This window comes from Mixophyes fleayi, chromosome 4, assembly GCF_038048845.1.
Source record: "Mixophyes fleayi isolate aMixFle1 chromosome 4, aMixFle1.hap1, whole genome shotgun sequence".
NCBI lineage: Eukaryota > Metazoa > Chordata > Amphibia > Anura > Limnodynastidae > Mixophyes > Mixophyes fleayi.
The window spans coordinates 2925637-2997725 of record NC_134405.1 but is presented as its reverse complement, the minus strand read 5'-3'; the positions used below and the strand labels follow the sequence as shown (position 1 = coordinate 2997725).

Here is a 72089-nt window from a genome sequence, read left to right as displayed (position 1 = left end):
CACTTCATCATCATCATTTATTTATATAGCGCCACTAATTCCGCAGCGCTGTACAGAGAACTCATTCACATCAGTCCCTGCCCCATTGGAGCTTACAGTCTAAATTCCCTAATATAGACACACACTCACACACAGAAACAGAAACAGACAGACAGGGAGACAGACAGAGAGGGAGAGACTAGGGTCAATTTTTGATAGCAGCCTATTAGCCTACCAGTATGTTTTTGGAGTGTGGGAGGAAACCGGAGCACCCGGAGGAAACCCACGCAAACACAGGGAGAACATACAAACTCCACACAGATAAGGCCATGGTTGGGAATCAAACTCATGACCCCATTGCTGTGAGGCAGGAGTGCTAACCACTAGGACACTTGTGTCCTGGGGACTGGGCCGACCTGTTCACTGTTGACCTATGCTGTCTCACCAGAGTATGCCACATGGTGGCAGCAGACAAAGACCATGAAAGGCAACTAAGGAATCAGAACACAGGGCAGATACAGGGACAGGTCACAGGATACACAACACTGACTCTAGGGGTAAATGTATCAAAGTCTGATTTTTTCAGCGTTTTAAAATCGCTGCAAATTGCAGATAATAACCCGTGATTTTAGTCCCCAAGTTGCCAGATGTATTAAACTGCGATTTTTACTCTGATCTTAAAAATCGCTGGTCGTCTCTGGCGATTTGCTGCAATGTCAAACACTCCCGTGTTTAGCTAACTTACCTGTGTTATCTCCGTGATTAGTAAAAATATCACTGTTACATTATCTGCCTACACAGCCGGAGGTCCGGCAGCTGCTTAAAGTGTAAAAATAGATAAAAGTTAAAAAAAATAAAATAAATAAAAAGCGTGGGGTCCCCCCGCCCGGCCACTATTAACCCTCGTGCTGCCAGCCTACTGCTGATTACGTTAAATCGGGGAAAAAATTTGCGTGTAATCCCCATGACATCGTGGTAAATCCCCATAGACTATAAATAGACCTCGCGGCTTTATTGGCCAAGAAGAACCCCACATAATTTTTTTTTAAAACTTTTATCTATTTTTAAACTTTTGACAGTTCCCGCACCTCCGGCTGTATAGACAGGGGCAGTGTAACAGTGATGCATTTAGTATCATCATATTTATCATCACCGTAATCATTACCATTACAATCATCATCACCATACATCATCTTAATCATCATCACCATCATCATCTCAATCACCATCACCATCACCATCATCATCTCAATCACCATCACCATCATCATCTCAATCACCATCACCATCACCATCATCATCTCAATCACCATCACCATCATCATCTCAATCACCATCACCAATATCATCATCATCAGCAGCTTTGTGGATCTGTGCTGTAAGAGTAGAGCACCCGCATTAAATACGCCTCCTGACAGGTGTGTTTACGGCTGTTTCAACCTCTAACTATATATCAATTACACCGATTCCCTCTCCAGTTCCTTCTCTTTAGTCCAGTCTGGCATTCACAGAAATCTTAATGTGGATGCAAAGATATATATGTTCTTGGTGCACATGGACAATGCAAAAATGCCTTTTTTACTCTAAAAAATGTGGATTGTGTCCAACTCTTAATGACGCAATGATCTATTTGCTCTCAGGCCTGGAATGATCTCAGACTTACCTGGGACCCCAAAACATATGACGGGATCGAGCATCTGAGGATCGCCTCTGAAGAGGTGTGGAAACCAGACATTGTCCTTATGAACAAGTGAGTGACTGGAGAGATGGGGGTCTTACTCAGAGGTGGACCCAAATCCTGTACCCTACTAACGTACTTTGTATTCCCTTCTCTGTCCCCCAGTTATGACGGTGAGTTTGATGTGGGCTTACAGGTCGATGTCCTGGTCACTTGGGATGGGAATGTTACCTGGCTCCCGCCTGCCCTGTATCACAGTAGCTGCAGCATTGAGGTGAGGATGATCCCTCCTATATTATCCCTGTCTTTATAGCAGTGGCAGTCATTGTGTGTAGGCGACAGGTAAAGTCCTATTATGCTCAGGTGAAGTAGGTCAGCCCTGTTTCCCATGAGACATTTTAGCTTAGTAACTATTGTCACTTTGTTCTTCTCTTGTTTAACCTCATCCGAGGAATATAATAACTTCACTTATAGTATTAGTATTGTTTTAGAAGTGTCAGTGTATTGTAGAAACCACTGGTCGGTATAAAGAGAGTACAATTAGAGGAGAGAAGATGGGGAGAGTGCAGAAGGCACCGTGGGCCACTCATGTCTGACGGTGGGGTGTAAAGAAGCTCACTGTCTCCCATATGTATGGGCTAAAAATCCCTACCCCCTACTCTACCTGTATTAGGATGGGTACAAGCTACAGAAAATTTCTGCCATATCAGTAAAGATTTTACCAATGACTGAATAAAAAAAAAGTCCCGATCAGCAGCCGATCCATGTGTACATACCTACACGACTTACCATCAGATCTGTGATCTTCATGTCTCAAAACCCTCTGCTGAGAAGATCGTGATTCTCTACACGATGGAGATCTGCCTACACTGCTGGCCGTGAGTTTATAAAATCAAATCAAACAATACAATGTGCTTTTGAACGATAATTGTTGATCGTTGGACCGTATACACTATACTATACTTATCGTGTGATTGGCCCGATAACCGGCTAAAAAATCTGTAGTTTGTGCCGAGGGATAACTTCCCTTCTGTTCTGCAGGTGGAATCACTTTACTTTCTTATCAGATATTTATATTGAGGGGAAGAGATCGGGAGGGGGTAGAAGGCACCACCGAGGAGTACTCAAGGTATCTGTTACAAATCAATACCTTCTGCTCTACCAGCATTACTTCCCTTCCATACTACAAGTGGAATTACGTTCTTTTCTGTTTACTGTACTCTTTTTCCCCAAGCTGCATTGTTGGACTTTTGTCTCATCAGAGGTGAATTTCTGATATCAAAACAACTCTCTTTACAAATAATTACTTATAAAACCTGACTTAATAGATCTGATGATTTTATAAAACCTGCTGCTGACCCCCTGAAAATCCCCCTGAAAATCACCCCAATAAACTGTTATGGCCACCAGTGCATCATAAAGTTGTAGAACTAGTGGAAGAGGTCTTCACCTATAGCAGCCTCCTTTCCCATAGAGACTGGTTATGCTCACAGGTACTCGGATGCCCCCAGGTCTTACACTCAATGTAGTACAAGTTTATAGTCACTCAGCAGCACACAGGAGTGGGAGGTAATAACACAGAGTAGGAACAGGCCAGAGGTCTGCGGTCCGGAAGTGAGAGATAATGTCTGACTGGCCTAAACTGAGAACAGACGGGAAGGTCAGAAACAAGCGGGGTCAGGGCCACAAGCGATGATACAAGTCCAGGTAACAAGCACAAGGTCAGGGCCACAAGCGATGGTACAAGTCCAGGTATCAGGCAGAAGGTCAGGGCAACAAGCGGAGATTCAAATCAAGGTAACAGGCAGAAGGTCAGAACAACAAGCGATGATTCAGGTCCAGGTAATGGGCAGAAGGTCAGGGCAACAAGCAGGTATCAAGATCCAGGAGAAAGAAAGAGGTCATTCACAGAAATCAATCCAAAATTCTTTCACCAAATACAGCACAGGAGCAGGTCAACTAACTGGAAACAGGACGCTATAACCGGCAGTGAGGGTCAGTCCTCACTGTCTTAAATAGTGAAGTTGTCCAATGGAAAGACAGAGTGTCCAGCAGACTAATCAGCCCTGGTGGCTAGAGGAACACGCCCTAATCAGCTAAGGAGGCTGAGCTGAGAGACAACTGTCCGGAAGCGGCGGCAGGGAGACAAAAGTGTCCCAGTTGTTGCCTAGGCAAAGGGGACGAGGAGGACGGAAGTGACGGCGCTGGCGCGTCCTGTGGGCACGGGGAGTTGCGGTGGCTTGAGGCACCGCCGTGGCTTCTGACGTAAACATTCTGTCACACCCACAGCTGATAAACTGAGTTATCACATGTGTCTCAATATAAGCAAGTGAAGTCTGCAGAGCAATCAGAGCACTTCAATCAACAGCAACTAAAATGGTCTCTCTCCCTGTACCTATTTCACCACCAACCACCAGATCAAGAACCGAGGGAAGAGGTGGCTCTCTGGAGTAGACCCTAGAGAGTGTAACGGTCATAATAACACCCCTCCTTCCCTACCCAGTATGGGATTTAGAGTCTCCCTGTGGGAAGAAGTGATGAACATACAGCAACCTTCATGATATAATGTACATGCTGAGTTTATTAGAACTTTGGTTTTCAGGTATGAAGTACGTTACAATTGCTTGGAAAACATGTTTAACTTGCTGACAATCTTTTCATCAGAGAACTGCAACTGGTGGCTCAAACAATTTGACTTTGCTGATAATGTTTACAAATACCATATGGACAAGACGTAACATGCAGTGTGCAGAGTCCTTTCTGGAGCGTTGGCCTGGACCAGAAGACTCTCGACCACCTGTCGTTGCTGATTTAGTGACAGGTTTTATCTTTGCAGGGAAAATTGAATATATTACAAACTATTTGCACAAATTGCTTTTCAAGGAACCTCTGAGTTGTGTTACTTGTATCGTGCAGAAAGAGAAGACAGAACGTTTTGAGTGGAGAGTGGATTTATCTAAAAGTTTTATGGTAATATTACTGCGGGTTGTGAAAGAAGAACAGAATTGACTAGATACACAACAAGGTATAGACAAAGGGACAGTAAAAACCTAAGATGAGTCCAGGATGTGATTGACATGGTATTTCAATATATAGGCCACCTGCTATAATGTAGTCATATATATTTACCCTAAGGAATGTAATATTTATGAGACTACAGGGTATATAAGTGGAATTAATAGAGATATCTAGGAAATTGTACTGTGGGTATTGTGATTTCTAGCAATAAGAATATTAACCAAGATTCCAGAGGATGATTTTATAAATTATAAGAAATGAGAGAAGATGAATTTTCACTCAAAATTAAATAGTTGGTATTTCCCCTATGGTAGGCATTATACTTATTCCTTAAAAGAATAATAGGTTAGAAAAACAAAACTTCTTGATAAGTAGCTAATGAAACATCTAAGGACATACGTGTTTAATGAAGAATTAAGGCAGGTAAGGAAAGTAACCTTATAAATTAGAAAAGTATTAGGTTTGTGTTAACTTCAAAGGGAAGTATATTTGCTCTAATAGGTTAAGAGTGTAGCACTTACATATTAGACTCCCATGAAAAATTGAATATTTGATTAAGACAATATGGTCTATATTTGGAAGGTTTAGGAGTATTGGTAAAAATAAATAAATAAATAAATATTATTGTAATAGGGTTATAGTTCTAGTAGGAGATAAAGATAGAGGTTTTCCTATTCATTAAGCTAGTGGTTATATGTATCGCTAAATTGTGTAAAGTCCATAGGTAGAAATAGAATTTCTACTAAGACTGAAATTTTTAAACTGAGAAAAAGCTTTACAAGAACAGCAGGGTCTTGTGATGGTGACGGGCAGCATGAACCACTGTATGGTCAGACAGAAAGGTCACGGATCTGCTTGATATTAGTCTCAATAAGGGGATATCTCCTCCTGTACATTTAGTACATTCATGCAATTTTCTGCTTGTCTTAAATTAAATTCTTGCAAATATTTGTTATTGTTGTCATTGATGAAAATCATGAGGGAATGAGGAGGCAGACTAAGGGTTAACTGGCTTAAATATAAGTATGCTGTAGTTGTGGAATCTACTATTCTGCTGTCTTTGTGTAACTAACTCTCTAAGACAGAGACATCTGTTTTTAGCATTGCAAACTCTCCTTTCTTCAACTGTGTTAACAGTGTGTCAGTGAATTGTATGTTCCTTATATGGCCCAGGAACACATGGTATATCTGTGTTCTACCTCTGTCTCGGGAGCCATGCTATCTATATTGATGGCTGGCTCTATTGCAATAAATGAACTATGCTTTATTGATATCTAGACATTTAATTTCTTTATCAATAGACTCCAGGTTATTTATCTCCTGTCTATATAGAATCAAGGTTATATATTTGCAGTCTACATAGACTCCAGGTTATATATTTCCTGTCTACATAGACTCCAGGTGATATATCTCCTGTCTACATAGACTCCATGTTATATATTTCCTGTCTACATAGACTCCAGGTTATATATTTCCTGTCTACATAGACTCCAGGTTATATATTTCCTGTCTACATAAACTCCAGGTTATATATTTTCAGTCTACATAGACTCCAGGTTATATATTTCCTGCCTACATAGACTCCAGGTTATATATTTTCAGTCTAGATAGACCTCAGGTTATATATTTCCTGTCTACATAGACCTCAGGTTTGAGTCATCACGTTGCCAATCTACGTGATCTAGTAATCACTTATCTACCACGTTAGGTCCAGTACTTTCCCTTTGACTGGCAGAACTGCAGCATGGTGTTCCGCTCTCAGACGTATGGTGCAGAGGAGGTGACACTTGTACACCCCAGGGACGCCCAGGGACGGGAAATAACGCAAGCTGTCATTTTTCATAACACATTCAAAGGTGAGAAACTGGGCAATATATAAGTCATGCATGGTGGTGTTACCTGTGTTACCGATGTCATGGGGTGCTCTCCATAGTGCAAACTGGATGTATTTGTTATAAGTTAGTCTCTGTATGTATTCAGCGGTATATTCTACACTAGCATACTAAGGACACATAGATACAGGTGTATATCATGTATGTGCTGGGTTTCTTAGCATTAAATGCTTATTGTTGCAGAAAATGGGCAATGGGAGATACATCATCGATCTTCCCGTAAGAACACTCTCCCCACAGACCCATCCTATGAGGACATAACGTTTTACCTGGTGATCCAACGGAAACCGCTATTTTATATTGTGAATATCATCGTACCCTGTATCCTGATTACTATTCTGGCCATCTTTGTCTTTTATCTTCCACCGGACGCAGGTAAACATTAGTGTTCTTTCCCTGCTCCCAGATATCTTTTAGAGGGGAGCGTGCACCAAAAATGACTTGTTCCAGTCCAAGGTCAGAAGATTGTGAGACATTTTATATGAATGTGAGACACTTTCGGAGATCCATGTCTCTATAGGTACACCACCACCACCACCACACACAAGACCTGGTCTAGCAGACTTTTTAAAAGAGCAGATTAGGATCAATAGGTCACTTTCTACACACACATTGGTCTGATATCACCTCGTATATCCATACCTTTCATCCATACACTTCAAGACAGGCTCTATAATCTCTGAGATTCTTTCTCCTCTAACTCTATGTTCCTCCGCTCCAGGTGAGAAGATGACACTGTCTATCTTCGCCCTCCTCACTCTTACTGTCTTCTTGCTGCTTCTGGCTGATAAAGTTCCAGAGACCTCGTTAGCCGTCCCAATCATAGTCAACTATCTCATGTTCACAATGATACTCGTCACTTTCTCTGTCATTCTGAGTGTGGTTGTCCTGAATTTGCATCATCGGTCGCCAAACACTCACCACATGCCGCAGTGGGTGCGACAGGTATGTTATGTCTGTCTGTCCTTGTCCAGGTTGAGTTGTCCTATCCTTCCCACTCTTCGGAAGTTGGATCCTAACAGGGTTTTTGGGAATTCAGATATTAATGGTCTACACAGTATTTCAAAGTTGATATATTTTTTGAACTCCTAGAATTAGATAAGGCTGCCTAGGCTTGGAGGAAGAGGTCATTTTCCGTGGTGTGGTCTCCTCCTTCTGTCTCAGTCACCTCCTCCTCATTTTTCTATTCTGTCTTAGATCTGTATCATGCATCTTCCGCGATATCTCCGGATCAGTCGCCCAAAGCCAGAGCCCCCCCTTCCAGTGTTGCCGACATTACGTCCAGTGGCTGCTCCACGTCACGCAGATGAGTACTTCATACGCAGGCCGGAAAATGACTTCATATTTCCCAAACCAGACAGGTATGAACCTTCTAGAAATTTGTGGCCAAATTCACAAAAGGGGATGGGTAAAAATAATGTAATTTTTTGCTTGAAAATGACGTAGCTGTTTAGAAGAAGGGAATCTCAGATAATTTGATGGAGAATGGAGTCAAGTTTACTAGCGCCCGTGTACACGGACCAGGGCATAATCTTGATGCCGTTACACAGAGGGGCGTTTAGCTTGGCATTTACACTGATTGGATAACTATTAATTACGTACACCTTGAATGAAGGGTGGTGCTAAAGAGGTAGGAAGCTGGACTTTGGTTTGACTTTTTCCTATTCTTACCACGCACCAACCTTTAGTCATATTTTATTGGGGTGAATATAAATACACTTTACAATTGAATGGAGTCTGTGTAAATGGACTCTGTGGGATAGAATACCCCACATCTCCTGATATATAATACATAGTGTCCAGCTTCCTACAATACTTTTATTTCTCTTGCTATTAAAATGTTGACCCCTAAGGCTATCGGCATATGGGCACTAAATTCCTGACACACGGGTGCTGCCGACACCCTTCACAGAACCATTCAGTGCGTCAGGGACTTACCCAATAGCATGAGACATAGCAGAGTATGTGCAGCAATAGAGGTAATAATAAATAAGTAATCCGAACAGATGGTGGTGACTTGTTGTCATATAGCTGTGACAGCTGGAGGGGTCAGTGCGTAAACGGCCAATCAGTAGACAGAGCTGCTAGTATCATCATCATCAGATATCTTTATACAAGGCCTCCACTAAAGGATGTGTCTCCTACGACGTGCATCTGGGGATGTGTCATCATCATCATCTATTTATTTATATAGCGCCGCTAATTCCGCAGCGCTGTACAGAGAACTCACTCACACCAGTCCCTGCCCCATCGGACTTTACAGTCTTAATCCCTTAACATACACACACACAGACCGAGAGAGACTAAGGGCAATTTAATAGCAGCCAATTAACCTACCAGTATGTTTTTGGAGTGTGGGAGGAAACCGGAGCACCCGGAGGAAACCCAAGCAAACACGGGGAGAACATACAAACTCCTCACAGATAATCCGATGGTTTGGGAATTGAACTCATGACATCAGCACTGTGAGGCAGAAGTGCTAACCACTAAGTCACTGTGCTGCCCACAGAATTACAAAAGAAAAAAACACAGATATTGTGCACAATTTACTATCCTCTGCCACTGTTGCTCTCCAGGTGTTAGGGGGCTGCAAGTCTAAGATATGCTAATATCTAAATATGGATGTATTTTGAGGCACATCTGCCGTATTGGAATGCAAATTTTTGCCCTGCATTTGAACCTACATTCCAAAGTAAATATATACTGATAATATGTTATATCTAAACTGTATAAACTGTGCTGATTGCTTGATTAATATGCAGATATCAGAAGTGACCTTCAGTATCTCCCCCCTCAGGTATCAGGCAGACGCCTTCTCTCGAGATATGAAATGGTTTTTGGAGGGTCCCAGTCTTGGGCTAACACTCCCTCCAGAACTACAGTCAGCAGTGAGTGCGATCCGATACCTGGCTCAGCAGCTGCAGGAACAAGAAGACTATGACGCTGTGAGTGGGGTCTTGTGGGAGTTATGTGGGAGGAATAGGGGCCAGGCATTGGTAATAATACACCCCAGGCTTAAGCCTGTGATGCTTGGCTCCAACATGTGGGGTTAAAGCGGAAATGCTTTGCAGTTTCAGAGAATAATAAAATAGGGATATACTACAGAGGTACACAGTACCAGGAGAGTAATAACAAATTATACAGAGGTATACAGTGCCAGGTGAATTATAGGGATGTACTGCAGAACTGTACAGTGTCAGGAAAATAATACAATAGGGATGATTGGCAGATGTGTACAGCACTAGGGAATAATAATGTAGGGATTATCGGCACAGCTAGATGAACTGAGTCCTCTCTCTTCTCTCTCACAGCTGAAGGAGGACTGGCAATACGTTGCAATGGTCGTGGACCGCCTCTTTCTGTGGACATTTATCGTGTTCACCAGCCTCGGGACCCTGACCATTTTCCTGGATGCAAGTTATAATAGGGCACCGGACACCCCATTTCCCTAACAACAACAAGTTACTGACATTCAATATACCCCAAAATACAGATGATCTGGGTCTCCTTCATATATGATCCATAGTCCGCATAGTCCTCCCTGTGTGACCCCATCACCCACATGTATCTACAGCTCAGAGTCTCCTCCTTGGGTGACCCCATCACCCACATCTATCTACAGCTGAGAATCTCCTCCCTGGGTGACCCCATAACCCACATGTATCTACAGCTCAGAGTCTCCTCCCTGTGTGACCCCATCACCCCCATGTATCTACAGCTCAGAGTCTCCTCCTTGGGTGACCCCATCACCCACATCTATCTGCAGCTGAGAGTCTCCTCCCTGGGTGACCCCATCACCCACAAGTATCTACAGTTCAGAGTCTTTTCCCTGTGTGACCCCATCACCCACATCTATCTACAGCTGAGAGTCTCCTACTCTATGTGACCCAATCAGCCTCAGCACGACTTCCTGGATGACCCCATCAACCACATGTATATATATCTCAGAGTTTTACTTCCTGTGTGACCCCATCACCCACATGTTTTTACCTCTCATACACCCAAATTTATAGGGAGCCAGGGTCTCTTCCCTGTGTGACCCCATCATCCAATGTATCTACAGCTACAACACCCCAATTTATAGAGAGTCAGGGTCTACTCCCCATGTTACTGCATCATCCACATGATTCTACAGCTCATACATCCCAGTTTATAGAAAGTCATAGCCTTCTCCTTGTGTGACCCAACACCCTCTTGTATCTGTAGCTCATACACCCCAATTTGTAGAGAGTCACGGACTGCTTTTCCATGAAGACCCCATCACCCTTATGTATCCTCAGGTCATACACCCTAACTTATCGATAGTCAGAATCTCCACCCCATGTGACCCCATCTCCTTCATTTATCTTCAGCTTACACACCCAATTTACAGATTATCAGGGTCTCTTACCAATGTGACAACATCATACTCATTTATCTGTAGCTCATACACCAAAATTTATAGAGCATCAGGATATCCTCCCCGTGTGACCCCTTTTGTATCTGTTGGTTTAATAAAGAATGGTTTATCCTTTGTTAAATACTGTTTCAGAGTCCTGTGTTATAATGATGGTAGTTATTAATAAATGCAGGATTAGAAACATCCCCTCATCTTGTCATCATCTTGCTGTATACCCCATACTGTATATATCACCAGTTCCCCACCTCTTCTTATACTAATGAGTGGGTGCAGTCCAGTTAATGCCACAATAAACTCCTTACGTAGCTGTTTGTAACATATCTGAGTCACATTAATATTGATAAATAACTATTAAACCTCTAAGTACAGAAATTATGTAGATTACTATAGACGGAAAAGGATAAAAATAAAATTTTTACATCTGTCAGGGTAATAAAGATATCATAATTTTTATGTGATTATGTATCTGTAATGCCATGTATACTATAAGCTATTGTTTCTACCATTCACTATGTATGCTGTGCTAAACAAATCATTTATGTACATTTATATTATGATCGCATATGGTCACAGTCCAGAGAGCCACTGACCAGATTACTTTTATTTAGGAAGGAACTCACCTAGAACAAAGCAACCTCATCCTTAGACCAAGGAACAGTGTCCAGTCTACCTCTCCCTAAAGTATTTAGATGCTGAAATGACAGAGGGACTCCCTGAACTTTGATCTGTTTATACTACTGAAGCTAAGTAGATATGATTGAATCACTTCATTTTTGTTGGCTTTTATTGCTAGTAGTTTCTTATATTCACTCAATAAATCACTGGTATTATTTGAAAATACATCCCACTTGGAACAACATCCTAAATAAAGACTTTGAATAAAAGATTGTGTAAAATTGGGGTAATATTTCCATTCTTCCCAAAAGGCAGAGCTGCCCTCCTGCCCCCCCAGTTTAGTATCTGTTCTTAACAGTATTATTGTAAGACTGAGCTGCATCTTGCTTCTCGTACCTCAACTGCTCTTTCAAGAACTAAGCTGCTTTAACTTTAAATGGCTGCAGAGGAAGCTTGAAGAAATCAACGAAGAAGATCAACTTCAGGGAAAGAAACTCTGCAGAATTGAACCAGCGAAAGAGAAAACTGTGGAATCAACCCAGTAGAAGAAACCCTTCTTCTCTGTGGAAGAACCCCCTCTTCTCTGCAGCAGAACCCCCTCTTCAATGTAGAAGAATCCCCCTCTTCTCTGCAGCAGAACCCCCTCTTTTCTGTGGAAGAACCCCCCTCTTCACTGCACTGGAACCCCCCTCTTCTCTGCAGCAGAACCCCCTCTCCTCTGTGGAAGAACCCCCCTCTTCACTGTGCTGGAACCCCCCTCTTCTCTGCAGCAGAACCCCCATCTTCTCTGTGGAAGAACTCCTTCTTTTCTGCCCAGCTGGATGAATATTTGCATAGCTCAACCCCATAGAAGAAATCTTTATCCAGAACACATTTCCAGCCTCTTCTGCTCCAGGAAAAGAGCCAGGAAGATGGCTTTAGCTGCTCCAATTCCTGCCTCTATCTCTACTTCTGCCCCTAGGAAGTAGGGAGGAATGAATCCAGAAAAGGCTCTCCCTGAGGCCCGAACCTCTGCCTTCACAGCCCCACCAGCTTCAGGACATCAGAAGCTCAGTCAGGTTCCCCTCCAGGGAACTCCCATGCTGGAACTCTGAATGAGGCAGACTGCCGTCCTCAAGCTGAAGGAGGTGGAAGGAAGGCTTCCAGAAATGACAGTGTAGACCCTTGATAAGAAGATGGTCTTTCAACAGGGCTTCTCTAAGGCTGTAACGTTCAGCATCCAGAGCTACATTAAGGGCATCTTCTATGTCACCATCACCTCCATAGCCATCTGCAAAAGATACTGGGAGGCGGTGAAAACAGCAAGATCTGAAGCTCGCTTTGTGGGTAACTGTCCAATCCAGAGAGAGGAGAGAAGGGTGACGGTCTCCATGAGGAAGCCTTACACACTTGGCAAGGGCATTGCCACCTTCCTGAGCCATTTGTGCACTGTTATCAGGAGCCCCTCCAAGAACCTTAGAGGGCAACATATTCTGGACTGGCAAGTGGTATATCATTGTCAGGCTGAGGAAATAGGACAACGCTACAGACGGTCTTCAAACCCGCCACAGGGATTTCCCTGGGTGGTTTTGTTGGACACCTCCACTGCACTGATCAGCCAAGATTTTTTGGGATAGGCAAAATTATATTTAACACAATTCACATTATGTTTGGTCAACACTTATCTTCATTTAAATCTAGTGGCTGTTTTGTATAACAAGTAAATTGCGGTGTAACTTATAGTAAGCCATTACACTTTTAATATGTGGTTACGTAATAATAAAACACTCAAAATTACATTTAGTTAGAGAATGTATTAATAAAAGCAATGATTGATTGGTCAAAAAGCACATTCATGATGACTCTGTTCCATCGGCGATGTCAGGTTACTTGCGAATCTTCAGAGAGGTACTGCTCACTTATTGTAATGAAATATTATTAGGATTTCATTTACTTAAATTTATCTTCAATTATTTAAAAATGTATTATATTTTAGGGGACACCTCACTGCTGAGCTCTGCATACTAATCTACTTTGTCAGAAAACAGCTGATCCATGCTGATATGTTTACTTGTTGTGGAGTTCTTAGAAAAGAAAATGATGTCAGTTATACATTCAATTTAGATGGAGTTTTAATTTAATCATTAACAAAATAAATAAGGGTGAGCAATTTTGCCAAAAGAATTAGGTTATCAATTGACAAATCCAGTTCACATCACTCCCTTACATATAAATGTCAAACAACAATTTAACGCAGTGTAATGAAAAAAAGATAACACTATACTCACCATGGATGATTTAGTCCTTTTCTTACCCATTATCATGCGATATAACAAAATATCCTCCTTGGTGACACCTAGACAGTTGGGCATCATTCCTGTATATTGGATGACAATGTCATATTTATATTACTTAACACTTTCTTGAACACAAACAAAACTTTGGGTTTAAAAATAAAAATTACTTACATGAAAATAAATCTTCTATTACACGTTGCCGGACATGAGTTCCCAGCTTCACCATCTGTCCTACCTCAGTAGAAAGGTCCAAACCCTAAGAAATCTCTGGATCTATATCAACCTCCAATCTGTTTGCAATAGGAGTTTGTATGTTCTCCATGTGTTTGCGTTGGTTTCCTCCCACACTCCAAAAACATACTGGTAGGTTAAGTGGCTGCTATCAAAAATTGACCCTAGTCTCTCCCTCTCTGTCTGTCTCCCTGTCTGTCTATGTCTGTGTGTGAGTGTGTGTCTATATTAGGGAATTTAGACTGTAAGCTCCAATGGGGCAGGGACTGATGTGAAAGAGTTCTCTGTACAGCGCTGTGGAATTAGTGGCGCCATATAAATAAATTATGATGATGATGATGATTATTAAAAGAGATCATTTTAAACTAATTTTTTTTTTTTTTAAATGTAGGTAGAAGGATTGTTTGTGCAGGGGAAGAATGGGCCCTTGGAAAGTACTAGTTTATAAGGATTTTACTTTGGTTGAAGTGATAAATTTATATGTTAATTTAGCTAAATTTTAGGACAAACAACACCAAACAAACAATAGGATAATGTCCTTGTAAATTCTCGATAATCCACCAGAAACCTCTTCAGTCAAATGCAGGAGAAGGTTGTGTGCACAAAACAAATCACTCAGCCAACAGTTCTGTCTCCACAAAGCTGTCCTTCAGCACTGTCCACTCAAGGGATTTTGCTAAAAAAAAAAAGTGTGTCAGTTGTATTTAAAATAAAGGACTGCACCACTAACTTATTTTTTAAAGGGGAAATAAGTAAACTTTGATATTTTTTTAAGATGCTTTTTTAAAATAAATGTCATCCTTTTCATTTTGAAAAATAATTAGAAATAACTTAGTACCATTTTTTAAACTTATTACCTGTTTTTATGTACTTTAAACCAATTTTTAAATTTTACCACACCCCAAAGAGTTGCGAGATAAAAGAGCATATTGGCCTATTTAGCGTTAAAAAACAATTGAATAGCTTTTAACGCGGCGGGTTCTCACCCACCCTATACTTTCAATAGACTTTCTACTGGAGCGCAAGAGGACCGTTTCATGAAAAAAAGCTGCGTTAAAAAGGTAATTGAATCGCGGGTGAAGTTAACCCGCTCAAAAATGACAAAAAAACAGCGTTAAAATGGATCAACGCAACGTTGAAAAATATCTCGCAGTCAATTGAATTCCCCCCATAAAGTACTCTCATACACTGATACACACACACACAGAATGTCACACACCAGTACACTCACACACAGAATGTCACACACCAGTACACTCACACACAGAATGTCACACACCAGTACAATAACACACGAATACATTCATAAGCTAATAAAAAGATAGACGAATACACACACGAGTAGACTCACACACAGAATGTCACACACTAGTACACTCACACACAGATAGTCACACACCAGTACACTCACACACAGAATGTCACACACCAGTACACTCACACACAGAATGTCACACACTAGTACACTCACACACAGAATGTCACACATCAGTACACTCACACACAGAATGTCACACACCAGTACATTCACACACAGAATGTCACACATCAGTACACTCACACACAGAATGTCACACACTAGTACACTCACACACAGATAGTCACACATCAGTACACTCACACACAGAATGTCACACACCAGTACATTCACACACAGAATGTCACACATCAGTACACTCACACACAGAATGTCACACACCAGTACACTCACACACAGAATGTCACACACCAGTACACTCACACACAGAATGTCACACACTAGTACACTCACACACAGATAGTCACACACCAGTACACTCACACACAGAATGTCACACACCAGTACACTCACACACAGAATGTCACACACTAGTACACTCACACACAGATAGTCACACACCAGTACACTCACACACAGAATGTCACACACCAGTACACTCACACACAGAATGTCACACACCAGTACACTCACACACAGAATGTCACACACTAGTACACTCACACACAGAATGTCACACACCAGTACACTCACACACAGAATGTCACACACCAGTACACTCACACACAGAATGTCACACATCAGTACACTCACACACAGAATGTCACACACCAGTACACTCACACACAGAATGTCACACACCAGTACACTCACACACAGAATGTCACACACCAGTACACTCACACACAGAATGTCACACACTAGTACACTCACACACAGAATGTCACACACTAGTACACTCACACACAGAATGTCACACACCAGTACACTCACACACAGAATGTCACACACCAGTACACTCACACACAGAATGTCACACACCAGTACACTCACACACAGAATGTCACACACTAGTACACTCACACACAGATAGTCACACACCAGTACACTCACACACAGAATGTCACACATCAGTACACTCACACACAGAATGTCACACACCAGTACACTCACACACAGAATGTCACACACCAGTACACTCACACACAGAATGTCACACACGAGTATACTCGCACACAGAATGTCACACACTAGTACACTCACACACAGAATGTCACACACCAGTACACTCACACACAGAATGTCACACACTAGTACACTCACACACAGATAGTCACACACCAGTACACTCACACACAGAATGTCACACATCAGTACACTCACACACAGAATGTCACACACCAGTACACTCACACACAGAATGTCACACACTAGTACACTCACACACAGAATGTCACACACCAGTACACTCACACACAGAATGTCACACACCAGTACACTCACACACAGAATGTCACACACGAGTATACTCGCACACAGAATGTCACACACTAGTACACTCACACACAGAATGTCACACACCAGTACACTCACACACAGAATGTCACACACTAGTACACTCACACACAGAATGTCACACACCAGTATACTCGCACACAGAATGTCACACACCAGTACACTCACACACAGAATGTCACACACCAGTACATTCACACACAGAATGTCACACACCAGTACACTCGCACACAGAATGTCACACACCAGTATACTCGCACACAGAATATCACACACCAGTACACTCACACACAGAATGTCACACACCAGTACACTCACACACAGAATGTCACACACCAGTACACTCACACACAGAATGTCACACACTAGTACACTCACACACAGAATGTCACACACTAGTACAGTCACGCACAGAATGTCACACACCAGTACACTCACACACAGAATGTCACACACTAGTACACTCACGCAGAGAATGTCACACACCAGTACACTCACACACAGAATGTCACACACTAGTACACTCACACACAGAATGTCACACACCAGTACACTCACGCACAGAATGTCACACACTAGTACACTCACACACAGAATGTCACACACCAGTATACTCGCACACAGAATGTCACACACCAGTACACTCGCACACAGAATGTCACACACCAGCACACTCACACACAGAATGTCACACACCAGTACACTCACACACAGAATGTCACACACCAGTACATTCACACACAGAATGCCACACACCAGTACATTCACACACAGAATGTCACACACTAGTACACTCACACACAGAATGCCACACACCAGTACACTCACACACAGAATGTCACACACCAGTATACTCGCACACAGAATGTCACACACCAGTATACTCGCACACAGAATGTCACACACTAGTACACTCACACACAGAATGTCACACACTAGTACACTCACACACAGAATGTCACACACCAGTACACTCACACACAGAATGTCACACACCAGTACACTCACACACAGAATGTCACACACCAGTACACTCACACACAGAATGTCACACACCAGTATACTCACACACAGAATGTCACACACTAGTACACTCACAAACAGAATGTCACACACCAGTACACTCACACACAGAATGTCACACACCAGTACACTCACACACAGAATGTCACACACCAGTACATTCACACACAGAATGTCACACACCAGTACACTCACACACAGAATGTCACACACCAGTATACTCGCACACAGAATGTCACACACTAGTACACTCACACACAGAATGTCACACACTAGTACACTCACACACAGAATGTCACACACCAGTACACTCACACACAGAATGTCACACACCAGTACACTCACATACAGAATGTCACACACCAGTACATTCACACACAGAATGTCACACACCAGTACACTCACACACAGAATCTCACACACCAGTACACTCACACACAGAATGTCACACACCAGTACATTCACGCACAAAATGTCACACACCAGTACACTCACACACAGAATGTCACACACCAGCACACTCACACACAGAATGTCACACACCAGTACACTCACACACAGAATGTCACACACCAGTACACTCACACACAGAATGTCACACACCAGTACATTCACACACAGAATGTCACACACCAGTACACTCACACACAGAATGTCACACACCAGTACACTCACACACAGAATGTCACACACCAGTACATTCACACACAGAATGTCACACACCAGTACACTCACACACAGAATCTCACACACCAGTACACTCACACACAGAATGTCACACACCAGTACATTCACGCACAGAATGTCACACACCAGTACACTCACACACAGAATGTCACACACCAGCACACTCACACACAGAATGTCACACACCAGTACACTCACACACAGAATGTCACACACCAGTACACTCACACACAGAATGTCACACACCAGTACATTCTCACACAGAATGTCACACACCAGTACATTCACACACAGAATGTCACACACCAGTGTACTCGCACACAGAATGTCACACACCAGTACACTCACACACAGAATGTCACACACCAGTATACTCACACACCAGTACACTCACACACATAATCTCACACACCAGTACACTCACACATAGAATGTCACACACCAGTACACTCACACACAGAATGTCACACACCAGTACACTCACACACAGAATGTCACACACCAGTACACTCACACATAATGTCACACACCAGTATACTCACACACCAGTACACTCACACACAGAATGTCACACACCAGTACACTCACACATAGAATGTCACACACCAGTACACTCACACACAGAATGTCACACACCAGTACACTCACACACAGAATGTCACACACCAGTACACTCACACACTGATACACTGACACAGTCTCACACCTTCTCTTTGCTCCTTGGACTTGTGACTGCTGGGGGCGGGGTGTCTGGGGGTATAAGGTGGGGAGAGGGATCCTCTCTGCTCACTGTGTGTCAGACAATGGCTGGTTACAGGGTGAGAGCTGCAGAGCTGGAGGACTGTCAGGAGATAATGCGGATGATACAGGTAACAGTCCCATACACTGCACTGTACTGCTCCATGTTAGATGTATCTCTTACCTCCCATTATTATTACCCTTTGTATATTATAAATAGTGCACTATTATCACATTCAGTAAACATGGCATGCTGGGGGTTGTAGTGCTGCCAGGTCCTCTGTGTTACCTGCAGCTCTATAAACAGTCACAATACACATTGCAAAGACAGCTCACTAGATTCCCATGGATGGGGGCTCTGTGGTTAGCACTTCTGCCTCACAGCGCTGGAGTCATGAGTTCAATTCCCGACCATGGCCTTATCTGTGTGGAGTTTGTATGTTCTCCCTGTGTTTGCGTGGATTTCCTTCTGGTGCTCTGGTTTCCTCCTACACTCCAAAAAAATACTGGTAGGTTAATTGGCTGCTCACAAATTGACCCTAGTGTGTGTCTGAGTGTGTGTGTGTGTGTCTGAGTGTGTGTGTTCGGGAATTTAGACTGTAAGCTCCAATGGGGCAGGGACTGATGTGAATGAGTTCTCTGTACAGCGCTGCAGAATTAGTGGCGCTATATAAATAAATGGTAATAATAATAATACCCAGAGTGCACCTCTTCCCATGTCTCTCCCAAATCTAGTGCAATGCCAGAACCCTGCAGGAATAGAGAATGCCCACTGTGTAAATGAATTGCTGACACAAAGACAATTTACTGACACATTGTAGCCTTGTTTGATAATAAGGGAGACTAGTTATAAATAATTATAGTAATAAATAATATAGTTACAGTGTGTGTGAGATACAGAAGATACATAGGAGATTTCAATTGTGCAGATATTGTAGTTTATATTGTATGGTTACCCTCTATTTGTTTGTTTAAGAATTTTATTACTTTGTTTGTAGTGTGTGATTAGTGGGGGTTAACTCATGAAAGTGGTCACATGGCTATTTGTACCTATTTAAACAGCAGTGTGAGGCTGTTAGCTAGTGAAGATTCTTCTAAGTGAAATCCTTACAAGTGTATTAACTAGTACAGTTAGAGATATACAAGAGGAGAACAGGAGGGGAACATTCTACCTGCAAACACTGCTACCTGAAGACAACATTCCACAATCAGCCTGAGCTCTGATATCCTCCACCACCTGGACTGCTACCTGCCTGGACACTCCCTGCTGATCTGTTTCTCACACTTATTCAGGCTGCTGCAGTATTATCACTTGGTGATTCCTCTTATGCTGCTTGGATTCACACTTTTAAACCACACTGTTACTCCACTTAGCTAGAACTTTGAACTGGCTCCCTCTTGTCCTGTGGATTTGTATCACCAGCTTAGTGCACCTTGTATTATGCCTTGTTTTATACTATTACCTTCCAATCTTACCTGATATTACTGTCTCACCTACCTGTTTTTTCTAAACCCACCCATCTGCTATCTCTGCTTTCCTTTCTGCTTCTTATTTCCTGACTCATACTTTACATCTCTTCTTCCTCTTTTCTCTCCTTCTAAATTTGCATTCTTTTTATTCACCTCTTGTGCTCTCACCATTTCCTCACTACACTTGTTAGCACTTACCATTCTTGATTTCTGAATTCTTTCACCTGTATATTCCACACCTTCTCTAGCTTTATCATGATTTACTCCTCTCTCACGTCTGTCCTCTCCCTCTATCCCCCTGCTTCCCATGTCCAACCTTTCCATATTCTTCCTCCTCCTCACTCCCCCTCTCACTTCCCATCCCCCTCCCTATTTCACTCCTCATCTCTTCTGTGCCACTGATCAAACAAGCTGCCCCCCTCTTACATCTTTTCCTCTCCTCCCTTTCCCCACTCACACTCTTTCCCTCTTGTCCCCTTCGCTGCTCTTCTGTCAGCGTCAATCTGCTCCTACCTACCACCTCCCTCTCTTTCCCCCGTGCTAATCTTCTCCATCACGTCACTCCTATCTTCTGCTTCTCCCACTCATCAACCCCCTTATCTGCCCCATTGCCACTCCTCCCCTACCTCTTGCTCCCCTGCCCCTCGTCTCCTGTCTGCTGACAAATCCCCTCTTATTTCTGCTTCTTGTCCAATTCCAAACCTCTCTTCCTGTCATTCCCCTCACTCCTTATCATACTCACCCTTGCAGACGAGCAACCCCAACAATCTCATCTACATCTCTCCTCTTCCCTCTCTTCCACTATCCTGTGGTCTCTGGAATGCCAGATCAGTCTTTAACAAATTGATCTCTATCCATGATCTCTTTTTCTCTAGATCCCTCAACCTGCTTGCCACCACTGAAACCTGGCTATCCCCTGAGGACACTACCTCTCCTGCTGCTCTCTCTTTCGGGGCCTTGTCCTTCTCCCACACACCCAGACCTGGGGAACGGCAAGGTGGTGGCGTCGGCATACTTCTCTCCTCCTGCTGTTCTTTTTGGGTTCTTCCCCCCCTGAACCCTCCCTCTCTTTTTCTTCTCTTGAGGTACACTCTATCCGCCTATTCCACCCAGTCCACCTTCATGTTGCTGTTATCTACCATCCTCCTGGTCCTGTCTCCCAACTCTTGATCACTTTCTCTCCTCTGACCTTCCCTCCCTGATCTTGGGGGACTTTAATATCCCTATTGACAATCCCTCAGACCCTGCTGCCTCCAAATTTCTCTCCCTCTCCTCCTCCCTTGGTCTCTCTCAATGGACCTCCTCTCCCTCCCACCGCAGTGGCCACTCCCTCGATCTGCTTTTTTCACACCTCGTTACTGTCTCTGACCTCATTAATTCACCTTTTCCTCTCTCGGACCACCATCTCCTCTTTTAGCATCTCTCCACCCCTCTCATCGTCCCCGTCCCCCAAGGTTACTCTCACCAGGCGTAATCTTGACACAGTTGATCCTACCACTTTCTTCTTCTCCCTGGGCTCGCTCCTCTCCCCCATCACCACTCCTTCTTGCCCCGATAAGGCTGTCTCCATCTACAATCGCACTCTTACCGCTGCACTTGACTCTGTCGCCCCGGCTGTCATCGTCAAGCTTCGTCAGTCCCCGCCGCAACTGTGGCACACTAAACTTACCCGCTATCTTCAAAAATACTCCCGCAGTGCAGAACGGCTTTGGAGAAAGTCACACACTCATGCTGACTTCCTCCACTTCAAGTTCATGCTTGCCTCTTATAGTTCGGCCCTATCCCTCTCTAAACAATCTTTCTTGAAAGCTCTCATTTCTTCCCAATCCTCCAACCCCCGTTGGCTTTTTGCCAACTTCAACTTCCTCCTCTCCCCTCCACCTCTCCCACTCCCCCCACGCTCTCTGCTGTCGACTTTGCTACCCACTTCACCTCCAAGATTGAGTCTATACGTCATGACATCTCCCAGCAGTCCCCTCTTACCCCACCCTCTCCCCCCTCCATGCCCATTCTGTCCCCCTTCTCACCCTCCTCTGCTGCTGCTTCTGCTATCTCCTTTCTCTCCTCCCCTCCAGCTAGCTCTCCCTCCTTCTATTCCTTCACTCCGGTATCTGCAGATGAAGTCCATACCCTTCTCTCTTCCTCTCCCCCCTCCACTTGCACACAGGCCCCAATCCCCTCCCACTTCCTCTGCTCCCTCTCTCCCGAAGCCTGCTCCCACCTTGCACATCTCCTCAACCTCTCCCTCTCCTCTGGAATCTTCCCCTGCTCTTTTAAACATGCTCTTGTCTCCCCCATACGCAAGAAATCGTCTCTTGATCCCGCCTCTCTCTCTAATTACCGCCCTATTTCGCTTTTTCCTTTTGCCTCCAAACTCCTTGAACGGGTTGTCTACAACCGTCTCACCTCCTTTCTTTCCTCTCACTCACTCCTTGACCCGCTCCAATCTTGTTTTCGCTCCCTCCACTCCACTGAAACTGCCCTCACTAAGGTCACTTATGACCTTCTCCTTGCTAAATCCAATAGACACTACTCCCTCCTTATCCTTCTTGACCTCTCTGCTGCCTTCGATACCGTAGACCACACACTCCTTTTGCAAACTATCAAATCTTTAGGCCTATGTAACACTGTCCTCTCCTGGTTTTCCTCTTACTTCACCAACCGCTCCTTCTTAGTCTCTACTCATTATTCTACATCACCCCCTCTTCCCCTACCCGTTGGCGTTCCTCAAGGCTCCGTTCTTGGCCCCCTGCTTTTCTCCCTCTACACCTCCTCCCTTGGTGTCCTCATCCACTCCTTTGGCCTCCAGTACCACCTCTATGCTGATGATACCCAAATCTATCTTTCATCCCCTGACCTCTCCCCTTCCCTTCTGTCTCGTGTCTCCTCCTGTCTCTCGGCCATCTCATCTTGGATGTCCCAACGTTTCCTTAAACTCAATATTTCCAAGACCGAGCTTATAGCTTCCCCCCCCCCCCCACCTGCCAGGTCTCTCCCACCTCCCCCCTCTCTATTTCTGTTGATAACACTACCCTCATTTCTGTCCCCCAAGTCCGATGCTTTGAGGTCATCCTTGATTCCTCCCTCTCATTTAAGCCTCACTATCTGTCCCTCAAAATCCTGCTACTTCCACCTTTGGAATATATCTAAGTCCCTTTCTCATCACGGAAGCCACGAAAACCCTTGTTCACTCGCTTATTATCTCTCTCCTTGACTACTGTAACCTTCTTCTCTCTGGCCTACCTGATTCTCGCCTTGACCCTCTCAAGTCTATCCTCAATGCTCCTGCCCGCCTCATTTTTCTCTCCCGCCGCTCTATCTCTGCAGTCTCCCTCCAACAGTCACTACATTGGCTCCCCATACCCTACAGAATTAAATTTAAACTCCTCACCCTCACCTTTAAAGCTCTTAGTCAATCTTCCCCTCCCTACATCTCCAATCTCATCTCTACCTACACTCCTACCCGCCCCTTATGCTCTGCCTCTGACCGCCGCCTCATTACTTCACTGATCACCTCCTCTCACTCCCGTTTCTAGGACTTTGTCCGGGCTGCTCCCCAGATGTGGAACGATCTTCCACGTTCCATCAGGTTAGCATCTACTCTCAAAGGCTTCAAGCGTGCCCTTAAGACTCATTTCTTTATTCAAGTCTATCAGTTTTCCTAACTTACATGTCCTGGCTCTTTCCCCCAGTTAGTACCACCCTTTATGTGTCTTCCCCCTTCCCTTTAGGTTGTAAGCTCTCATGAGCAGGGCCTTCTTTCCTTGTGTGCTCCTTCTATTGTTCCTTCACCCTCTGTACCTCTTGGCCTGCTTCCCTAGCCCTGTTTTCCCTGTTTTATTAAGCTTCGGCCTACTTCTTGCTGATTTCTACCATCCCTTCCACTATGTGTCAGATATAATCTGATTTGCTTTACCCATGCACCTGTGTTTGTATAGATTTGTGTATCATGTTGTGTCTTGGTGCTGTTTTCTGTATATGTAATGTACGGCGCTGCGGACCCTTTGTGTCGCCTTATAAGTCAAAGATAATAATAATAATTTAAGACTACTGTAACATTGTGTCTGTACATCATACAGGAGTTACTATGTATCAGTGTATTACAATGTATCTGTACAACACTGTGTGTGGCCATCAATCAGTAGGAAATAGAGGATTATGGGTAACTGTATGGAGCCTAAATTTCCTTTCAGATCTTGTCATTCATAAATATATATTAAGTCTCCGTTTTATATACACGTCACTCACACATCATAAGCATTACTGTAATATTGCACAGTAACACTTCTGCTCAATATCTGTTATTACTCTGTATGTACGGATACTGCACAACACCACTTCCCTTATATAAGGCTCAATATATTGTGGTATATTGTCTGTATGGTGAGTGTAGCTCTCAGTATATGTCCTTAGTTTGTCTTATTCTGTGTATATAGACAAGTAGACAGTACTACTGATGCAATACACAGAATATGTTACCTTGCTGATTGTTTGGGATAATTTGCACAGTACTAGGTGCCTGATTCATTAAGGATCTTAAATTAAGAGGATTCTTATTTCAGTCTCCTGGACAAAACCATGTTACAATGCAAGGGGTGCAAACTAGTTTTCTGTTTTGCACATAAGTTAAATACTGACTGTGTTTTCATGTAGCACACAAATACTTGATACCTTATTTGTACACTGAAATTTAAAGTTGATATTTGTGTGCAATATGAAAAAACAGTCAGTATTTAACTTATGTGCAAAACAGAAAACTAGTTTGCACCCCTTGCATTGTAACATGGTTTTGTCCAGGAGACTGAAATAAGATACCTCTTAATTTAAGATCCTTAATGAATCAGGCCCCAGTTCTCTTGTTCTGTATGCTAGGTGCATTTTGTTCTATGGATATATATCTGCACAGTAACACTTCTCTTCTAATGCTTGCTGGATATATTTCTCAGTATGTTACTTTTCTGTATGTATGGGTAACTGTACAGTACAACTTCTCTTAATCACTGAATACATTTGTACAGGGACTCGGTCAACAGATGGGCTTAGTATGTATTACTATTAAGATTAATTCTGAGCTGTCTATGAAAGATTACCTCCTATTATTAGTTCCCCCCCCCCCCCAGGCCCTACCATCTGTAACCAGCTTTGTCCTCTGTTCCAGGAGTTGGCTGAATATGAGATGTTTTCGGATCAGGTGAAGATTACGGCAAAAGGTGCGGAACGCTGTACAATAGAATCACTTCCAGGGTGGGGGAAAAATAACAGGGGATATAGATTATGTTAGTGACTATTACTTCTTCATTTGCCTGGGATTGCCACCAATTTTCCAATCCATGTCATAGGCGTACGCCGCACATATAATTAGAGTGTGCACCCAGGAGACCTAGAGAGGATTTCCAGCACCACCAAGATGGAGTCACAATATGGGACATTGCCAAAATGTTCACAATAAGGATTAAATCAGCACAGTTCATACCTCGCTGCCACGTCTGGTGGGACATGGTTGAAAGGACTACTAATAGCCATACTTTCACTGCATCCAAAGCTGGTGTGGAGGGAACTGCTGAAGTGGGGATAAAAAAGTAACCAACTTGCCCATCAGTCCTCACTATATGCCATCACACCTGCCCACATGCCAATGAGACCTCTTCACATGCCCATCTGTCCTTACTATATGCCAACACATCTGCCCATGTGCCCATCAGACCTCTTCACATGCCCATCAGTTTTCCTCATGTGCCATCAGATTACTACATGCCCCATACAGCCCTCGCACACATCTGTACCCATGCAGAGGAAGGACGGAGGGCACACTACACTCACTCTTCTTCCCTTGATTGGATGAGCTCTTACGCTCTATTTGGCATTGTGATGGTTGACTTCTCATGGTACTGGGATGTAGTGATGGTGAGAATTCTCTGTGTAGTAATCTCCAGTTTGTTTACCCTCAGATCTCCTACGGGACGGCTTTGGAGAACCTGCCCCTCTCTTTCGTTGTCTGGTAGCAGAATGTGAAGATGAAAACAGACAGGGGGCAGGTAAGAGGACCCTGTTAAATTACATATGGCACGTGTTAAACCGGTTTCCTCCAGCAGAGGTCATAGCACTGGATTTTCCATTGGTACTAAGTAACTCTCATTGTAAAAGTCATTAACTCATAAAATACATTCCCAGTTGAAAACTAAACTGCCAGCTTGTCCCCCTTACCCATAAGAATTATTAGCACCAGTTCAACCCACTCTATAGTTTGCCACTGAAGCAGGGAGACAAAGAGCGCACCTCTCCTTCCTCCTGCAAAATCTGCTAGCCCCATCAGCACAGAGGAAAACCTCACCTGTGAGTAGTAGCAGAGGCGTTCTTTCAGGCAACTAGGTACAGTGGGTACCAGGGTAATGGGTGAAAGTTAGAATAAAATTAAGTTTGTAGAACTATAAGTCTCAGCATGTCCTGGCAACCAAGACACGCTGGAACATGTAGTGCCACAAACATACCTAATAGATAAAACATACCTAATAGATAAAACATACAAAACACACAGCTTTTCAAAACCGTTTAATTAAAATTAAAATTCCCCCATGCACTTATTAACCATTTTCTTAAACACCTAAACCCCCCCAAGGGATTTTCTTCCTGAAGTAGTCCTTTGAAGATTTTCATCTAAGACCTAATCTTAAAGGGAATAATAATAAACCACAGGAGACACACACAACTCCTACTTATAATGTCCCTCTGAGCTTTAAGGATGTAATATAGGATCATGTTCCGTGTGTGATGCAAGTTTGCCGTATAGATGCTTCAGCAGAAGTGTCATCATCCAGCATTCACCTGAGCCTCCATTGTGTGTGTGTGTGTGTGTGTGTGTGTGTGTGTGTGTGTGTGTGTGTGTGTGTGTGTGTGTGTGTGTGTGTGTGGCAAAGGGTTAATTAAAAGCAACCACCTGGTCTGTGTAGTAATGATTATTACTCTCCCTCCCTGTCTGTCTCTTACCAACTATGCCACCACCAAGTTTTTTTTGTGAAGAGCTGACAATCTTACTCAAGAAGCTTTTGGTTCTCCCATTAAACTTATCTATCACAATTTACTTGCATCAGAGTAATCATAAACCAAATGATCTCCTCAATTTCAACTATGTAGCATTTTAATATCAAGCTAAGTCTGACATGTGAACTTTTTGTAAGTTAATATTGATAATAAATCCACAATGCTTAAGATGAAAACAATTAACAAAATGACATACACAGATATACTTCAACAGCTTTTGGTAAAATAAAAAGGAATAAACAACAGAAAAAGGTAAACTCACAATTGAACAAGTTTTCTACTTGCTGGGAGGAAAGTAATATTGGGACACTTCTCAATATGAAATTGACTCCCAAAAGTGAATAAATCTGATAGATTTACAGGACATTTTAACCATGCTGCAGGTACCCACAATCCCTCTTCCTGTGATGCTGGACTCAGAAAGTCTGTGTAAATGCAAATCTGTTTTTATGACTTCTTTTCAAACACATTTCAAATCAGCATTTATTTACACTGGCATAACTTCTTACCAGAATGGCATACAAATATTATATTACTTCCACACAACGGGTCTTGCATCCTCTTTCATTTGCATGCCAAACATGACTCCTGTAATTAAGATATTTGAGAAAATATGACATCTTCCTTTTCTCCTTATTCTCCTTCATTCAAACTTATCTGAGCTGCTTAGTCACACATTTGTGATGTGGTGTCACAGAACACCAAGGATGTGAAGAATCTTTAATGGGATATTATTGATAGAATCTTGAAGAGAGATTTCCAGGACTTAAGCTTTTACGACTTGTGCCACAAAATTGATATTGGGTGCTCATCTGAAACTACATGTCTGTATCTCTGTATTCAAAAATACCTCATGGGTAGAGCAAAAGGTTTAAAAACCAAATTAAAGAGATAAATTAATTTAGTCTCCCCCAACTCCGTTTTAACCTATGGCTGGATAAAGAGTTAATCTGAGCCACCCCAAACTAATACTGTGAATTAATTCACAAACACATACTTGTAGTTTTATATGAGTAGTAATTACCTTGCATATGACAGTCAGCATCTTACATTTTACAGCGAGGGGTAGATGGAACAGAGCAATGTTCTGCAGATCTCTAGTGAGGTCAGTAATGTAATAATCTGCAGAATATATCACTATATATCTATCAGGGGGTAGATGGAATTGACAACTGTTAGACTAGGGCATATATAAGTGCACCATTTTTAGTGGTGCCTCCAACAAGTCAATCTGCTCTGACTTTGTGCTATTTCAGGTCTGTTAATACACCAATCAGTGAATTCGGAAAACAAAAGCAAATCTATTTTACTTCTATTGAGTCCAAACATAAGCTCTGAGTGTTCTGTGAGGTGAACAGGGATCTCAATACACTACACATTATCACCACTAGATGTCAGACTTTCTGCATTCATAGCATGCAACAGGGACTCTCAATATCCTCGGCAGCATACAATTAAAGGTACAATACATTAGTAAAGGATAAAATGGATCGGTGAGGAGCACAAACATTTCAGTAACAAAGTATTGCAGTATAGTATTGTTGTAGTTTTGTGTCTGTTCTGTATATGCAGTGACGCATGTTCCTAAATGAAATCGCTGCACTTACCACATATAAACCTGTATGTTCCAGGTCCTCAACTAGTGGGATACGCTCTGTCATACCCTGTCTATAGCACATTTGAGGGGCGGTCACTGTATCTGGAGGATCTATACGTCACACCGGAGTACAGAGGTAGGTTTATATTTTCTGTGTGTATATATAAACATATAGAAAGGTAGTTCGGTGCTGCGTAGATACCATAGCTATAGACCTATTATCTGTTATAGGTCCCTTCAATCCCAGGAAACATCAAAACATGGACAAAAAATGGAATATATAGTATAGTATATTAAATATACATAACGTTGATAAATAAGTAATTGTAGGTACATTTTAAAAAAAAAATGCTAAATTCAGCTTATATGGATGAAAAAAATGCTAAATTCAGCTTATATGGATGAAAGTAATGAATAAATTCCAAACACTTACTCCTGGTTTAATGGTCACCTCCTAAAGGAAGAGTAGGTCTCCTTGCAAGGTCTTCCTCAACTAGACTGGAACACCTCAGAGATTTTAGCCTGGGGCTCCCACTGCCACTCTGAGTGTCTAATGAAAGTGAGACCACTTCAATCTTCCTCTACATCAACACCTTCCAGCTCATCTATTCTGCCTCCTCAGTACCAGTCATTCCCTGATGTCTTCAACAAGGCTCGTGCTGAAATTCTTCCACCACACTGTCCATGGGATTGTCCCATAGAAGATGCCAACCAGAGGTCGAATATACCCTCTCTCTCAACCCGAGATCCAGGCTACGTCACTCTATGTAAAGGAAAATCTCCAAAGAGGTTTTATTAGATCCTCAGTCTTTCCTGCCGGGGAAGGTTTCTTTTTCGTGAAGAAGGATGGTTCATTACTTCCCTGCATCGTGGGCTTAACACAGTCACCATCAAGAACCGTCATCCTATTCCTCTCATTACGGAATTATTTGACCAGATCAAGGGAGCCAGAATTTTCACTAAGCTAGATCTTCGAGGTGCATTTAATCTTATTCGCGTCCAGTCCGGAGCTGAGTGGAAAACCGCCTTCAATACCCGCGATGGTCATTATGAATATCTAGCAATGCCCTTTGGCCTCTGTAATGCCACGGCGGTATTCCAAAGTTTTATCAATGAGATTTTCCGGGATCTTCTCTATTCCTATGTGGTTGTTTATCTGGATGATATCCTCATGTTTTCCAAAACTCCTGACACCCATAGAAAACATGTGGCCAAGGTATTTTCCAGACTCCGCAAAAACCATTTATATTGCAAGATAGAGAAATGCTCCTTCGAAACTGCCTTCATGCCCTTCTTAGGATGCATCATCTCAGGATATAGTCTCCAAATGGATCCAGAGAAGGTCCAGGCTATTCTAAAATGGCTGCTCCCATCTACCCTCTATGCTATCCATGGAATTCGTGACACTAATACAGTCTGGTCTACAGGGGGGATTATGGGCAGTTGTAATTCACTCCGCTCTGCCCTATTAGATATTGTCACTTCCATTATTACTGGATCTTCCAACCGCTCATGTAAGGACTTCTGCTGCAGGTTATTCTGGTGAACACAAAATTCAGTGACCTCATTCATAAACTCACTGCTGACATCACCCCTGGTAGTCTCTGGTTTCCCATTAGACAACTCTACACTTCACAGTGATTGGTTAGTATTAAAAGGGGCGGGAGTCCTTTGGGGAACATATGATACACTAGCCGTGGCTTTGGTCCACCTTGTCCTTCTCCTGGTTCATTCTACAACATAATGTCAGATCCAACAAATGAGGTCCACCCAGCAGGCGGAGAACACATTTAATACAGATCAGTAGTTTTATTTAGAGATTTATCGATGTTTGCAAACAATGGAAAAAAAGAAATTGTTGCATTGTCATCCAGTATTGAGCTACAAGGGGACCAGTTAAAGCCAATGAGGAACATGAGCATTGTAATCGCTGACACATCAGTCAGGGATGGATACTATCTGCACTGAGCATAAGATACCAGACTGAATGACGTATCCCACAATCCCCTGCACCATAGATGATCCACACATGTTATCTTGCTCCGGATCCTCTGATCATAGTGGTGTTCAGAACTGAATACAGAAGAGCTTACACTTTAACCAGTCCCCTCCCCATGTCCGATAATGTGTGATTCTTGTTTGGATGACAGATCCTAGTCAATGTACTACACCAGAATTAGGACTCTGAATGCAGACAGCACCAATAGATCTGATATTGATGTATCCATTATACATTGTATGTACCGGAGAGTAACCTGGTAAAACTGCCAAAAACATAACCAGTCTGATCATTGAGGTGCAGCCACCTTATCCCAATGTAATCTTATTTGTGTGGAGTTTGTATGTTCTCCCCGTGTTTGCGTAAGTTTCCGCCGGGTGCTCCAGTTTCCTCCCACCTTCCAAAAACATACTGGCAGGTTAATTCACTGCTAACAAATTGACCCGTGTGTGTGTGTGTGTGTGTATGCTAGGGAATTTAGACTGTAAGCCCCAATGGGGTAGGGACTGATGTGAGTGAGTTCTCTGTACAGTGCTGCGGAAAAAGTGGCGCTATATAAATAAATGGTAATAAGCATAATATGTCTATCATACGTGTCATCTTTATTCCATGTCTTCTGTCTCTATATTCACCTGGCAGGTAAAGGGATCGGTTCCAAGCTGCTGACTGCTGTCGCGGAGGTGAGTACTGAACACATAATAGTTATACTCACACTTGTGTTTAGGTGTGAGGGTGTACCAGTGTGAGCAGTATAGGTGAGAGTATGGTAGGTGTGAGGGTGTACCACCAATGTGAGGAGTATAGATGGGAGTATGGTAGGTGTGAGGGTGTACCAATGTGAGTAGTATAGGTGAGAGTAGGGTAGGTGTGAGGGTGTACCAGTGGGAGTAGGGTAGGGTAGGTGTGAGGGTGCTTTTGTGTTTTGTTGGTTTTTACAATGTCTCTCAGTAATAATTTGGAGTGGGTAGGTGTGAGCAGTGTCGGACTTGGCAATGAAGGGCCCAAAGGGGGAATGCAATGGTAGGGGCCCACCAGGGGGTGTGTGGTCAGTCACTAGAGAGGCGTAACCAAACCTTGGTGTGGTAAGCCCACGAAGGACATCTAGCACCGTAGTGTAGTATATAATGAATGCAGTGTGTATATAAAGAGTACGCAATCTTGACCTGCCCCTTAGATTTGGCGGAACAGTCGCCAAAAATCGGGATTGTCCCACTAGAATCACAACATTTCACAGACTCTCCTGCTCTCTCCTACCTGTTCTTGTCACTTTCGCCACCTGTGGCTGCAGGTTTGTTTAGTTGTGGCTTGTCTGGATCCTGGAATATTATTCTCATTTAATAAATAGATCTATATCCCTCACATCAACCCCAACATTAAAGTAATAGTATTCCCATTTAATAAACCTATTTCCCTTCCTCCAAACAGCCCCAGCAATAAATTAATGGCATTTATGTATAATAAATAGGTTTATTTCCCGCAACCGCCACTACCATTAAATAATTCATATTCACATTCAATAAATAGACCTCATGCTCCTTACACTCAGCCCCGCATTCAATTTATAGCCCTCAAACCACCCCATCTTAAATTGATAGTCCCCACTATAAAATTAAATTTCCCCACCATCACCCCACAAACAAATTAGCACCCATTAATTAGCATCCATTTATTAGCAACCACCTATCTCACACACACACTACATTGCCACAAGCCCTCTGTGCCATCACACAAATATTACTGTACCCCTTCATCACAATGCTGTGCACCCTTATGATCACACTGCACCCACCATGCTGCTTTTGCTCCCCCATTTTTCTGCTCCCCCCTTCATCACCCTGTGCCATGCTGCTTTTGCTCCCCTCTTCATCATATGGTGCCATCCTGCCCCCTTCATCACACTGTGCCATCCTGCCCCCCTTCATCACCCTGTGCCATGCTGCTTTTGCTCCCCTCTTCATCATACGGTGCCATCCTGCTCCTCCCTTCACCTTGTGTCATGCTGCTTCCCACCCACCTTCATCACTCTGTGCCATCCTGCTTCCCCCCCCTCCCTTCATCACTATGCATCACCCTGCTTTCCTCCCTATGCCTCCGTTCTTTTTCTTACCTTCCTATTGGCTTCTTTCTTTTCTTCTCTTCTTGTCGTCTTTCTTGATTGCTCCTCTCTGCGCCGCTCCTTACTGAATGTCGGGCGTGACGTGATGTCAGTCCCAACATCCAGTGCGAGCGGAGCAGAGGAGGGCCGCTGGCACAGCTATCATGTGAGTATTTTTTTTTTTATATTTATATTTTTAAAGTACCCGCTCCCCCATCAACAAAGAGAGGAGCCATCAGGCGTCGGGCCCACCGGGGGATACCCCGACTCCCGGCAGACCAGTCTCACCCTGGGTGTGAGTAGTATAGGTGGGAGTAGGGTATGTGTGAGGAAGTACCATTGTGAGTAGTATAGGTTGGAGTAGAATAGGTGTGAGGGTGTACCAGTGTGAGTAGTATAGGTGGGAGTATGGTAGGTGTGAGGGTGTAGCAGTAGAAGTAGTATAGGTGGGAGTAGGGTAGGTGTGAGGGAGTACCTGTGGGAGTAGAATAGGTGTGAGGGTGTACCAGTGTGAGTAGTATAGGTGGGAGTAGGGTAGGTGTGAGGGTCCTTTGTGTTTTGTTGGTTTTTACAATGTCTCTCATCCCTTCTCCTTCTCCTCCTCTTTCCACTGCTGCCATCATCCGCACAGTCCTGTCTTTCTCTAGGATGTGCTCGTCTGCAGTTCTCTGTCCTGGATTGGAACCAAACTGCCATCAATTTCTACAAATCTCGAGGTGCCCATGATATGTCGCAAGAGGAAGGCTGGCGCAACTTCAGGCTCCTCCGTGATGGCCTACAACGGATGACCTCTAGAGATGCAGATGCAAATTGACCCCGACTAGTCAACCAGTTGGTGTATTGTTTCTAGTTAATGTCTGGACTTCTTCTGGGACCTTCTCTAATTGGCAGCAATCACTGAGACCATGAGCAAAGGCCCCACCTCCCATACTCAGTTCCAAAACACGGTATATACCCCATATAGGACTGGTTATATTTTCTTAGATTACGATACGTTAGACAATTTTTCCCCTCATGTTATTATCGCAGATTGAACAGATGTGATATTCATGGAATGTCCACAAAATGCTGAAATTTACCTTCTGTAACGAAATGTAACATAAAATATTATGCTTTATGGGAAATTGATCTGTGTTGCTAATAAAAGCAAAACAAATTTCTACCTGTAATGTTCATTACAATAAACTTTAGTTCAGGGGTGTCCAACCTTATAGCTTCCCTGGGCCACATTGGAAGACGACGAGTTGGTTTGGGCCGCACATAAGATATACTAACAATAACGATAGCTGATCATCCAAAAAAACATAGTTAACATATATATATATGAGAAAAAAAGTGATATATTTATATATACACACAAGTTAACCCGTGCATGATTCTCATGCATTCTAGTCAAATCAAGCTACTTATGGTGTTAAAAAGGTTCTTGTCATGAATTTGGGCCATAGCCCAGGCCTCAACCACCAACCACTCCCCACTGTCACCCCCGGCAACCACCAACCACTCCCAACTGTTACTTCTCCTTCAAGAAATATATATATATATTTTTTTTTAAATCTTTATAAACACTTTTAACAATTAACAAATTAAATGAACAAATTAAAAACATCTTAGTATACCAAATTTCAGCCCTTTCTGAATTTTTTTTTCCCCACACACACTAAGAATTTAGTAGGTCAGTGTATAACTCCGCCCAGCAGGTGGCGCTGCAGCTTGGTTTTATTTTTTACACACACACACACACACACACGCACGCACGCACGCACGCACGCACGCCACTAGACATTTATATTATAGATATATGTATCACTTTTTTTTTGAAATCCCCCTATACTTACCTTTCAATCGCCCTGTTCAAAAAATCCTCTCTAGTTATTATACTATAATCACTTTTTGTATTGTTTCGATGCAATATCAATAAAGGCATTGTATATCAGGGGTACCTGACATATACATCACTGTGACCCCAAATTGTCACCTGTTTTGCTAATTACACCACTATGTTAGTTAAGGGATAACAACTTATAATGGACCAAAGAGAATAATATATAATGCCCCATTAGTATTACAAGTAGAAGTCTGTAGCAGAGAGATAAGGTCCTTGATGCTCCAGGACCAGGTGACTTTTATTCACTGGTCACCGTCCCTTGAAATAATAAAAAAAATCCCCCTTAACTTACCTTTTAATCGGCTTGTTCTCCTGTCCTCTTCTCTTTTTTTCTGCAATTCTGTGCTGCTGATTGTTCTTCTCGCGCGGGTGACTCCTTTTTGCTGCGCTCCGCAATGGATGTTGGGCGTGATGACATCACGTCCGACATTCACTGCGAGCACCGCACGGAGGAGGAGACAATGGAGGGAGCCGGAGTACCAGCTGACGTGACCGCGTGACCGCAAGGTAAGTATTTTCTTTTCTTTTTTTTTTTTTTGCAGGATTTTTTTTTTCCATTAACAGTACTGCCCCCTTGCCACAACCCAAACTCCTTCTGGGCCACATTTACAGGCGTGCTGGGCCGCATGCGGCCCGCGGGACGCAGGTTGGACAACCCTGCTCTAGTTACAAACACACAATTAGGTGCAAACTTACAGTGTCAGACAGGGGTGTGATGGGCCCATCAGATAAAGCAGTGGCCTAATAAATAATATTATTATTTATTTATAAGGCACCGAGAGGAGTCCGCAGCACCATAAAGAGAGAATACAGGACATTGTAGTAAAGACAGAAACTGTACACTACAAAAGACCAAAATACAGCAAACAAGTAGCCGAACCAGCCGGGATTGACGTACTTGTTGGGCAATAGTCTCTTACTGTGACATGAGGAAAGAGGTATGAGAAGTAGGGGAGCGAATCTGCAAAATCTGAACCTGTACCCAGGAGTGTGGCGCAGCAGACAGGATCAGAGCCTTTGGTTAAGGATAGAAGGGGAGATACAAGTGAGCTGGTGGCATATGTAGTGACAGGAGGAGGACACGGGAAGAGGGCCCTGCTCATGAGTATTTATAATCTAGAGGAGAGGTTGGCAAACTGGGTGACACAGACAGACTGGAACAGTGCAACGAGGGGGAGTAGGGTGGGTTGGTGTTCGAGAGCTGGTAGCTTTGATGAAGAAATGGATATTGAGAGTCCATTTGAAGCCTTAGAGAGAGGAGAAAAGCCAGTTTGAGAGAGGAGTGAGTTCCAGAGGAGGGGAGCAGCACAGAGGAAGTCTTGAAGGAGCGAGTGAGAGGAGATAATGAGCGAGCAGGAGGAGGCAGTTTTCAGAATAGATAGTGGTGGGAGGGAGTGTGGCAGGAGATAAGGTTGAAGATGTAGGGGGGAGGATTTGGTGGGGCTTTATAGGTGAGGGTAAGGAGTTTAACTGGACACTGTAGTGGAAAGGGAGCTAGTGTAGTGACTGGCAGACAGTAGAGGCAGAGCAGCGGGAAAAAAATATAAGACAAGCAGCAGTTGGAAGGTTGTATTGGAGTTGGGGAGATGGGAAGACGGAAGGTCAGAGACAGCAGTTTACAGTAGTACAGATCAGAGTCGTGGTCGCCTTCTGTAGCAAATAGTGAGATAATGGAACAATCTCAGACTGGGATAGTTATTAGTGGGAACCTGTCCTACAAATTATTTATTAGAGACTTGTAGTTGGGCTACAATGTAAGGTGTCCATATTTGCTGATACTAAGCTATGGAGGGTCATTACCACAGAGCAGGATGGTAACCTAGGCTGCGACCTGGCAGATGTCACAAATGTAATGTAGATCTATGCACCTGGGCCGTGGTAATAACTCTGCTACTTACACATTACATGGGAGACAACTGAGGAACACTGAGAGGGAGAAGGATTTAGTAATACTAGATGACCGCTGAGTAGGAGCACAGCGCCAGGAGGCAGCTGTAAAGGTGAATAAATACTGGGATGTATAGTACAGCGGATAAATGCATGATGGGAACACTTTGCTGCCATTGTATAAGTCACTGGTTACACCACACCTTGTACAGGTGATACACTTCCAGCACCTGGCTGTTACCTGTTACAGGTGAGACCACTGAATGTGGTAGATGTGCAACACGTCCCTGTCCACCTAGCAGATAGATTGTCAGCACTCTGGGGAGCCTGGAGGTCTCCCCCTAATTGAGAAGTCTCCCGATCTCCCAGGACAGTAGACATCTATGAGCTATCTAGGTGTAAATATATCAGGCAAATCATTGTGTCATTCATCAGTTTACTTTGTTACAATGCACTGACTGGTGCAAAACACAATTGTTGTACTAATCACTTGTTAGTCTTTCTAATCCCTCTAATTACAGCCTTTGTCATTATGTACTCAAAACATCCATTTCATTGTATTACCTGTCAGTTACTTTACCGAGAATGATGTATTATGTAAAGAAAATAAGAAAATTCCCCCCCTTCCCAAAAAAGAAAAAGTGACAAACTTCCTTTAAAGTTAAGCTGTGGCTTTGCAGACCTGAGTCGAGCATGTGACATTTTTGGGACGTGTAAATCTCGAGGGAAGGCACTAAAGATAGGTGAAGACTCAAGATTGCGGCCTCAGGCTTCCATAACGTAGCAGCAGAGCAAGCACTAAGCAGCCTAATAAACTTATAATAGCAAAATACTAGACGATCACTTAGTCAATAACAGTTAGACCTAGAAACTGGAGCTGGATCTCTGAAAATATACTGTAAATGTCTGGACAGTGGTAAAAGTGGCAGCAATGGCGTCTATTTGGTTTCGGGGCAGAGCCAAAAATTAAATGATGTGTGGCCCCTATGCCCCCCCTGCACTTCCAATGCGGTTATTAAATTGGACAAGTATGCTCAACAGTGATATCTGAGAAACAAGCACAACCCCAAAGAAGGCTCCCACTGTACTGGGTGTAAGAATTCCTGAGAGACAGAGACCACCATGTATACGCTACAGCATTAGATCTTTGTACTGAGGTGAGGAACTAATCCTGCCCGGAATGTACTTCATTATACACTCACAGTAACACTGGAAACATGAAATACCAAAGGCGACAATATAAAATAGACCAACATGGTTGGAACATTATGGATTTAGGTGGACTGATATACCTGATGTATGAGGTTAGTTGCGACCAAGCAATAGTGGATTTGTCCATCTAAATGATTGCGATATAACATGACAGCACAGATAATATTCAGCACTGAGACCTGTAGACATATGGTTTAGAGAAAAGTTTTAAATCGTTATTAATCACAATATATTCAACAATCATTTCAAGTAGCTCCAAATATGGCTAAAACCACCAAGAGAAATACCTGCTTCTTGGTAAATAAACTTTTATCAGGTGACCAAGGATCTTTATATGTAAATACATTACATTAATAGTACAAGACTATAATCATTTCTCTCTGGTACGTTCAATGGGTTCCATAGAATATTCCTAAACTTTCTGTATCACAATGTTTCTATATTTTGTTTCCTATCCATAAAACATCATTCACCATGTTAAAGGCCAGCACCAAAGCAAAGTGGCAATTGCCCCCCCCCCCCCTCCCCAGCATCACAATCAAGCAAAGCAAGACAGAAACCTTCTCTTTTGAGAATGACTTGAGTAACATGGTAATGGTCACATAGATGTTATGTCTAAAGTCTAAAACACAAAATAGAAATAACCTCCCCGAGAGCTCCAACACAATTACAAGTGCCTTGTCCCACCAAATAGGACTCCAACTGGTCCAAAGAATTCAAATTTATACAAAAATGATAGATACCTATATCATACATAAAGTCCATCTTCAAGAATATTAAGAGTTACTGTCTAATATACAAATCGTAGAATATTCTCTTTTGCTATTTTTCTTCAAACTTTGAAATTCAAGGATGTAATCTCCACATAGAAGGGAAGAGGAGATGACCCCATATAGTGAAGTATGTCACAAACGACCAATATTTTATTCATTGTGTTCTCTCTCACCAGACGACCTCTTCAACATCACACCCCCGTTGTAAACATTACACTTCATTCCCGTGCAATAGTGTAGAATCCACCTCCCACCCCTAGTGGTAGAACGCTTACATTTATCATCCGCTGGGGGTAGCCTTTGTGTAGACATAGGTGTTATGTGTACAAAGGGTCAGGTCAGGTCCCCAGGGAACAAAGCTGCCAACAACAACCCTGATTCAAAAATGGGGTGGTGTCATGGTATCTTCTGGGTGAAATACACAAAACCTGACAAACCGGATGGCAGCTCCATGATACACGTGAACCTGTTAATTGTCCTTAACATAGAATTTGTTGCCAGAAATGAACCTTCAAGTCCATCTAGTTAACAAGAGCCATGTATCTCCTGATGAAGTCCTTTTATGGATGAAACGCGTTGGGGTTATGTAATGTGCATTGGTACCCGCATACCTGGCAATTTGTTCCAGCTCACCAGTAACTGAATCGTAGGATATCCCCATCTATTGTTATTGAAGACATGGATTATATCTGGGGCACATATTATCTTGATTTTATTATTCTATTGTGAGTGTGATTCTTTTATAATAAATGTATTTATTTTTGAACATACTACACTATATGGGACATTTTTCATTCTATATCTACCTGTCATGAACCTGTGATGGAGTAAGGAGTACAAGGGAGAGCTCCAGCGGTTTAAAGATACCTTACAGATAAGCACAATATTTTGTTTTTCTGGTACACCTACACTTAGGTGGCTGGGATATATTGACTCTACCTGTATAATGGTATTACACCATTTGGTTTTCTTCTCTCTTCATATGAGTACACAAGATTACAGCGGACCTACATGACTGCGGTGAAGCACCCTACTTTGTGTATTGATGAGCTGCTCTCGATTATATATCTGGTACACATGTGCACACACTCTGGTTTTTGGGACTAGACGACCCTCAATACTACACCATAGGCGCCACATCCCCTCTTACTGGCCTTCATAGAGCCATATATTTGTTCATGAATTACTGCATAACAGAGTGTGTCTTTGGAATGGACAACATGGTGGCACAGTGCCTAGCAGTAAATATATATTATACCATATATATATATAACAGTACATATAGGCTGGCACAGTGGTTACCATTCCTGCCTCACAGCACTGGGATCGTGGGTTTGTCTCCCTCCATGCCCATGTCTGTGTGGAGCTTGTACGTTCTGCTGGAGTTTATATGGGTTTCCTCCAGGTGCTCCGGTTCCCCCCACACTCCTTCGCTCGTTAATAAACGCCCCATATTGGATTATCCCCCAGTTGTCTTTGTGACATTAATGTGTGTTGGGCAGACAGGGAGGGGTTCTTCTGGGAGGACCCCTGGTGGGGGATCTCATGTAAGAATAGATGGATACGAATACAGGTAACTATATAGATTATATTATATATAATACTGTAATTATTGTTATTACTGGCTCATCTAATAGTTTAATCACGGATTTCTATCGGTAGTATAGAAGTTTTGCCTTGGTCAGCAGTTGGCATCTCTTTGCCCCATAAGGTATATTTTATTGTACCCTGTTAGTAAATGGGCGTCCTGGACACTTCGAGTCCCAGCTGATAACTGATGTTTGGAGGTGAAGGAAGTAGAGATTCCTGTTCATCCCTGGACAAGCGACGTACATTGTATGTTGTCAGCTAGCAACATAAAAACCTAGCAACGTCTGTGAATACACACGCCCGTATGAGACAGGTAAATATAACATGAATAGTAACCAGTAGAGTCAGGAGATACAGTTACACATGGCTTTGTACGCACGTATCACGTATACTAGAGACATAATCTCTTCTCAGTCTGTGACTTATTGCCCCATTAACATCTCAACAGAAGTGGAATTACCTGGGCAAAATGGTGAGTATTCTGGGATCTGGATACCATGATAATAACCCCCCTCCCAGGTGTAGAATAAGGCATTATGTGAGTACAGACCTTTCCGTTTTGTAGTGTGACCTTGACGAGTAATAACTGGGTCTCGAGGTGAGAGGTTCCCTGGTTATTCCAATGAACGTTGTAACGAGATACAGCCTATATCAGATATAATGGTCTATTTATTAAAGTGCAATCACCCAAAGTCATATTATTTGAGCTGAATAAATTGAGAGGTGACCCTTTCTGGCGCTGACTCGGAGTGTCTGCGATCAGTCATCTCTGTGATGAGGGTTTTTTTAAATCTTTAGCCCCGCTCCAAGGGACTTTAATATAACTCATACTGCATTTTACCGGTATTTGCAGCTCAGACATGCTACACAATCCCAATTTGGCGATTCTCCTCCCACGCTTTTAGTCTCTCCCATCAGAGAGCTTCTGAAAAGGATGCGCGGATGCAGAGTTATCTCCACGGTATACACTAAAGCTCAATTATCACTCCGCAATTAACAACTTGTTACCTCTTAAAGCCAAATGGGAATCTGATCTGGGAACACTCTAGGAATGGAGTCACATTCTGAAAACCATACAAGACGCTGCCTCGAGTATCCGTTTCCCACAGATACACCTTTATATACTGCATAAGGTATATTATACCCCAAGCTCTCTGGCTAATATTGGGGGGAGGTCTCATTCTGAATGCCCTAAATGTGGGTTGTCGGGTTGCAACTTCTGCTACCTGCTGTGGGAGTGCCCGGGGAAGTACATACCTTCTGGATGAGGGTGTGGGCTTGTATTAGAGATACGGTACTCCTTTGACTCCCAAAATATGTTTATTTGGTATCGCCTCGGAAGATCGTTTTCGATAGACCTCTCTACCAATATATTTTTATCCTTACCAGCCTGGCCAAATTTATCATAGGCGTACGTGGCTTGCAGTGGAATACCCAGAGTTTTATAAATGGAAAGCCTTGGTAAACGTCACTATGAATCACGAGAGGTACATGTATACGGGCAGATGGGCGAAACTCAAATATCATATAGTTTGGTCCCCATGGTATGATTGGAGACACGGTTTGCACACACCTGAACAAGGTCACTACTTCTCCCTTCTCCCTGAGTCCCCCACATCACTTTCCACCCCCCTCCCTCCTTACCCTGATACTTGTGGTACATTCTAGCTCTTATTGCATGTGATGCCTTCCCTCTGCATATACTTAATGACTCTGACTTTGTATACTTTTGTCATTGTGACACCAGTGTAACTTAATTGTTGTGATGTGATAACTTTGTAAGGCTCCCTGCTAAAAACGGCCAATTTTTTCTTGTCTTTTTCTTTATGTTTGTATACCGATTTACTCGATTGGAGTAAATATGTCTTGAAAAATGTAATAAAACATACCTGATTAAAAAAAAAAAGTGCAATCCGCCATTAAAACTGAGAAAACAGCACTTTTCTCCGTAAAATGTCTATCGCACAATTGATGAAGGGGTTATGGCAGCAGATATCAAACATTTCTTAACACAGTTCCCAAAGATTAATATGGAGACTGCGAAGTTCTGCTATCCGCAGATGGTTGTTTTCTATGGTGTCCAGCTGAAGCCTCTCCGGCTTCGCTGGATCCCTCACCTGGGGAAGCGCTATAAACGTGCTCATAGCACTTCCTCCATTCAGCGGTAGCGCTAGGCTGCCATTAAATTGTAAATAGAGTCGATGCTGGAAGGGGGACTTCACAGGGGCTCCTAGAATAGCCCCGGCATGGCGACTTCCATTGGTTTATGAAGCAAGATGGCAGCACCTTTGCAGAGTAGAAGTTTGCTTGGTCAGAGGGCAGCAGATGGGCAGAGTGGAGGTATAGGGGGTAAGCTTACTAGTGCACCTCATTTTACAGGGCACGACAGAGACCAGATTTATGTTTGCAGAGCAAGATTACTGAGGTGAGCTAAAGGGGTAAAGAGGACACATTTTAAGGCCATCAGAGCCGTCGGTCTCTAGATCTCGTCTTGCACTTCTAACATCACTCATTTCTCACCTTCATATTGCCCTCTGGTGGAGAGGTGATGCCCTCTGATCAATGCAGTGCAGCGCGGTGGTGTAGGTGTATTTAATGAAAGCGGTGTTAATAAAGTGGTTGGAGGTACGCCAGCAGGCATGTCTAGTCTCCTAGTAAACTAAGTTAGGTGTGCACCTTGATGAGTGCTTGTTGGGGCATCCAAGAGCATCAATGTAAGAGCAAAGTCTTGTACGGTGCCCTTTATAAAGATCCTCTAAAATCAGTTAAATCATTTTTTATAGGAAGTGATTGGGGAGGAAGTGAAGGTGCACTGATGGTTTAGTGGTTAGACTGGCTGGATACGTGTAGATATATATGACCAGAGATTATTACTGACTGCTTGCAACACATGACCCTATACCTGAGCTCCGTATCCAAGTCAACATACGACACAAAACAGCCATTATGCTTCTAGTTATCAGGTATTTACCCTCCGGCATCCTATTCTTCAAACAGGACTTTTGTTAGTTTGGAGAACAGAAAATGTTTCTTGGCTATGTCAACAACAAAACAAAAGTAAACTCTGAGGGGAGGGTCTCACTAATACAGAGGACCTACGTCTTGTCCTGTACAATAACTAGACCGGTTGGGACAAATTCAGTCATTTAAAGACTAGATTCTAACGGGTCACATTCAGAGGCAGGAGAGACACAACGGGAGAGAGGTGAGTGCAAAGAGGTGTACTGCCTGGAAATATGTATTATATAGAGCGATATTTGCCTTTTCCTAAATATTTGCAATATATAGTCAGTAATCTGTTTATCGATTAATTCCGATTTTCATAGAAGGGTGATATTATATTATTATTGTTACTACTATTTATAACATGTATTACTATAGCCAGCATAATAATCAGCACAATTGGAAATAAGTAAGACGATCCTGCTCGCAGCCTACAATCTATAGGACAATTGGAGTATGATACATGAGGGCAACTATCGCAGATTACCGTATTGGTCCAGCCAGACTACAAAGGTAGTAAGAGATTAGAGGGCTAAATAATCAGTCATCATCATCAACATCAACATTTATTTATATAGCACCAGCAGATCCCGTAGCGCTTTACAATTGGGAACAAACATTGATAAGACAATACTGGGTAATACATACAGACAGAGAGGTAAGAGAACCCTGCTCGCAAGCTTACAATCTATAGGACAATGGGAGTTAGAAACACAAGGGCATGTGCTACATCATATTGCACACTGGACCAGCCAGACTGCAAAGATAAAAGTACTGAGTGGGCTGTGTGTGGCAATGTTGGTCAGAGGGTTGTTGTCTTGTGTTTGCTGTGTAGACGGTGGTAATAGGGGAGATTAAGAGGGTGGTTGAGAAATATTATAAGATTGTCTGAAGAGGTGGGTTTTTAGAGAACGCTTAGAGGTTTGAAGACTAGAGGAAAGTCTTACTGTGCGTGGGAGGGAATTCCACAAAGTGGGTGCAGCCCGAAAAAAGTCCTGTAGCCGAGAATGGGAGGATGTAATGAGAGTGGAAGAGAGTCACAGATCTTGTGATTGATTCATTGACATTCATCCACACAACGGTGTAGGTCATTGGGTCAGAGGGTTGTTTGGGGGTAGAAGGAGAACACATGTAAGATTTATGTGAACTGTGTAGAGGTGGAGGGGGGGTAATGAGGTAGAATAGCCTCAGGGAGGGTAAGAGGTAGAATTTGGAATTAGCTATACTGTCTGAAGAGATGAGTTCTCAGGGAACGCTGGAATGTTTGGAGCTGGGGTCAGGCTTGTTGTATGTTGGAGTGAATTCCACAAAGAGGGAGAAGCCTGAGATGTGTCCTGTACCGGGGAATGGGAGCCGGTAATGAGGGTGGATGAGAGACGCAGATCTTGTGCATAGCAGAGGGGTCGTGTTGGGAGATATTATGAGACAATGGGAAGAGATGTATGTAGGTGCAGTTTCTTTATGGTCTTGTATGTTAGTAGAAGTATTTTATATGGGATTCGGTAAATTACAGGCAACCAATGTACAGACTGACAGATTGAGCAACAATAGAAGAAAATATTGCCAGGATACTAGATTGTAGGGATGAGAGTCTGGTTAGCGGAAGACCAGTAAGGAGGTAACAACAAACCAGCAGAGGTGGTGAGGAACCGTACAGTTACATTATTGTACAAAATATGGGACACACATAAATCTATTGTGAATTTATAAATACACAGAAAACTTTCATCACTAAATTAGTTTGTTTTCTGCCACCAAAATATGTGCTCCTATAATTCCTTCATTCCTGCTTCAAAATGAAGAGGTTGATTAGAAAGATTGTACAAGGGATAAAACAAAAGGTTTTTGTATTGTGAATTTAGTTTGGATTTTTTTGTCATTTTCTTTAGAACATTTTAAGCCATTCTAGTTGTTAATAAAATGCTGAACGTTTGATATTCTTTACCTTTCATAAACTCTCTTCCCATCTCAAATAACTGACAACAAACTTGAATTTGTGGCAAAAATAAAGGAGTTTATTTTCCCAAAATATATGGTGGCCAAGCCCAAAACCGGATATCCCAACACGGGTCAACTTCCCCTATGGATATCAATAAAAGTGGGTATCAACTTTACCCGGTGCACACATGTACCTTACCGTGGATCAGTTACCCTGGGCAATAAAGAACATACAACCCCTCTGGGCTGGAAGGAGCGCACCCACAAGCTGACCCACAAAGGTGGTACTTGGAATGACCACACCACATTAATGTGCGCCCACCGATCAATAGCCGCCGACTGTACTGCGTCTTCCGGCAACAAAAATATCCAGGGCCTCCAAAAATATGAACATCTTACCAGGCCAGGAATCAAGAAAAAAGTCAATTTATTCACAAATACCTATTCATCTGGTAGTGAGGAGAAACCCATTGGTGAAGTGTGCCCTCAGGCTTTGATGATTCATGAGAGTGAAGGTATAAAATGCTTAGCGGATGATAAAATAACTATAAACACTTAGGGCTAGATTTACTAAGCTGCGGGTTTAAAAAAGTGGGGATGTTGTCTATAGCAACCAATCAGATTCTAGCTGTCATTTTGTAGAAGGTACTAAATAAATGAAAGCTAGAATCTGATTGGTTGCTATAGGCAACATCCCCACTTTTTCAAACCCGCAGCTTAGTAAATCTAGCCCTTAATGTTAACCTTAGCACTTATGCTATGTAATAATGACACCGTACCGATTTGTTGGCAAATTAACTTATTTAATTAACCGCTCACTGATATGATGGAGGGAGAACCCTGTACTCAGCCTTGGCTACTGATCAGTGCTAATCAGGATGTCCAATCACGGTGCTCCCACCCTCGGGACATCAGTGTTTATCCACCATTTTACCTAAACCCACCCTTGTAATTTACCCCAGGCATTCCGGAACCCGAACCATTCTGGGCTAACCGTAATGCACCACAAGCCAGCCCCCAGGGGCTGTACTTGCACCGAACCTAAGCTCTTGGAAGGGAACAGGTTCCAAATGCCTCACTACAATCAATGTGCTCTTTACCAACCTTGCTTATTATCTGTACAGTGTTCTCCTGCCATGCTAAAGGCTGCACCAGCAGCAGGACCCTAGTCCTGGCATTAAGCCCCAGCGCACCAAGTGGCTCCAAATACCTCTGGGACTGTACCAGCACCCGTACCATACTGCGAGCCCGTGCACCAAATAACCCATCATATCTTCAGGGCTGAACCAGCACACTGTACCAAACCACGGCCTCGCGCACCACGTGGCCTATCAAACCTTTGGGGCTGAACCAAAACGTGCTGATCACACAGCCTCAGGCCAGCACCAGAACCCAGGCAAACACATAGGAAGCACCTCCCCTACCTCAGGGCACATCAGCAGGAAGGCGACTCCGTAACCTGACAACGAACTGGGAGGGAGGAACGCTGTCCAGGCTCCAATGACTCCTCCCTGAGATTTTATAGCCTGTTCCCTTTATCCTGCCCCCTATGACACTCACATAAGCATCACCACACCTTCCCAACTAGTTATGTACACAAACCTCAGCTTTTAGTCTTCTTCGGGCTTAATTCATCCCTCAGTTCTAATAATCCTTTTATGTTGTAATATAGAGGGTGATCACATAAATAATACACATATCCTGTCCCTGTTGTCTCCTGATCTCTATGTGTGTACAGTGTCATGTTCACATGCCCTCTCCCTCTAGATCATACAAAGTCCCACAATGCAGCCCGTCTCGGTGCAACCATTGGCAGCTCCACAGTCAGTGACTTTCATCCAAATGAACGCCAACAACTGGGCCTCTGGGGTCTGTGACTGCTGTGATGACATAGGGATATGTAAGTGATCTTTTCAGTGAAGATGGCAGGGGGCTCTGGGCGGAGGTGGGGGGAACTGCTTGGAAGGCTACATTTCATTTTCGTCTGTTTTTCCCCCTTCTCCTCCTTTCTGGTTCTAGGCTGTTGTGCATTGTGGTGTTTCCCCTGCTTCCAGTGTAAGACAGCCAATGACTTTGGGGAGTGCGTCTGTCTTCCTCTACTGGACCCCATATGTGCTGGATATATAGGAAACAGTCTGATGTGCCCACCAGTGTCCATGGCAATGCGGGCGGCTGTCCGGGAGCGATACCGAATCCCTGTAAGTGTTTTTATTCCTATGTGTGCTACACTCCAGTGTAATGAAAGACCTGTAGAGCTATTGGGGACTGGAGTTTGTACGTTTGTCTGAACATTAACAGATAACTGATCATACTTAAGGCTTAATACTGGTGTAAGCAGCTTACACACCGCATGTCAAACGCAATTGCATTTGCTTTGTTAATGACAATGGGTAACCAGCCTAATAAAATTTTTTAAAAAAGACATCACACTGGTTCTAAGGAGAAAGAAGGACGTGACACGCCTTTTAGAAACTTTAATTTAACATAACAAAGATAATAATGAAATAGTCCGCACTTGGAGCCTTCGCCTTCAGCCTCAAGGCATCCGATCAAATTATAAGAGCTCTGTTATAACGCTAATACCACCGTCTAAAGCTAGAACAATGCTTTGGAGCCTTTATTTAAATCATTATTTGTTCACATGACTATGAGCCATGTACGTTTCTTGACCCACTGGGATTAAATCTAAACACCATGAGAACCGTTACCCCAACAAACAATCACATCAAGTATATGGGGGAGAATATGACCTTAGCCTTTCCAGTCTATAAACCAGAGATCTCCATTCCATAGGGGCTACCGATACCATGCCCGATTCACATATCCCAATGTCTCAAGTGACGGGTCTGATTTACATGCCAAAGGGACAAAAATGCCATGCCCATCCACCTACCACAGGTCTTACGCCCTGGTGGTCACCACAAAAGGGTTAATCACCCCACAAAAAAGGATAACGCTTCAGGACTGATGCTAAGTCTTGGAGATCTCTCTCCCCTAGTCACTGGACACAGAGTTATTCTTTATATTTGCTGGTTCTAAAAAAATAAGAATAAATAAAAAAAACAAACCTACCCTTCTGCCAAATAAGTAATTTGTGCTATTGCATGGGATGCTTACAGGCAAGGGTGGGGTCCCCTTCAAAAGCTGTAACCAGAATCAGGCTACACAAGGCTGGGAGACCTGCAGTGTTGGGCTTCCCCAATCTCAATGTGAACAGAAAATGGATCAATATGGAACAGAATTCTCTACAATAATAGGGGCCCACGAAAAACCATGTGCCCCCCCCCCAGGGACAACTAGACTCATGCTGAATATCACTCCTGGTGCCATGAGTGCACGGGTTATAGTGTAGTGTATCGCTAGATATGGTAAAATGTATAAGAGGTTGGTCAGACACAGTATATAGTGGTATGACGTACACTGTATCAGAGATGGGTCAGACACGATATATAGTGGTATGATGTGCACTGTATCAGAGGTGGGTCAGACACGGTATATAGTGGTATGATGTGCACTGTATCAGAGGTGGGTCAGACACAGTATATAGTGGTATGATGTGCACTGTACCAGAGGTGGGTCAGACACGGTATATAGTGGTATGATGTGCACTGTATCAGAGGTGGGTCAGACACGGTATATAGTGGTATGATGTACACTGTATCAGAGATGGGTCAGACACAGTATATAGTGGTATGATGTGCACTGTACCAGAGGTGGGTCAGACAAGGTATATAGTGGTATGATGTGCACTGTATCAGAGGTGGGTCAGACACGGTATATAGTGGTATGATGTGCACTGTATCAGAGGTGGGTCAGACATGGTATATAGTGGTATGATGTACACTGTATCAGAGGTGGGACAGACACGGTACATAGTGGTATGATGTGCACTGTATCAGAGGTGGGTCAGACACGGTATATAGTGGTATGATGTACACTGTACCAGAGGTGGGTCAGACACGGTATATCGGTGGTATGATGTACACTGTATCAGAGGTGGGTCAGACACGGTATATCGGTGGTATGACGTACACTGTATCAGAGATGGGTCAGACACGATATATAGTGGTATGATGTGCACTGTATCAGAGGTGGGTCAGACACGGTATATAGTGGTATGATGTGCACTGTATCAGAGGTGGGTCAGACACAGTATATAGTGGTATGATGTGCACTGTACCAGAGGTGGGTCAGACACGGTATATAGTGGTATGATGTGTACTGTATCAGAGGTGGGTCAGACACGGTATATAGTGGTATGATGTGCACTGTATCAGAGGTGGGTCAGACACGGTATATAGTGGTATGATGTGCACTGTATCAGAGGTGGGTCAGACACGGTATATAGTGGTATGATGTGCACTGTATCAGAGGTGTGTCAGACACGGTATATAGTGGTATGATGTACACTGTATCAGAGGTGGGACAGACACGGTACATAGTGGTATGATGTGCACTGTATCAGAGGTGGGTCAGACACGGTATATAGTGGTATGATGTACACTGTACCAGAGGTGGGTCAGACACGGTATATCGGTGGTATGATGTACACTGTATCAGAGGTGGGTCAGACACGGTATATCGGTGGTATGATGTACACTGTATCAGAGGTAGGTCAGACACGGTATATCAGTGGTATGATGTACACTGTATCAGAGGTGGGTCAGACACGGTATATCAGTGGTATGATGTACACTGTATCAGAGGTGGGTCAGACACGGTATATCAGTGGTTTGATGTGCACTGTATCAGAGGTGGGTCAGACACGGTATATCAGTGGTATGATGTACACTGTATCAGAGGTGGGTCAGACACGGTATATAGTGGTATGATGTACACTGTACCAGAGGTGGGTCAGACACAGTATATCAGTGGTATGACGTACACTGTATCAGAGGTGGGTCAGACACATTATGTCGGTGGTATGATGTACACTGCATCAGAGGTGGGTCAGACACGGTATATAGTGGTATGATGTACACTGTATCAGAGGTGGGTCAGACACGTTATATAGTGGTATGATGTGCACTGTATCAGAGGTGGGTCAGACACGGTATATAGTGGTATGATGTGCACTGCATCAGAGGTGGGTCAGACACGGTATATAGTGGTATGATGTACACTGTACCAGAGGTGGGTTAGACACGGTATATCAGTGGTATGATGTACACTGTATCAGAGGTGGGTCAGACACGGTATATCAGTGGTATGATGTACACTGTATCAGAGGTGGGTCAGACACGGTATATCGGTGGTATGATGTACACTGTATCAGAGGTGGGTCAGACACGGAATATCAGTGGTATGATGTGCACTGTATCAGAGGTGGGTCAGACACGGTATATCAGTGGTATGATGTACACTGTTTTAGAGGTGGGTCAGACACAGTATATCAGTGGTATGACGTACACTGTATCAGAGGTGGGTCAGACACGGTATATCAGTGGTATGATGTGCACTGTATCAGAGGTGGGTCAGACACGGTATATCAGTGGAATGATGTACACTGTATCAGAGATGGGTCAGACACGGTATATAGTGGTATGATATGCACTTTATCAGAGGTGGGTCAGACACGGTATATAGTGGTATGATGTGCACTGTATCAGAGGTGGGTCAGACACGGTATATCGGTGGTATGATGTACACTGTATCAGAGGTGGGTCAGACACGGTATATCGGTGGTATGATGTACACTGTATCAGATGTGGGTCAGACACGGTATATAGTGGTATGATGTACACTGTATCAGAGGTGGGTCACACACCGCTAACCTTGCCAACCTTATCCCCATCTCCCCTCTCCCCTCCCTCCCTTTCTCCTGTGCCCTCTGGAATGCTAGATCCGTCCGCAACAAACTCCCCTCTATCCATGACCTCTTCTTATCTAACTCTCTTAACCTTCTTGCCATTACCGAAACCTGGCTCACCGATTCCGACACTGCCTCCCCTGCCGCTCTCTCCTATGGCGGCCTCTCCTTCACCCACTCCGCCAGACCTGGAGACCGCCCTGGCGGAGGAGTGGGCATTCTCCTATCCTCCACCTGTACTTTCAGACTCATTCCTCCTGAACCCTCCCTCTCCATCTCCTCTTTTGAAGTCCACTCTATCCGTCTCTTCTACCCCATTCATCTCCGCGTCTCTGTCATATACCGCCCCTCTGGGCCCTCCTCCCCTTTCCTTGACAACTTTGCTGCCTGGCTCCCACACCACCTCTCCTCTGACATCCCCTCCATTATCCTTGGCGACTTCATTATCCCTATCGACAACCCCACCGACCCTGCTTCCGTCAAACTCCTTGCCCTTTCTTCCTCCCTTGGCCTCTCCCAATGGACCTCCTCTTCTACCCACTGCCTTGGTCACTCCCTTGACCTTGTCTTCTCCCACCGTTGCAGTCTGTCTGACTTCTCTATCTCCCCCTTTCCACTCTCGGACCCCCATCTCCTCTCATTCTCTCTCTCCTCTACTCCTGCGCCCCTCCTTCCACCCAAATCTACCCGGTCCAGGAGCGATCTCGACACCCTTGATCCTGCTATTCTATCCTCTTCTCTCGAAACTCTCCTCTCTCCCCTTTCCACCCTGTCCTGCCCTAATCAGGCGGCCTCCCTCTATAACCAAACCCTCTCCTCCGCCCTTGATGCGGTTGCCCCTGCCCAGCCCATCCACCTTCGCTGCTCCAATCCCCAACCCTGGCACTCCAAACTTACCTGTTTCCTCCAAAAATGCTCTCGTACTGCCGAACGCCACTGGAGAAAATCTCGCTCCCTGGCTGATTTCCTCCACTTCAAGTTTATCCTCTCCTCCTACAGCTCTGCCCTCTTGCTCGCTAAGCAATCCTTCTTTAAATCCCTCATCTCCTCCCAGTCCTCCAACCCCCGCCGCCTCTTCGCTACCTTTAACACTCTCCTGTCTCCCCCACCTCCCCCCCTCCCTTCCTCCTTATCTGCCACTGACTTCACCTCCTTTTTCTCCTCTAAAATCGCGGCCATCAGACTTGAAATTTCCTCCTCCACCCACTCTTCTGCCACCCCTCTCTCGCCCTTCCTCCCCCCTCCACTTTCCCCCCCTCTCCCCCCAGCCACCAACTCCTTCTCTCCTTCCGCCCCACCTCGGGTGAGGAAGTCCACTCTCTCATTTCTTCTTCCCCCCCTTCTACCTGCCCCCAGGACCTCATCCCTTCTCACCTTCTTCGCTCCCTTTCCACCTCCACCTGCTCCCACCTCGCTCACCTCTTTAATCTGTCCCTCTCCACCGGCATCTTCCCCTCCGTCTTTAAACATGCTCTCGTCTCACCCATTCTCAAGAAACCCAATTTTGACCTCACCTCACTCTCTAATTACCGCCCCATTTTCCTTCTCCCATTTGCCTCCAAAATACTCGAGAGACTTGTCTGCAACCGTCTCTCCACCTACCTCTCTGAACACTCTCTCCTTGACCCTCTCCAATCAGGCTTCCGCCCCCTCCATTCCACTGAAACTGCCCTGGCTCAAGTTACGAACGATCTCCTCTCGGCTTAAGCCATGGGCCACTACTCCCTCCTGATTCTCCTCGACCTCTCAGCGGCCTTTGACACAGTTGACCACCCCCTCCTGCTTCACACCCTTCAGTCCATTGGCCTCTCCGGTACCGTCCTCTCCTGGTTCACCTCTTACCTTGCCGACCGTTCCTTCTCTGTTTCCACCTCTGATTCTCTCTCCCCTTCTTCCTCCCTTCCAGTCGGAGTCCCTCAGGGCTCTGTCCTTGGACCCTTACTATTCTCACTATACACCTCTTCTCTGGGTGCACTCATCAGCTCCTTTGGCCTCAAGTACCACCTTTATGCTGATGACACTCAACTCTACCTTTCCTCTCCTGATCTCTCTCCCTCCCTTCTTTCCAGGGTATCCGCATGCCTCTCTGCCATCTCCTCCTGGATGTCCTCTAGATTTCTTAAACTCAATCTTGCTAAAACTGAACTCATTGTCTTTCCTCCCTCTCGTACCTCCTTCCCCTCTGACCTCTCCATCACTGTTGACAACTCATCTATCTCCCCTGTTCCCCAACTCCGCTGCCTAGGTGTCATCCTTGACTCCTCTCTCTCCTTTGCCCCTCACATTCCCTCTCTCGCCAAATCCTGCCGTTTCCAGCTTCGCAACATTGCCCGCATTCGGCCCTTCCTCTCCCAGGATGCCACCAAATCTCTCATCCACTCTCTGATTATCTCCCGCTTGGACTACTGCAACCTTCTCCTTAACGGCCTCCCCCTCTCTCATCTCGCTCCCCTTAGATCTGTACTTAACGCCGCTGCTAGGCTTATTTTCCTCTCTCGCCATTCCACCTCTGTATCCCCACTCTACCAAGCCCTTCACTGGCTCCCCTTCCCCTACAGAATCCTTTTCAAGCTCCTCACTCTGACTTACAAGGCCCTCGCCAACTCCACTGCTCCCTACATCTCTAACCTTATCTCTATTCACACTCCTTCCCGCTCACTGCGATCGTCCAACGATCGTCGCCTCTCTTCCCCTCTGATTACCTCCTCTCATGCACGTATCCAAGACTTCTCCCGCGCCGCTCCCCTCCATTGAAACAAGCTCCCCCGCTCCATCAGAACTTCCCCTAATCTGTCCTCTTTCAAACGAACATTAAAAACCCACCTTTTCCTTAAAGCCTTCCAGTCTCATGCCTAAACTCCCACCGGTCGGCTACCTCTCGTTCTCATCCCTTCTTCCCTTCTCCCCCTTCCTCCCGTCTCTCCGTCTCATCCATGTGTCTGTCTGTCTTCCCCTCCCTTTAGATTGTTCGCTCCTTTGAGCAGGGCTCTCCTACCTTCTGTTTCCATCACTTTTAACTGCGCTCTTCAGCTACTCAGCTCACCTCCTCTCAGTCCCTCTGCCCTCTGTCTCCTCTCGCTTCTCTCCGCTCCCCTCAGTGACTCTTAACCTGTCATCCATGCCCACCCTCTTGGGCCATAATTACCTGCCTGTACTCACTTTTCCCCTCCCTCCCTCTCTTTCATGCTGTGCCTGAGCCCCCAGAGTTATAGTGCTTACTGTTACTTGTTCTGTGCTGTTTCACCTTGTACTGTGCCAATGTTTGTCCTTGTACGGTGCTACGGATACTTTGTGGCGCCCTATAAATAAAAATTAATAATAATAATAATAATAATAATCAGTGGTATGATGTACACTGTATCAGAGATGGGTCAGACACGGTATATAGTGGTATGATGTACACTGTATCAGAGGTGGGTCAGACAAGGTATATAGTGGTATGATGTACACTGTATCAGAGGTGGGTCAGACATGGTATATAGTGGTATGATGTACACTGTATCAGAGGTTGGTCAGACACAGTATGTCGGTGGTATGATGTGCACTGTATCAGAGGTGGGTCAGACACGGTATATCAGTGGTATGATGTACACTGTATCAGAGGTGGGTCAGACACGGTATATAGTGGTATAATGTACACTGTATCAGAGGTGGGTCAGACAAGGTATATCTGTGGTATGATGTACACTGTATCAGAGGTGGGTCAGACACGGTATATCAGTGGTATGATGTACACTGTATCAGAGGTGGGTCAGACACGGTATATCGGTGGTATGATGTACACTGTATCAGAGGTGGGTCAGACACGGAATATCAGTGGTATGATGTGCACTGTATCAGAGGTGGGTCAGACACAGTATATCAGTGGTATGTTGTGCACTGTATCAGATGTGGGTCAGACACGGTATATCAGTGGTATGATGTGCACTGTATCAGAGGTGGGTCAGACACGGTATATCAGTGGTATGATGTACACTGTATCAGAGGTGGGTCAGACACGGTATATCAGTGGTATGATGTACACTGTATCAGATGTGGGTCAGACACAGTATGTCTGTGGTATGATGTACACTGTATCAGAGGTGGGTCAGACACGGTATATCAGTTGTATGATGTGCACTGTATCAGAGGTGGGTCAGACACGGTATATCAGTGGTATGATGTGCACTGTATCAGAGGTGGGTCAGACACGGTATATCAGTGGTATGATGTGCACTGTATCAGAGGTGGGTCAGACACGGTATATCAGTGGTATGACGTACACTGTATCAGAGGTGGGTCAGACACGGTATATCGGTGGTATGATGTACACTGTACCAGAGGTGGGTCAGACACGGTATATCAGTGGTATGACGTACACTGTATCAGAGGTGGGTCAGACACGGTATATAGTGGTATGATGTACACTGTATCAGATGTGGGTCAGACACGGTATATAGTGGTATGATGTACACTGTATCAGAGGTGGGTCAGACACGGTATATCGGTGGTATGATGTACACTGTATCAGAGGTTGGTCAGACACAGTATGTCGGTGGTATGATGTGCACTGTATCAGAGGTGGGTCAGACACGGTATATCAGTGGTATGATGTACACTGTATCAGAGGTGGGTCAGACACGGTATATCAGTGGTATGATGTACACTGTATCAGAGGTGGGTCAGACACGGTATATCGGTGGTATGATGTACACTGTATCAGAGGTGGGTCAGACACGGAATATCAGTGGTATGATGTGCACTGTATCAGAGGTGGGTCAGACACAGTATATCAGTGGTATGTTGTGCACTGTATCAGATGTGGGTCAGACACGGTATATCAGTGGTATGATGTGCACTGTATAAGAGGTGGGTCAGACACAGTATATCAGTGGTATGTTGTGCACTGTATCAGATGTGGGTCAGACACGGTATATCAGTGGTATGATGTACACTGTATCAGAGGTGGGTCAGACACAGTATGTCTGTGGTATGATGTGCACTGTATCAAAAGGTGGGTCAGACACGGTATATCAGTGGTATGATGTACACTGTATTAGAGGTGGGTCAGACACAGTATATCAGTGGAATGACGTACACTGTATCAGAGGTGGGTCAGACACGGTATATCGGTGGTATGATGTACACTGTATCAGAGGTGGGTCAGACACGGTATATCGGTGGTATGATGTGCACTGTATCAGAGGTGGGTCAGACACGGTATATCAGTGGTATAATGTACACTGTATAAGAGGTGGGTCAGACACAGTATATCAGTGGTATGATGTACACTGTATAAGAGGTGGGTCAGACAGAGTATATCAGTGGTATGGCGTACACTGTATCAGAGGTGGGTCAGACACGGTATTTCAATGTTATGACGTACACTGTATCAGAGGTGGGTCAGACACGGTATATCGGTGGTATGACGTACACTGTATCAGAGGTGGGTCAGACACAGTATATCAGTGGTATGGCGTACACTGTATAAGAGGTGGGTCAGACACAGTATATCAGTGGTATGGCGTACACTGTATCAGAGGTGGGTCAGACACGGTATTTCAATGGTATGGCGTACACTGTTTCAGAGGTGGGTCAGACACGGTATTTCAATGGTATGACGTACACTGTATCAGAGGTGGGTCAGACACGGTATATAGTGGTATGATGTACACTGTATCAGAGGTTGGTCAGACACAGTATGTCGGTGGTATGATGTACACTGTATCAGAGGTGGGTCAGACACGGAATATCAGTGGTATGATGTGCACTGTATCAGAGGTGGGTCAGACACGGTATATCAGTGGTATGTTGTGCACTGTATCAGATGTGGGTCAGACACGGTATATCAGTGGTATGTTGTGCACTGTATCAGATGTGGGTCAGACACGGTATATCAGTGGTATGTTGTGCACTGTATCAGATGTGGGTCAGACACGGTATATAGTGGTATGATGTACACTGTATCAGAGGTGGGTCAGACACAGTATGTCTGTGGTATGATGTGCACTGTATTAGAGGTGGGTCAGACACAGTATATCAGTGGAATGACGTACACTGTATCAGAGGTGGGTCAGACACGGTATATCGGTGGTATGATGTACACTGTATCAGAGGTGGGTCAGACACGGTATATCAGTGGTATGATGTGCACTGTATCAGAGGTGGGTCAGACACGGTATATCGGTGGTATGATGTGCACTGTATCAGAGGTGGGTCATACACTGTATATCAGTGGTATAATGTACACTGTATAAGAGGTGGGTCAGACACGGTATATCAGTGGTATGATGTGCACTGTATCAGAGGTGGGTCAGACACGGTATATCGGTGGTATGATGTGCACTGTATCAGAGGTGGGTCAGACACGGTATATCAGTGGTATAATGTACACTGTATAAGAGGTGGGTCAGACACAGTATATCAGTGGTATGACGTACACTGTATCAGAGGTGGATCAGACACGGTATTTCAATGGTATGACGTACACTGTATCAGAGGTGGGTCAGACACGGTATATCGGTGGTATGACGTACACTGTATCAGAGGTGGGTCAGACACGGTATATCAGTGGTATAATGTACACTGTATAAGAGGTGGGTCAGACACAGTATATCAGTGGTATGATGTACACTGTATAAGAGGTGGGTCAGACAGAGTATATCAGTGGTATGGCGTACACTGTATCAGAGGTGGGTCAGACACGGTAATTCAATGTTATGACATACACTGTATCAGAGGTGGGTCAGACACGGTATATCGGTGGTATGACGTACACTGTATCAGAGGTGGGTCAGACACAGTATATCAGTGGTATGGCGTACACTGTATAAGAGGTGGGTCAGACACAGTATATCAGTGGTATGGCGTACACTGTATCAGAGGTGGGTCAGACACGGTATTTCAATGGTATGGCGTACACTGTTTCAGAGGTGGGTCAGACACGGTATTTCAATGGTATGACGTACACTGTATCAGAGGTGGGTCAGACACGGTATATAGTGGTATGATGTACACTGTATCAGAGGTTGGTCAGACACAGTATGTCGGTGGTATGATGTACACTGTATCAGAGGTGGGTCAGACACGGAATATCAGTGGTATGATGTGCACTGTATCAGAGGTGGGTCAGACACGGTATATCAGTGGTATGTTGTGCACTGTATCAGATGTGGGTCAGACACGGTATATCAGTGGTATGTTGTGCACTGTATCAGATGTGGGTCAGACACGGTATATCAGTGGTATGTTGTGCACTGTATCAGATGTGGGTCAGACACGGTATATAGTGGTATGATGTACACTGTATCAGAGGTGGGTCAGACACAGTATGTCTGTGGTATGATGTGCACTGTATTAGAGGTGGGTCAGACACAGTATATCAGTGGAATGACGTACACTGTATCAGAGGTGGGTCAGACACGGTATATCGGTGGTATGATGTACACTGTATCAGAGGTGGGTCAGACACGGTATATCAGTGGTATGATGTGCACTGTATCAGAGGTGGGTCAGACACGGTATATCGGTGGTATGATGTGCACTGTATCAGAGGTGGGTCATACACTGTATATCAGTGGTATAATGTACACTGTATAAGAGGTGGGTCAGACACGGTATATCAGTGGTATGATGTGCACTGTATCAGAGGTGGGTCAGACACGGTATATCGGTGGTATGATGTGCACTGTATCAGAGGTGGGTCAGACACGGTATATCAGTGGTATAATGTACACTGTATAAGAGGTGGGTCAGACACAGTATATCAGTGGTATGACGTACACTGTATCAGAGGTGGATCAGACACGGTATTTCAATGGTATGACGTACACTGTATCAGAGGTGGGTCAGACACGGTATATCGGTGGTATGACGTACACTGTATCAGAGGTGGGTCAGACACGGTATATCGGTGGTATGATGTGCACTGTATCAGAGGTGGGTCAGACACGGTATATCAGTGGTATAATGTACACTGTATAAGAGGTGGGTCAGACACAGTATATCAGTGGTATGATGTACACTGTATAAGAGGTGGGTCAGACACAGTATATCAGTGGTATGGCGTACACTGTATCAGAGGTGGGTCAGACACGGTATTTCAATGTTATGACGTACACTGTATCAGAGGTGGGTCAGACACGGTATATCGGTAGTATGACGTACACTGTATCAGATGTGGGTCAGACACGGTATATCGGTGGTATGACGTACACTGTATCAGAGGTGGGTCAGACACAGTATATCAGTGGTATGGCGTACACTGTATAAGAGGTGGGTCAGACACAGTATATCAGTGGTATGGCGTACACTGTATCAGAGGTGGGTCAGACACGGTATTTCAATGGTATGGCGTACACTGTATCAGAGGTGGGTCAGACACGGTATTTCAATGGTATGACGTACACTGTATCAGAGGTGGGTCAGACACGGTATATAGTGGTATGATGTACACTGCATCAGAGGTGGGTCAGACATGGTATATAGTGGTATGATGTACACTGTATCAGAGGTTGGTCAGACACAGTATGTCGGTGGTATGATGTGCACTGTATCAGAGGTGGGTCAGACACGGTATATCAGTGGTATGATGTACACTGTATCAGAGGTGGGTCAGACACGGTATATCAGTGGTATGATGTACACTGTATCAGAGGTGGGTCAGACACGGTATATCGGTGGTATGATGTACACTGTATCAGAGGTGGGTCAGACACGGAATATCAGTGGTATGATGTGCACTGTATCAGAGGTGGGTCAGACACGGTATATCAGTGGTATGTTGTGCACTGTATCAGATGTGGGTCAGACATGGTATATCAGTGGTATGATGTGCACTGTATCAGAGGTGGGTCAGACACGGTATATCAGTGGTATGATGTACACTGTATCAGAGGTGGGTCAGACACGGTATATCAGTGGTATGACGTACACTGTATCAGAGGTGGGTCAGACACGGTATATCAGTGGTATGACGTGCACTGTATCAGAGGTGGGTCAGACACAGTATGTCTGTGGTATGATGTGCACTGTATTAGAGGTGGGTCAGACACAGTATATCAGTGGAATGACGTACACTGTATCAGAGGTGGGTCAGACACGGTATATCAGTGGTATGATGTACACTGTATCAGAGGTGGGTCAGACACGGTATATCAGTGGTATGATGTGCACTGTATCAGAGGTGGGTCAGACACGGTATATAGTGGTATGACGTACACTGTATCAGAGGTGGGTCAGACACGGTATATCGGTGGTATGATGTACACTGTATCAGAGGTGGGTCAGACACGGTATATCAGTGGTATGATGTGCACTGTATCAGAGGTGGGTCAGACACGGTATATCAGTGGTATGATGTACACTGTATCAGAGGTGGGTCAGACACAGTATGTCTGTGGTATGATGTGCACTGTATTAGAGGTGGGTCAGACACAGTATATCAGTGGAATGACGTACACTGTATCAGAGGTGGGTCAGACACGGTATATCGGTGGTATGATGTACACTGTATCAGAGGTGGGTCAGACACGGTATATCGGTGGTATGATGTGCACTGTATCAGAGGTGGGTCAGACACTGTATATCAGTGGTATAATGTACACTGTATAAGAGGTGGGTCAGACACGGTATATCAGTGGTATGATGTGCACTGTATCAGAGGTGGGTCAGACACGGTATACCGGTGGTATGATGTGCACTGTATCAGAGGTGGGTCAGACACGGTATATCAGTGGTATAATGTACACTGTATAAGAGGTGGGTCAGACACAGTATATCAGTGGTATGACGTACACTGTATCAGAGGTGGATCAGACACGGTATTTCAATGGTATGACGTACACTGTATCAGAGGTGGGTCAGACACGGTATATCGGTGGTATGACGTACACTGTATCAGAGGTGGGTCAGACACGGTATATCAGTGGTATGATGTACACTGTTTAAGAGGTGGGTCAGACACAGTATATCAGTGGTATGGCGTACACTGTATCAGAGGTGGGTCAGACACGGTATATCAGTGGTATAATGTACACTGTATAAGAGGTGGGTCAGACACAGTATATCAGTGGTATGACGTACACTGTATCAGAGGTGGGTCAGACACGGTATATCGGTGGTATGATGTGCACTGTATCAGAGGTGGGTCAGACACGGTATATCAGTGGTATAATGTACACTGTATAAGAGGTGGGTCAGACACAGTATATCAGTGGTATGACGTACACTGTATCAGAGGTGGGTCAGACACGGTATATCGGTGGTATGACGTACACTGTATCAGAGGTGGGTCAGACACGGTATATCGGTGGTATGATGTGCACTGTATCAGAGGTGGGTCAGACACGGTATATCAGTGGTATAATGTACACTGTATAAGAGGTGGGTCAGACACAGTATATCAGTGGTATGATGTACACTGTATAAGAGGTGGGTCAGACACAGTATATCAGTGGTATGGCGTACACTGTATCAGAGGTGGGTCAGACACGGTATTTCAATGTTATGACGTACACTGTATCAGAGGTGGGTCAGACACGGTATATCGGTAGTATGACGTACACTGTATCAGATGTGGGTCAGACACGGTATATCGGTGGTATGACGTACACTGTATCAGAGGTGGGTCAGACACAGTATATCAGTGGTATGGCGTACACTGTATAAGAGGTGGGTCAGACACAGTATATCAGTGGTATGGCGTACACTGTATCAGAGGTGGGTCAGACACGGTATTTCAATGGTATGGCGTACACTGTATCAGAGGTGGGTCAGACACGGTATTTCAATGGTATGACGTACACTGTATCAGAGGTGGGTCAGACACGGTATATAGTGGTATGATGTACACTGCATCAGAGGTGGGTCAGACATGGTATATAGTGGTATGATGTACACTGTATCAGAGGTTGGTCAGACACAGTATGTCGGTGGTATGATGTGCACTGTATCAGAGGTGGGTCAGACACGGTATATCAGTGGTATGATGTACACTGTATCAGAGGTGGGTCAGACACGGTATATCAGTGGTATGATGTACACTGTATCAGAGGTGGGTCAGACACGGTATATCGGTGGTATGATGTACACTGTATCAGAGGTGGGTCAGACACGGAATATCAGTGGTATGATGTGCACTGTATCAGAGGTGGGTCAGACACGGTATATCAGTGGTATGTTGTGCACTGTATCAGATGTGGGTCAGACATGGTATATCAGTGGTATGATGTGCACTGTATCAGAGGTGGGTCAGACACGGTATATCAGTGGTATGATGTACACTGTATCAGCGGTGGGTCAGACACGGTATATCAGTGGTATGACGTACACTGTATCAGAGGTGGGTCAGACACGGTATATCAGTGGTATGACGTGCACTGTATCAGAGGTGGGTCAGACACAGTATGTCTGTGGTATGATGTGCACTGTATTAGAGGTGGGTCAGACACAGTATATCAGTGGAATGACGTACACTGTATCAGAGGTGGGTCAGACACGGTATATCGGTGGTATGATGTACACTGTATCAGAGGTGGGTCAGACACGGTATATCAGTGGTATGATGTGCACTGTATCAGAGGTGGGTCAGACACGGTATATAGTGGTATGACGTACACTGTATCAGAGGTGGGTCAGACACGGTATATCGGTGGTATGATGTACACTGTATCAGAGGTGGGTCAGACACGGTATATCAGTGGTATGATGTGCACTGTATCAGAGGTGGGTCAGACACGGTATATCAGTGGTATGATGTACACTGTATCAGAGGTGGGTCAGACACAGTATGTCTGTGGTATGATGTGCACTGTATTAGAGGTGGGTCAGACACAGTATATCAGTGGAATGACGTACACTGTATCAGAGGTGGGTCAGACACGGTATATCGGTGGTATGATGTACACTGTATCAGAGGTGGGTCAGACACGGTATATCGGTGGTATGATGTGCACTGTATCAGAGGTGGGTCAGACACTGTATATCAGTGGTATAATGTACACTGTATAAGAGGTGGGTCAGACACGGTATATCAGTGGTATGATGTGCACTGTATCAGAGGTGGGTCAGACACGGTATACCGGTGGTATGATGTGCACTGTATCAGAGGTGGGTCAGACACGGTATATCAGTGGTATAATGTACACTGTATAAGAGGTGGGTCAGACACAGTATATCAGTGGTATGACGTACACTGTATCAGAGGTGGATCAGACACGGTATTTCAATGGTATGACGTACACTGTATCAGAGGTGGGTCAGACACGGTATATCGTTGGTATGACGTACACTGTATCAGAGGTGGGTCAGACACGGTATATCAGTGGTATGATGTACACTGTTTAAGAGGTGGGTCAGACACAGTATATCAGTGGTATGGCGTACACTGTATCAGAGGTGGGTCAGACACGGTATATCAGTGGTATGATGTACACTGTATCAGAGGTGGGTCAGACACGGTATATCAGTGGTATGATGTACACTGTATCAGAGGTGGGTCAGACACGGTATATCAGTGGTATGATGTACACTGTATCAGAGGTGGGTCAGACACGGTATATCGGTGGTATGATGTACACTGTATCAGAGGTTGGTCAGACACAGTATGTCGGTGGTATGATGTGCACTGTATCAGAGGTGGGTCAGACACGGTATATCAGTGGTATGATGTACACTGTATCAGAGGTGGGTCAGACACGGTATATCAGTGGTATGATGTACACTGTATCAGAGGTGGGTCAGACACGGTATATCGGTGGTATGATGTACACTGTATCAGAGGTAGGTCAGACACGGAATATCAGTGGTATGATGTGCACTGTATCAGAGGTGGGTCAGACACGGTATATCAGTGGTATGTTGTGCACTGTATCAGATGTGGGTCAGACACGGTATATCAGTGGTATGATGTGCACTGTATTAGAGGTGGGTCAGACACAGTATATCAGTGGAATGACGTACACTGTATTAGAGGTGGGTCAGACACGGCATATCGGTGGTATGATGTACACTGTATCAGAGGTGGGTCAGACACGGTATATCAGTGGTATGATGTGCACTGTATCAGAGGTGGGTCAGACACGGTATATCGGTGGTATGATGTGCACTGTATCAGAGGTGGGTCAGACACGGTATATCAGTGGTATGATGTACACTGTATCAGAGGTGGGTCAGACACGGTATATCGGTGGTATGATGTGCACTGTATCAGAGGTGGGTCAGACACGGTATATCAGTGGTATAATGTACACTGTATAAGAGGTGGGTCAGACACGGTATATCAGTGGTATGATGTACACTGTATAAGAGGTGGGTCAGACACAGTATATCAGTGGTATGGCGTACACTGTATCAGAGGTGGGTCAGACACGGTATTTCAATGGTATGACGCACACTGTATCAGAGGTGGGTCAGACACGGTATATCGGTGGTATGACGTACACTGTATCAGAGGTGGGTCAGACACGGTATATCGGTGGTATGATTCACACTGTATCAGAGATGGGTCAGAGATGGTATATAGTGGTATGATGTACACTGTATCAGAGGTGGGTCAGACACGGTGTATCAGTGGTATGACGTACACTCTATCAGAGGTCGGTCAGACACGGTATATAGTGGTATGACGTACACTGTTTAAGAGGTGGGTCAGACACGGTATATCAGTGGTATGATGTACACTGTATCAGAGGTGGGTCAGACACAGTATATAGTGGAATGATGTACACTGTATCAGAGGTGGGTCAGACACGGTATATCAGTGGTATGATGTACACTGTATCAGAGGTGGGTCAGAAACTGTATATAGTGGTATGACGTACACTGTATCAGAGGTGGGTCAGACACGGTATATAGTGGTATGATGTACACTGTTTTAGAGGTGGGTCAGACACGGTATATCAGTGGAATGATGTACACTGTATCAGAGATGGGTCAGACACGGTATATAGTGGTATGATATGCACTGTATCAGAGGTGGGTCAGACACGGTATATAGTGGTATGATGTGCACTGTATCAGAGGTGGGTCAGACACGGTATATCGGTGTTATGACTTACAGTGTATCAGAAGTGGGTCAGACACGGTATATAGTGGTATGACGTACACTGTATCAGAGGTGGGTCAGACACGGTATATCAGTGGTATGATGTGCACTGTATCAGAGGTGGGTCAGACACGGTATATCGGTGGTATGATGTGCACTGTATCAGAGGTGGGTCAGACACGGTATATAGTGGTCTGATGTACACTGTACCAGAGGTGGGTCAGACACGGTATATCGGTGGTATGATGTACACTGTATCAAGAGGTGGGTCAGAAACGGTATATCGGTGGTATGTTGTACACTGTATATCAGAGGTGGGTCAGACACGATATATAGTGGTATGATGTACACTGTATAATAGAGGTGGGTCAGACACGGTATATCAGTGGTATGATGTACACTGTATCAAGAGGTGGGTCAGAAACGGTATATCGGTGGTATGTTGTACACTGTATATCAGAGGTGGGTCAGACACGCTATATCAGTGGTATATTGTACACTGTATCAGAGGTGGGTCAGACACGGTATATCAGTGGTATGACGTACACTGTATCAGAGGTGAGTCAGACACGGTATATCAGTGGTATGACGTACACTGTACCAGAGGTGGGTCAGACATGGTATATTGGTGGTATGATGTACACTGTACCAGAAGTGGGTCAGACACAGTATATCAGTGGTATGACGTACACTGTATCAGAGGTGGGTCAGACACGGTATATCAGTGGTATGACGTACACTGTACCAGAGGCGGGTCAGACACGGTATATCAGTGGTATGACGTACACTGTACCAGAGGTGGGTGAGACACGGTATATAGTGGTATGATGTACACTGTATCAGAGGTGGGTCAGACACGGTATATAGTGGTATGATGTATACTGTATCAGAGGTGGGTCAGACACGGTATATAGTGGTATGATGTACACTGTATCAGAGGTGGGTCAGACACGGTATATAGTGGTATGATGTACACTGTATCAGAGGTGGGTCAGACACGGTATATAGTGGTATGATGTACACTGTATCAGAGGTGGGTCAGACACGGTATATAGTGGTATGATTTATACTGTATCAGAGGTGGGTCAGACACGGTATATCAGTGGTATGACGTACAATGTATCAGAGGTCGGTCAGACACAGTATATAGTGGTATGACGTACACTGTTTAAGAGGTGGGTCAGACATGGTATATAGTGGTATGATGTACACTGTATCAGAGGTGGGTCAGACACGGTATATAGTGGTATGACGTACACTGTATCAGAGGTGGGTCAGACATGGTATATAGTGGTATGATGTACACTGTATCAGAGGTGGGTCAGACACGGTATATCAGTGGTATGACGTACACTGTATCAGAGGTGGATCAGACACGGTATATCGGTGGTATGACATACACTGTATCAGAAGTGGGTCAGACACGGTATATAGTAGTATGATGTGCACTGTATCAGAGGTGGGTCACACACGGTATATCGGTGGTATGATGTACACTGTATATCAGAGGTGGGTCAGACACGGTATATCAGTGGTATGATGTGCACTGTATCAGAGGTGGGTGAGACACGGTATATAGTGGTATGACGTTCACTGTATCAGAGGTGGGTCAGACACGGTATATCGTTGGTATGACGTACACTGTATCAGAGGTGGGTCACACACGGTATATCGGTGGCATGATGTGCACTGTATCAGAGGTGGGTGAGACACGGTATATAGTGGTATGACGTTCACTGTATCAGAGGTGGGTCAGACACGGTATATCGTTGGTATGACGTACACTGTATCAGAGGTGGGTCAGACATGGTACATAGTGGTATGATGTACACTGTATCAGAGGTGGGTCAGACACGGTATATCGGTGTTATGACTTACAGTGTATCAGAAGTGGGTCAGACACGGTATATAGTGGTCTGATGTACACTGTATAATAGAGGTGGGTCAGACACGGTATATCAGTGGTATGATGTACACTATATCAAGAGGTGGGTCAGAAACGGTATATCGGTGGTATGATGTACACTGTATATCAGAGGTGGGTCAGACACGGTATATCAGTGGTATATTGTACACTGTATCAGAGGTGGGTCAGACACGGTATATCAGTGGTATGATGTACACTGTATCAGAGGTGGGTCAGACACGGTATATCAGTGGTATGACGTACACTGTTCCAGAAGCGGATCAGACACGGTATATCAGTGGTATGATGTACACTGTATCAAGGTGGGTCAGACACGGTACATCAGTGTTATGACGTACACTGTATCAGAGGTGGGTCAGACACGGTATATCAGTGGTATGACGAACACTGTATCAGAGGTGGGTCAGACACGGTATATCAGTGGTATGACGTACACTTTATCAGAGGTGGGTCAGACACGGTATATCAGTGGTATGACGTACACTGTATCAGAGGTGGGTCAGACACGGTATATCAGTGGTATGATGTACACTGTATCAGAGGTGGGTCAGACACGGTATATCGGTGGTATGATGTACACTGTACCAGAGATGGGTCAGACACGGTATATTGGTGGTATGATGTGCACTGTACGAGAGATGGGTCAGACACAGTATATCAGTGGTATGATGTACACTGTACCAGAGGTGGGTCAGACACGGTATATCGGTGGTATGATGTACACTGTACCAGAGATGGTTCAGACACGGTATATTGGTGGTATGATGTACACTGTACCAGAGGTGGGTCAGACACGGTATATCGGTGGTATGATGTACACTGTACCAGAGATGGGTCAGACACGGTATATAGTGGTATGATGTACACTGTATAAGAGGTGGGTCAGACACAGTATATCAGTGGTATGATGTGCACTGTATCAGAGGTGGGTCAGACACGGTATATCAGTGGTATGATGTACACTGTATCAGAGGTGGGTCAGACACGATGTATCAGTTGTATGATGTGCACTGTATCAGAGGGGGGTCAGACACGGTATATAGTGGTATGATGTACACTGTATCAGAGGGGGGTCAGACACGGTATATAGTGGTATGATGTACACTGTATCAGAGGTGGGCCAGAGACGGTATATATATATGATATGATGTACACTGTACCAGAGGTGGGACAAACTCGGTTCATCCATTGACTCTTCTCCATCTCTTTCTCCGCACAGGGCTCGATCTGTGATGACTGCTGTACGCTTTATTGGTGCCTCAGCTGCTCTTGGTGCCAAATGGCTCGTGAGATCAGGAAACGCAAACAGCCGGTCAACTTTATAAACGCCCAGACAACGGCTATGGGAATGCCCATACAGCCTCAGGCCTACCCGCAGTACCCATCTCCAACATACTAGCCCCTCATCTCTTACCATCTAAAGAGAAGTAACCCCCTCTGATATCTGATAGCCATCTACCAGCTCACAATATTTAGGATGGAGATCTGAATTACCAAATTCTGTCACATTGTGTCACAATTATGTTATATTATATAACAGAACTTTTATTGAAGAAAAAAATAAATATATCTGGTATTGTTTGGATTGAGTTTACTAAGTTCCCATTAAATTCTGTCTCTTACTTAATTTCACGGTCCACGGGTTTCTGTGGGATTCCAGATCTTGCTAGGTTCAGTGCCACATACACGGAAGCTCATAGTCTAACTAAACAGAAGGTTTTCGCCAGAGATCCTTGCAAAGGAGTTTGGGCTTAGCGGCTCCTGACCCGCAGGTCGCCGCCCTCCAGCTAGGTACTCAGCTACGCCCAGTGGTGAGTGCAGAAAAGGAGATAGATATATAAATCGATAGATAGACGGACAGACAGACAGACAGACAGGCAGACAGACAGACAGGCAGACAGACAGACGGATAGATAGATAGATAGATATATTTGAGATAGATATATAGAATACACCTGAAGGTTTAATTAAGACTTGCTACTAGATTTCAGACGCAGGAACTCACAGCAAGTTTTAGGATATCACAGATATGTGTAAATATTGTGAGCTTTGCTAATTGTAAAGCCATGTTTGGGTAAACAAATTTTATCCTGATTCTAAAAATAGCTCAGACCTCAGGGGGCTGAATTACCCTGGGAGGCTGTGTCCAAATCTGTATAAAAAGCACTGTCTTGTATTGAAAATTGTTTTTCTTGCTTCATCTGACCTGCTCCCTGGTACCTTCAACCATGTGAGCAAATAAACATCACTTGCTTCAAAGATCTGCCTGGAAACTTCTCTGTCCCTGTGACCTACAGATTAGAGCTAAAATCTTATCCATTCCCGGCTGTTCCGAGGTTTGGACCCAGCAACCCAGCAACCCAGTACCACCAGCAGCTCTGGCCAGTGTAATAGGCCAGATGGGATCATTCCACAGCAACCCTGATCCATAGAAAGAGGTCAGGAGTACCAGCCCAGGTACACCAGCAACGAGGTACACTAGCAGCGTCAATCATCTAGAAGAAACCCATTACTGGATGCCGGTAAGGAGTCCAGTGGTGGCAGCTCATGTAAACCCCTCCTATTGCAGTTAGATGGTGCATTTGGGATACCGAAAGGGAACGGTGGCAATAGTAAGTCCAGCAGGTTCCCAGCAACAACAGACAGAGTCGCATAGGCGGTCCATCCTGTCATAGATTTGTGGTGGCAAGCGGTCTGATAACTGAAGACGGCTTTGCGTGCACCAGTCAGGAGAGGCAAGTTATTCAGGAGAGGAATAACTGCAGCCAGGAGAACGCATAGGACAGCGTGGTACCCAGGTGGAGGGAACTGATGGCGGCTGTGGCCAAGGCAGCGGCCCAGTTGACGACCGGGAACGAGATGAACCAGACCCCCAGACAGCATCAACCTCTAAACAACAGACTATAATCGCACAACCAGCCCCTCTGTCCTATGATGAGCGCAGAGCAGCTGGGCTAAAGATCTAGCTGGCGGCCTTCAGAGACAAGGTGACTGAAGCTGAGCGGGCACAGGTCATCGAGGCATGGCGCCAAAAGGGAAGGGCGCCAGCCATGCAGCCTAGGGGGAAGGTGCCCCCTAGAGAATCAGGACTGTCATCTCTACCTTGCCCTAAATTTGAGGACTGTGTTGGGAATTTTGATGAGCACCTGCAGGTTATGAAAGGACCTGCAGGCTACACGCTGTACCCAGAGAGGTATGAGTTAAGCATCTATTTTCCCACACTGCAAGACCGTGCAGTGGATGCCCAAAGAGGACTGTGTGGACAATGAAATAGTGAAAAGGGCACTCCTTAAACAGGACGCTATTGCCCAAGAGACCTATCGTCTGTGTTTCCGGGACCTTACCAAGAACCTCCACGCCACCCATGAGGAGTTTGCGTACCTGCTGCCGAAGTCTGCCAGGAAGTGGGTGCGCGGAGCAGGTGCTCAGACTGTGGAGAAAGTAATAGACTTAATGTGCCAAGAACAGTTTCACCGCCGGTGTGCCCCAGAGGTGACAATATGGGTGCTGGACCGGAAGCCAGGCACCCTGGAGGCAGCCACCCAGCTGACGGATCAGTTAGTGGCAGTGAGGCCACACTGGCAGAAGCGCCAGGTTAACAGCCAACACCAAAGGACTGTACAATCAGGGGGAACTCCCTCTTCTACTCACCCCCAAAAGCAATCACCTAACCTTTCGGATACTGGTCGTTCTGTCCCTGGGAGTTATCAGTAACCATCGGAGACCAGGGGGTAAATGTATCAAAGTGCGAGTTTGCCAGCGTGTTTAAATCGCGGCAAATCGCGGGTGTTTACCTGCGATTTTTTTTAAAAAAAATGGAAATGTATCAAGCTGCGATTTTGACACTCATGTTCAAAATCGCTGGTCATCTCTGGCGATTTTGAGCGATGTAAACACTCCCGAGTTTAGCTAACTCTCCTGTGTTGTAACAGTGAGATGTAAACACATCACTGTTACACTGACCTGTCATACAGCTGCCGGAGCTCCGGCAGCTGTTAAAATGTTAAAGAACAGATAAAAGTTGAAAAAAAAAAAGCGTGAGGTCCCCCCGCTATTTATGCTTAACCCTAGTGCTGCCTGACTAGTGCTGGTCCCGTGAAAATCGGGGAAAAATATTGCGTGGGGTTCCCCCGATTTTCACTTTACCAGCACTAGGCAAACCAGCCAGGGTTGGCGGCACTTGGGGAACCACAAGTGCCAACATGCCCTGACATCCCTGGCTTGCTGGGCCCTGTAGTTCCACAAAGAAAAAAGTTTACAAAGCCACAACACCCTCTTATAAACCACATACATTTATTAAAAATAATAAAACCCACAATAAAGACACTAACCACCCTCTTTTAAACCACAAGTATTTATTAAAATAATAAAACCCAAATACTTACCGATGATGCCTTCTTTCTTGCTCCAATGTCACTTATTATTTGTAAATCCATCTTGCCGGCTTGCCCCAGTCCCAGCCATTGATACCTCCATAAGGGAATCTGTGCCATCAGGAACTCTTCGCCCAGAAGGGGCACATATTTGTACA

At 44.5% G+C, this 72089-nt stretch overlaps 3 protein-coding genes across 3 annotated transcripts in view; all 3 read left to right on the top strand.

The window, feature by feature from the left end:
• Window positions 1–11091, top strand: part of CHRNB1 (cholinergic receptor nicotinic beta 1 subunit) — a 13687-nt gene extending 2596 nt beyond the window's left edge. The window contains exons 4-11 of the mRNA XM_075206145.1: window positions 1620–1729; window positions 1823–1931; window positions 6384–6531; window positions 6751–6942; window positions 7289–7512; window positions 7765–7928; window positions 9365–9512; window positions 9879–11091. Of these exons, the coding sequence (XP_075062246.1) occupies window positions 1620–1729; window positions 1823–1931; window positions 6384–6531; window positions 6751–6942; window positions 7289–7512; window positions 7765–7928; window positions 9365–9512; window positions 9879–10019 (1236 nt within the window). The 3' untranslated portion in view covers window positions 10020–11091. The remainder of the gene's footprint in view (window positions 1–1619; window positions 1730–1822; window positions 1932–6383; window positions 6532–6750; window positions 6943–7288; window positions 7513–7764; window positions 7929–9364; window positions 9513–9878) is intronic.
• Window positions 11092–19374: 8283 nt separating this feature from the next.
• LOC142149615 (thialysine N-epsilon-acetyltransferase-like) lies at window positions 19375–34372 on the top strand. Its single transcript, XM_075204938.1, has 6 exons — window positions 19375–19440; window positions 25938–25989; window positions 26728–26814; window positions 29449–29550; window positions 32053–32093; window positions 34140–34372. The coding sequence occupies exons 1-6, from the start codon at window positions 19375–19377 to the stop codon at window positions 34320–34322; spliced, it is 531 nt and encodes a 176-aa protein (XP_075061039.1). The 3' UTR covers window positions 34323–34372.
• Window positions 34373–47499: 13127 nt separating this feature from the next.
• Window positions 47500–69066, top strand: LOC142149667 (cornifelin homolog). The gene is made up of 3 exons (XM_075204979.1): window positions 47500–47699; window positions 47819–47997; window positions 68778–69066. The coding sequence occupies exons 1-3, from the start codon at window positions 47585–47587 to the stop codon at window positions 68955–68957; spliced, it is 474 nt and encodes a 157-aa protein (XP_075061080.1). The 5' UTR covers window positions 47500–47584; the 3' UTR covers window positions 68958–69066.
• Window positions 69067–72089: the final 3023 nt, after the last annotated feature.

Bases quoted from the DNA above. Each gene is read 5' to 3' on its own strand.
- LOC142149667 (XM_075204979.1), top strand. From the start codon at position 47,585: ATGCAGCCCGTCTCGGTGCAACCATTGGCAGCTCCACAGTCAGTGACT. The intron at 47,700-47,818 runs GTAAGTGATCTT...TTCTGGTTCTAG, and splicing joins CTGTGATGACATAGGGATAT to GCTGTTGTGCATTGTGGTGT. The intron at 47,998-68,777 runs GTAAGTGTTTTT...TTCTCCGCACAG, and splicing joins GGGAGCGATACCGAATCCCT to GGCTCGATCTGTGATGACTG.
- LOC142149615 (XM_075204938.1), top strand. From the start codon at position 19,375: ATGGCTGGTTACAGGGTGAGAGCTGCAGAGCTGGAGGACTGTCAGGAG. The intron at 26,815-29,448 runs GTAAGAGGACCC...TGTATGTTCCAG, and splicing joins TGAAAACAGACAGGGGGCAG to GTCCTCAACTAGTGGGATAC. The intron at 32,094-34,139 runs GTGAGTACTGAA...TCATCCGCACAG, and splicing joins TGCTGACTGCTGTCGCGGAG to TCCTGTCTTTCTCTAGGATG.